At 50.8% G+C, this 72,089-nt stretch overlaps 1 protein-coding gene across 1 annotated transcript; it reads left to right on the plus strand.

Moving 5' to 3' along the window:
• The first annotated feature begins 46,957 nt into the window (after positions 1–46,957).
• On the plus strand, positions 46,958–47,383 carry LOC147991472 (uncharacterized). The gene is made up of 2 exons (XM_087538683.1): positions 46,958–47,186; positions 47,268–47,383. The coding sequence occupies exons 1-2, from the start codon at positions 46,958–46,960 to the stop codon at positions 47,381–47,383; spliced, it is 345 nt and encodes a 114-aa protein (XP_087394809.1).
• The last annotated feature ends 24,706 nt before the right edge of the window (positions 47,384–72,089 follow it).

A 72,089-nucleotide genomic window follows, 5' to 3' on the forward strand; every position in this document is an offset into this window, starting at 1 on the left:
TGTTCCCGGATTTTGCGTTCCTTACGCGGTTGTGTAATAATGGGAACCCCTTGACAGTTCCCCTTGAATAAAAACTCTTCCAGCAATGCCCAACATTGGTTTTACCATTTGCCACCTAGCCTTTTTTCCCTTGGGTTTCGCGGACTCAAGGGTCATCTTTATTTAAACCCCCCCGGGCCAGTGCTCCTCTGAGTGTTGGTCCAAACTAGAGTCCTGTGCAGCGCCCCCTCAGGGAAACTCGAGGTTTGGTTTTAGTTGTATGGAGAGCTCATCTGAGTGTGCCCTGAGAACGAGATATGTGCAGCTCCTATCGGGATTTGTCGGCACATTCAGGCGGTGTTGTTGGATTTGTTTTACCTTGTCGAAGTTGTCTTGTAGAACCGGGATGCCGAGTCTAATCGGAATGTCTCGGGAGAAGGTTTATCCTTCGTTGACCGTGAGAGCTTGTGATGGGCTAAGTTGGGACACCCCTGCAGGGATTTGAACTTTCGAAAGCCGTGCCCGCAGTTATGGGCAGATGGGAATTTGTTAACGTCCGGTAGTAGAAAACCTAAAGTTGACCTTAATTAAAATACATCAACCGCGTGTGTAACCGTGATGGTCTCTTCTCGGCGGGGTCCGGGAAGTGAACACGGTGTTGGAGTTATGCTTGACGTAGGTTGTTCTAGGGTCACTTCTTGATCATACTTTTATCGACCGTGCTTTGCCTTCTTTCTCGCTCTCATTTGTGTATGTTAGCCACCATATATGCTAGTCGCTTGCTGCAGCTCCACCTCATACATTTTTCCTTACCCATAAGCTTAAATAGTCTTGATCGCGAGGGTGCGAAATTGCTGAGTCCCCGTGACTCACAAATACTTCGAAACCAGTTTGCAGGTGCCGATGAGTCCTTGCAGATGACGCAACCAAGCTCAGGAGGAGCTCGATGAAGATCTTGTCCTTTGTGTTGTTTTGTTCTAGTTGATCAGTAGTGGAGCCCAGTTGGGGTCGATCGGGGACCTTGTTGCATTTGGGGTTCTTCTTTTATTTTGGTTCCGTAGTCGGACCTTGTGTGTATCTGGTTGATGTAATGCTTTATTCATGTATTTGTGTGAAGTGGCGATTGTAAGACAACTATCTATCTTTTCCCTTATTGTATTACATGCGTTGTTTGCGAAGATTACCTCACTTGCGACATTGCTTTCAATGCGGTTATGCCTCTAAGTCGTGCTTCGACACATGGGAGATATAGCCGCATCGTGGGTGTTTCATCATTCATAGGCCTATTCCGAAGGCTATGATGGTAACTTCCCACTGCTCGAATCAGGGTCGCAGGAGATTTTCCCGCCGACCTCAAAATTTTGTGACAGTGGACTCCCCGTGTGGCGTGTTGAGTGATTCAGCTAAGCAACTAGCGAGTAGTAGTAGTAAACTCTGCATATTAGGTTTGACCGAAGTTAAACTTCCTAAAGTTTGACCAAGTTTATAGAAAAATATGAACATTTACCATAACAAATATGTATGATGTGAAAGTACATTCAATAATGAAACTAATGTTATTTATTTGTTATTGTATATGTTAATATTTTTTGTTATAAGCTTTCTGAGAGTTTACAAAACTTGACTCTGACCAATGCTAATACGTGGACTTAAATAAAAACGCAGGGAGTACACATTTGTTTTCTTAGTTTGTAGTGAACTAATCATTTGTTGAAATTGTGGAATAAATATATTAGGCTATTGACTTCAAATGTAATGGTCTATACAATTCAATAGTTACACTCATTGTCGAATCCCAAGATGTATACAAGGTCTATATTACTTCACAACATGCTCAAACTCACATAATCCCAGTCAAATGAGAATCTAAATGCATTTCATAGTTATTACTTTGTAGGATGCAACAAGAACAACCATAACTCTACATCAGCCATTATAGAAGCAACATTTTGACATATCCCAATGTGTGAATGAAACGTGCAGAGAGAGCTTTTTAAGATGGAGCAGATAGGGCGGGAAAGATTGTATGTATGTGGACGAGAGAGTAGGAGACAAACCTAACGAGATAGAGAGAGAGATAGAGAGAGAAAGAGAGACGAAGAAGTTAGGTCTGTGAGAAAGATGCATACATGTAATATACATGAGATGCGTGTGCATATGGATTCTGTATATGTGGAAGGAGAAGAGACAACATGTTTGATGAGAGAGCAGGAAAAACATGGACGAGAGGGTAAGGATCTCGTGGGTTGAGGGATTGACAATTTTGTGCGGGGGAGAGAGGGATTGGTAATTTTGTGCTAGAGAGAGAGAGGGTGGGGGGAGGAGTCAGTCAGCCATCGTCACATCACCCTGCTTCCAAATGACCCCGCATTCTCTAGCGCGGTGTGGTCGCCGTCTTCGATCTTCTCGTTGCCCTCTTTGAAGATTGAGGTGCTGTGCATGTTGGGGTGCAAAGAAGCACAAGCGAGAGTGGTCGCCGTATAACCTTGGATGGGGATGAATTGTGTGCTCGGGGGAGTGTGTGTGTGTGTGTGTGTGTGTGTGTGTGTTGTGTTGCGTGTGTCTTTGTGTGTGTATGTGTGTGTGTCAGATATTGAGAGAAAACAAACCTAAGGATAGAAATGGGTATTCACAAAGAGATTGTGCGGGCCTTGAGGTGGGCAGGGGCCGGGTGAGGGTGTCAAAATGTGCGCATTGATGCATGTGTTGCATGCGACCGTGCGAGGGACAGACAAATCGAGCGAGATGGTTGTTGTGTTACGGATGCTCCTCTCTCTGTCTCTCTCTCTCTCCCTCTCCCTCTCTCTCTCTCTCTCACACACACACACAAGTAAACTAGAAGACCGTTCTCTCATGTATACACAATGTACCGGCATCTGTCTATGTTTCACTCATGCACGATCATTTGCACATTCACACCTCTCTATGTCTGTATCACACGCACACCGTCTCCACATTGCCCTTCCGCCACAACACACATATGGACACATACAGACGTTCTCTCTCAGTCACACACACAAAATCAGTATTAAAAAAACTAGGGCACACCTAAAACGTCCAAATCCAAATAAACACGAACTGGAGCTAAATTCAAATATATGGAAATATTGCAGCGTCAACAACTTTCACAGGAAAAAATGTTGAGTAATATTCGAGGATTGTTTTCACACACAAAAAAAGGTTCGGTGGATGTCCTTCGAGCACGACACGGTGACGCACCGTTCGACCGACCGTGCGGCTGCGGTTCATGCGCTTGCACACGATTCCGTATCGTGGCCGTGGTACTAAGGCTGGTCACAATAGGCAAGAACATAAGCTAGTAACTAATAAAAGCGTTGCCTAAGTCTAATGTTTATGTGTACTAGTATGGATTTCTTTTAAGTTTCACCAACCTTATATATAAAACTAAAGTAAGCTCCCACACGCTCACTCATCAATATGCCGCCGCCACCATTGCGCATGCCGGCGCCCGCCTGCTCCGGCCAACAATTTCTCACCCATCACCGCCGTGTCGCCGCCATCCCTGTGCCATGAAGCCGAAGGCTCGCCCGCTCACGTCGTCTACAGTCCCTCCTCGCGATGCCGCCGCGCTGCCAAGCACGCGAGCAGCTGGTGGAGCCACGTCTATGCACGCAGCGTACGAAGAGGAGGACGAGCGCGTGCTCCAGCATGCCGCGCGCGGAGGAACTAGCGTGTCATTGTCGTCTCCGCCCGCGCGGAGTAGGCGCGCATGGTGGCTGTCGCGGCGGAAGCTGGTCACGCGCGCGTTGAGCCCGCAAACCGGGTGCGGACGCGGAATCTACCTTCGAGACCTTGAATGCCACGTGGATCCTGCAATCTGAAGGAGCAATTTGGGACAGTCGACTCATGTGAGCCGTTTGATGCAACATGAATGGCTAGAAGGGCTTCTTCCACCTCTTCTGCCGTCTTCTTCCTTCGCTCCATCGAACTTCTTTCACAAATCGACTGACCCAAATTATACTACTAGTACGAACGTATTAAGTACAGTAGGAACACGAAGATACGAGCAGTAGTACCAACTGCAAGAAGAAAAGTAGTAAGACATAGTACTAGTACTATTGTACGTACTAAAGAGTTCAAATAACGAGAAAGAACATAAACATAGTTCTGCTGGGGCCTCAGCACAACACACCCTTGAAAATAAACTAATAACCAACTAGTCCGCTTGACACTTCAGTAGAACCAGCATGAGCGATGGCACTGCCACCTACTTGGAGTCCGAGTCCACGTCCTCGACTTCGTCCTCGTCCCTCTTCCTCTTCCTCTTCGCCGACGCTTCTTTGCTTGAACCGGACACTGGGCTCTGCTTCTTCATCCAACCCTTGTAGATATTTAAACAAAGGTAGGCATCCATTGCTGCGTACAGGATGTGATCTTCATCTAATGTCTTCGACTCCCATGCATGACGAAACTCGTGATGAGGTTTCTTCAGTTTAGCATACGAAGGATCAATCATGGCTGCTTCCAGGGTCAACATTGAAGGTTGAGAGGAGGACACCAGGCTTGCCTTCTGGAGATCGAAGGGCTGGCCTACAACGAGACCTATCCGACGCAGGACGTCACTGTCGTTCTTAAAGCCTATAGTAACAAATTTCACTCTTTTGTCCTTGAGGAAGTTCTTAAAATCCTGGCACTCAACGTCGGCATGGCATATGTGGTACACCAAGCAAACGTTATGTACGCAAACCTGGATCACGGCGGGCTTCTTCCTCTCTTCGTCCTTTACATCCTTCTCTCGTCCTAGGACTGTGGTGTACTCAACATCTAGCCCAGCGACCCACTCATCCGTTGAACTATTGAACATGCATAGGAAGCGAGCAAGCCATGCTTTCACCGTCTCGGATCCACGTGTGTAGATGACGATGAACTGATCACCGGTGATGGCTCTAACCTGGTACTCAGCAGCGACCATGGAGATTTGGGAGGCCATGGATTTTGGAGGAGGGTTAGGAGAAGTTGAACTATTGTACCCCGCAAAAAAAACTAGGAGCGAACTAATGTGAAAGGACGGGACGACTGGGAGCAAACGGTTGCAAGGTAGAAGACGGGGACGAGTAGGGCATGCGAATGGCGTGGGGTTGCTGGCTTGCCCGGTGGATAAACGGCTGCAAGCCCCCAAAGAGTTCTCGAGAACTATGCGGGACCCACTAGATGTCATGTCTACTAGACCCATATCGTAGTCCTGACAGTATAGCTTCTGCCTGTTCGCATGCCATGCTGGCATGTGGATGTAACTTCACCTAATTTCGTCAAACGCCGCTCCTCCCATGACCTTCGGCTCCATCGCACGGTTGCGCCTTTTCAGACTTCGACCGGCTATAAATGAGCAATTTTTTGCCTCTTTTTTTAGACAAGCAATTTTTTTGTCTACTCCGCATGCATGATACTCCCTGTGGTCCTTTTTACTCCCGTCAACCGTTTGCAAGGTGTTTGACCAATTTATACTTTTTTTGAAGACCACCTTATATTAATTAACCAGCCACACCAGTACACTCATTCGATACAATATTCACCACACAGGGCGGTACGTTATTTACAAGAATACCATCTAATCTATTGTCAAAGCTATACTTAGCGATTAAGTGTGCCACCTTATTGGCTGAAGGGCTAATCTTTGACAATTGAAGATTGTTGATCAACTTCGAGATGCTCAACGCTTTCGTCTTCAGGTCACGGATAGCAAACATGTCAACGCTTTGACAGGCATCAATGAAATCCCATGACCAAATTTATACTAAAAATATCAATATCTACAATACTCCCAAAACACTTAGGCGCGGTGCATTAACTTCTACCTCGTTTCTTGTTTCTTCACATATCAACCAATAGGAGATGTGGGTGTGCATGCTTTTAATGACTTGAGACTACCAAACACGACATGCAGTGGTTAGTTCATTGCATGCAATGCTATTAATTAGCAAATAAACATTAAGATCTCTCGTTTTCCCCTCCTCCTTGGTCACAGTGCACAATCTAAGATGACTTGCTCACCTAGACGGAGGGAGTACTGATTATGATGAGTATAAGAACTACGTTTTATAATGAGTGTAAAAATATTGATTTGACATTGTGAATGTTGACGCATTGTGGAATAGTTTTTGAAGTCTGCAAAAGTACTCAACTAGTGCTGTCGTTCTCCACAAAAAATGTGTTTACCAATGCATGCATGAACACTAGTTATTCTAACACCCTCTCTTCTTTAATTTTTTGCCACATCAGCATGTTTGCTATTCCCGTGTGCATGATACCAGCTAAGATACCACCATTATGGCCAGCCTTAATCATCGCATGCAATAATTTAGTGCACCTTGAAATATGAACATGTGTTGGCCATGTTTGTTTTTAATGACTTGAGATTATACCTAGCCCGGCATGCAAGATGACTTATTATGCATCGTTCCCCATACCTGTAGGAAGCCCGTTCGTCTCCAAATCTTTTCCTCTCCACGTGTGGAAACAATATGCCTGCCAAACTCTCCTTCTCCCTCCGGCGGTCCCACCACTCCACCCAGTGTGAAAAAATCTGCATGCATGACTCTCCTCCCCGCACGCTCGTCCAATCCGTTGTGACCAGCAATATTTCCACCCCTTCACTCCCCCGTAATTTACTCCAACAAATATGACCATGTAGCTGTTACTTAACTGTAGGTGCATTCGGTCACTGACGTATGGGCCCAACAGGGGTCTGGCCCACATGTCAGTGACGCAACTGGATCGGCAGTTAAGTCAGTGTCGCCCAGTCCATACCTTACGTAGGTGTGCCATTGCTCGCTATAAATACTGCGCCTCCCACGACATCGCTATCTCCTCCCCCTCATTCACGTTCATCGCTATCTCCTCCCCCTCCCTCTCACGTCGACCACCATGGCATCACCCCTCCCAAGCCCTAGGAGCCCCTCTCTGCACCACGCGGACGGTCACGCGTCGCCGTTTCGTTCCTCGCCGCCACTAGTCGAGGAGGACGCATCGGTGTTCCGCTCCTCACTGCTACGCAACGCGTCGCCGTTCCATTCCTTGCCGCCACTAGTCGAGGAGGATGTGTCGGCGTTCCGCTCCTCGCCGTGACGCGACGCGTCGCCATTCCGTTCCTCGCCGCCACTAGTCGAGGAGGACACGTCGGTGTTCTGCTCCTCGCCGCGACACGTCCAGGTGGACGCGTCGGCATTCCCAATCTTGCCAGCACGCACCCCGGAGGACGCGTCGGCTCCCTGCTACGAGGAGAACGCCACCCGCCGAGCCCCCCATCCTTGAGGAGCTTTGGAAAGAAATGGATGTCGCCTTGTGGGAGGCTTTGCCTCCAGCAGAGCGCACCAAAATAGAGGCGAAGAAGAAGGCCGAGGAAGAGAAGCGCACCGCGGAACAAGCTGCCTGGGAGGCCTATGTCGCGTCCGAGAGAGTCAGGCAATTGGCTCTTTGGAAGAAGGCTCGTGCGAGGGCCATGAGGGTGCCAGAGGACCCCCATGCCGACGCCCTAAGTGCAGTTAGGCCCAAACGCCTCATCTACGCTTGGTGGTACGTGGACCGGGTGCATGCTTCCAGCGAGGAGGAGTACCTGTTGTTGCCGGATCACCACACCGATGAGATCGCGCTCGCCCGCTGGTAAGCCGCCAATCAGCACCTCGCGAGTTGGAGGCTGAGGAAGAGGCGTTGTGTCAGCGCGCTGGGAAACGGCCGCGCACCAGGGCACTCGTGGCGCGCTGCAAGCGCTCCTGCGAGCACCGTGGCTATTAGGAGGAGTATAATTTTTGTCTCGTAAGGCGATATCATTAGTTTTGGGACGCAAATGTTAAATCCTGAATGTTCAGGAATTTTTAGCGTCCTTAATTAAGTATGTAAAAGGGAAAGTTTGGAAACCTTGTGTATTCATACGCATTTTGCAAGTACGTGCATATAGCACAAACTTTACTATATACTATTGCACTACATGTCTCTCTCGATATATGCTTGCAGACTGTGCTACTCCCTCCGTCCAGGCCAATAAGTCATCTTCGGTTGTGCACCGTGACCGAGAAGGAGGGAAGACTTATACACCTAGACGGAGGGAGTACTAGTATTACTTATGTACGTGCAAATGCACGTTTTAACATTATGATGCGGTTTTTGTAAAAGTAGAAAAACAGCACTAGTCAAGCTTGTGAAACGATTCAATGCAAAACAAATGCAAAAATGCTCGTATGATTGTTTACTTTTAGCTTCCTTCTTTGTGGTTATTCCTCTGTCGTACTTTGTACTGAGTATCTCACTGGTTGGAAAGGCATGTAAATTCCCAAACCGCTTCCTACACCTTGTATCTCACTGGTTGCCGGCGTTGACGTTGTCGCCCATGTCGTCGAGGATGAGGTTGCCGAGGTCGGGGAAGAAGTCATCGTTCGCAAAGTCGTCGCTGCCAGCAGTCACACGAGTGCACTCCCCAAAAACCTAATCGCCCCTCTCCCGTACATGAACACGAGAGGCGGGGTTCCGGAGGCCTGCTGTCCCTTCTCCCGGTGCACACCTAAAGGAGGGATGGAGAAGACATTCTTGGCAGCGCAATGATCTGGAACGGTGGTGAGAAACTATATAGTGCGGGCCGGGTTGGTCATGGGAGTATAGCTCTGTCCTCGGCTCGGCTCAATCCCGCAACCCGCGGCGCATCGTGATGAGGCATGGCGTGGCGAGGCGAGTGAGGAGGAGGAGCGCGCGTGTAGGTCTCCTCTTCTCATGCTCATACAAGTGGTAGAAGAGCTCACCTTATAAAGGCCTACTAGCAAAATTCCAACATCGACCAGGCCATCCATGAAACGGGAGTGGCTGTAGGGGACGTTGCGCCAGTTGAATATATGAGCAAGTTACTACAAGATTTAATCCGAATAAGCACAAATTAAATCATGACGGCTATAACAGAGATGAAACTAATCATGTGGACTAGCATAATAGTAGGATAAAGAGTAGAAACATGAATTCTGCCACGATTTCAAACAGGAAGGACAGAAACACATACGGTGCAACGAGAGCAGCACCGTTGGCATTGAGGTTGTCACCCATGTCCAAACACCACGTAGACACGGTCTTTGAGCACGGTTCGTAGTCGTTCCACGCTCGGGCATTGAAGTTTGTAACTATTTTAGATTAGAATATACTACTCCTTCGGTGCTAGTAGTAGAGCAGAGTCCTACTCTACTACTCTACTCAAGCAAGTTAGGGCATAGCATTGTAGGGAGTACCAGTACTGTGATCACTCAAGCAAGTCGTCTGGCATCGACATGACCCTACGCTGCTGGTATGTGTCTCGTAAGTCAAGCGGCGTGCTGTAGTCATCATCACCTGTCCACTTCCCGCAGCACATATTCGCTTCTCCATCTTTGTCCGCACATAATCTCGTCCAATCTTCCATCCTCGCTAAGGCGCCTCCCCCCCTTGTCCGAAACCCAAGCACTAACAATGGCAGAACCGAGCAGTGTCCGCCGAAAGAGTGGCTGGAATTCGCTCCCCACAGAGGTAATCAAGCTCATTGTTTCGCGTGTGGACAATCTCAGTACCATGCCGCTCGCCGCGTGCTCGTCGGGCTGTACCGTTTACTCAAAGCCCTCAGGCCAGAGCTTTTTAAGCCAGCTCCTTGCTTGCTGATGCCGCCTGATCTTCAGAAACAGCGTGTCACGCGGCATAACGATCATAGGGTGGCAAGCATCAACCCCCTTGACTGCGATGTGATCCCCGTCAGCCTCAACTACATTAACGGTATGTACTGGGTCGACATGAACACATCTTGGATGGTGCTCGTCGACGGTCGCGGCAGCTGGATGCTCATGGAGGTCTACACCTGGCGATTGATCCCCCTTCCTTCGATTGACACTGCACTGCTTTGGCACCGAGGCCTAGAATACTCGGAATCTTATAGTAGCCAACATGATACCAAGTTTGATTTGCTCAAGGTTGTAATCTGCCAAGTGCCCACAAGATCTGTGAATTATAAAGACTTCAGGCTAATTGCGTTCTTCAACCGCGGTCTCGCCTATCTGACAGGTCACTATGGTAAGTGGATAAATCTGCATGTCCATCGCAGGGTCATACATCCTCCATGGTTCTCTGATGCCATTGAACACAACGGCTTCATTTACGCTGTCGACTACATCTATGGCTGGACGTATTGCTGGCCTAGTCCAGTCATCGCTACAAACGGCTGTTACAGCAGTATGTTACTTTCCTATGATATCATGATGGCTTGCTTATATTACTATCAACATTTGCTGAAAAAATATTCATGCTCATAACATGCTATTCTTAAGATTGACTAAACCAAGAGCCCTTTTTTATTTGACTCCAACTTGATATGATGTTGTAGGACGCCTGGTGTCCCTACCCTTCCTAATCCTAGAACCTTTCAAAGAAAAGCGGCATGGTAGTTGCAGGTGCTTCCTGGCTCAATCAGACGACAGCGAAAGATTGATGATCGTTCGCACGTACCGGACATGTTGTTTCACGGAATACAATCACAGTCACTGCAAGGTCTTTGAGCATGATCCCAGCTTCTCTAGGCCTTCAGGAATTTTTGACTGGAGGCTGGCAAGCAGCGTGGTTTCGTTCATCAGGAAAAACTGTGTGTACACAGCGTACCATGCGTCTCTGCATGCACCATACCCTGATATGTGCCGCCATGCTCTGCATCCCAAAGTAGGAGAGAGGGTCGCAAGTACCAGACTTCGACCTGCTGGCTGGAGTTTCCCCCGTCAGGCACCCATCTAGTTCAAGCCGTCAGCCAATCTCCACAGCTTAATAAATAGTAATGTCTAACTGAGCCAGTTAGTTAGATGCGTACACTTGGTGTAGTAGGATCTTTATTTAGTTTGATGCATACACTTTTTCTTTTTTGGTAGCCCTTTTGTAATGATGGGTGATGTTTGGTTTGGAAGAGAGAGCTGCGTCTTCACTCTTCTGGCCTGCTTACTGCTTCTGTTGCACCCCCACCCCTGGTTGCTACTGCTGCTGTTTTCAATGTACAATCAGTAGTATATTTCGTCTGTTGGTTGAATAAATGTGTTGTTAGAACGACAAACACAATGTTTTGGAAGTCGTTGCACGGTTCGATCCTTTAGTGCCCCGTACCGTACGTAGTGCATACTATTTATCGTACAGAACACATTTTTTTTGAAACTTGGAACAAATTTTCCACTTGTTGATAACATGCATCCCACTGATGAAGGCCCAATAGAGAAGCCCATAATTAACTGTAAGGGAGGCTCTCACATGAATCCGGCCCAGGTACATGCTCATGGTCCCCTAAACATAAATAAGTAAATAAATAAATAAATAAATAAAGCTAAATGCTCATGCACCAGTTCTTTGGGAATATAGGTAACCCAGTATTTCTTCTTGAAGAATACCCAAGCTAGGCCTATTTGTTTTCTCCGAATTACTGGGCTGCAAATCTTTCAAGACGAGGAGGGATGCATTCCGGCCTGGCTTAAGAGTATGGTCAATGTATGTTAAAAGTAATATCAAAAGGGGTTGAAAATTCCAAAAAAATTATAGCAAATGGGATATAAGTTTCTTTTTTTGTTTTTGTTCTTCACTGATATCTTATATGTATTTCATTGGATTAACATGACATAGTACTAATTTATTTTTAAATTTGTTTTAGTATGGCTATTAATATTTGGATTAAGAATATTTCATTCCCGAGCAACAGTTTGTGAATTTTCAAAATTTCCCACATACTTAGTTAATTTTTTGACCCTGGTACTGACTAGAAAATGGCCAGCCATTCTAAAAATGGCAAACAGGCTGCAATAAATTCCATATGAATTATACAATGAGTAAAAAATAAAAAATAATAGCAAATGGGTTGTACACGCCACAGATTTCGAGGCTGACTTGTTTACGCAAGGCTTTGTCAGTGAACACACGATTCTAGCAGCAATTAGTGTTGGATGTCCATCCAACGGCCGACGTGCTTCTTCAATCTCTGATCTTCCTGCTTGAGCCGCCTAAACTAGCGCTGGCGGGACTGCCTGCTCCCTCCTCTTGTGGCCCGCTGTGATGCCAGGTAGGCTTCCCCGTCCCACCCTACTCCCTCCGCTGGCCTAGCTGCACGCAATCAACTGCCTCCTTATTACGCGAAAAAAATGGTTCCTCCCACTGACATCTGGGGCGCACCGGTTGGGAGGCTGACCTGTGGGCCTACTAAGTTGACGCGTACGCAGGGCTTGTCAACTTAGTCAACAAACGATTCTAGCAGCAGTAACTATTGGATTTGAATCGAACGGTCCTGCTGCTTCTTCAATCGCTGCTCTTCTTGCACCAGCCGCCCAAACCAGCGCCGGGGAGACCGCCTGCTCCTGCCTCGAGTGGTCGGTTGTGCTGCCGATGAGGCCTCATTGCCCCCTACTACTCCCACCACTAGCCAGGCCCTGCGATGACGGCAGCCTCACACCGCAGCTGAACCAATGAACCCTCGTACTCCTCTCCGCGTGGGCATCCACTGCCGCGTCTTCCCCGGCTCCGCATCGTCCCCTTCCTAGGCCTCGCCGTCGTCCATCGCCTTGGTGCTCTCGGCGTGGGGTGGTCAACATGGTCAATGACATTCCATCGGAAGAGTACTGTACGTGGAGAGGCTGACAGCTGGGTCCACGGCCACAGCCCAGTTTTCTTGTGATTTACCAAGTAAGTCGCTTTGTCAGGCCTGTTGGGCTGCAAATCTTTCAAGACGAGGAGAGCTTTCATTCGGCTGGCCGAGAAAATGGCCCATCAGTAATGAGAAATGGGTTGTACATTTTTAAAACACATCAAACTGGCAATTAGTTTCAAATATCTTTTTTTCTTTTTGAGATTTGAAATTACATTAATTTTTATGCGTGGAGAATTTGTTGGATTTTATATTGATATACATTTATTTTTAAAATCAGTTTGAATGTGAGTCAAACTTTCGGGATTAAAAACAGTTCGGACCGCACTGAAATATGCAAAATTTCGTATAATTTTTTAACCGTGGCCACAATATGGGCTGTAATGCTAACAAAAAGAATATGGGCTCCAAAAAAACCTTAATAATTAGCAAATGGGCTGTAAATTATTAGAAATAATGGCAGATGGGATATATGTTGTTTTCCACATATTTGAGGCTTTCCTAGAAAAAAGGTTGACGCACAAGCAGTGACTGTTGGATGGCCATCCAACGACCGTCGTGCTTCTTCAATCTCTGCTCTTCCTGCTCCAGCCGCTCAAACAGGCACCGGCGGGACTGCCTGCTCCCTCCTCCCCACGGCCGGCAAACGAACCCACACCTGCTGTTATTCTCCGGCGATGGAAAACGAACCAGTAAACCCTCATACAGTCGTACCCCCCTCCGCGTGGGAAACAATTGCCGAGTCTTCCCTGCCTCCGTGTCGTTCCCTTCCTAGGCCTCGCCGTCGTCCACCGCCCTGGTGCTCTCAGCGTGGCCTGGTCAACGTGGTCAGCGACCGACATGCATCTGGAGTGGACTTTACGTGGAGAGGCCGACAGCTGGGTCCACGGCCGCACGCAAGGAAATGCCTCCTTATTACACGCAAAATAATGATTCCTCCACCTGACATCAGGGACCCACCGAAAGGGCCTCTGTATTTCGCGAAAAAAACGTTACCGCCGCTGACAGCTCGGACCCACCAGCTATATATTCGCATGCAAGGAAGTGCCTCCTTATTACGCACAAAAAAAATGAATACTCCCCCTATTAGCTGGGACCCAGTATAGTGGCAGGCTGACTTGTAGGCCTACTAAGTTGACGGGGACGGAGGGCTTTGTCAACTTAGTCAATATGCACGATACTAGCTCCAGTGACCATACGATGTCCATCCAACGGTAGTAGTGCTTCTTCAACCTCTGGTCTTCTTGCTCCAGCCGCCCAAACCAACGCCGGTCGTGCCTCGTGCTCCTGCCTCCCGTGGCCGGCTGCGATGCGGCGGAGGCCTCACCGCCCCCTACTACTCCCACCACTGGCCAGGCCATCCCACTACTCACCCACACCCCCTGTTATTCTGCAGCGACGGCAGCCTCACACCGCAGCGAACTAGTGAGCCCTCGCACTCCTCTACGCCTGGGCATCCACTGTCGTGTCTTCCCCGGCTCCACGTTGTCCCCTTCCTAGGACTTGCCGTCATCCACCGCCCTAGTGCTCTCGGCGCGGCGTGGTCAACGTGGTCAAGGAACGGCTTCCATCGGACATGGACTGTACGTGGAGAGGCTGACAGCTGGGTCCACGGCCGCAGAAAGGAAGTGTTTCCTTATTACGTGCAAAATAATTATTTCTCCACCTGACAGCAGGACCCACCGGACGGGCCACCATATTTCGCCCCTTGACTGCTGGGACCCACCAGCTACATCTTCACACGCAAGGAAGTGCCTGACAGTCGGGACCCACCTGGTCGAAGCATACGTAGGGTTGTCATTCTGGTCGCAAACGTGTACGTACATATATACTGGTCGATGTAGAGGCTCGCACGTGTCGTAGTAGAGGAGGCCAGGGTGCAAGAAAGAAAATACGGCCACGTATGTGTACATACGGGCGGGGTCTCGAACGCCTACTCGCGCATACATACGGCCAGGGCTCATGTACATGGCTGGGTCAGAACGGAGAAACATCGTCGTCGTCGTGTTCATGGGGACGCAATAGAATGCGTCGTGTTCATGGGGAGGCAACAGAATGCGTCGTGTTCATGGGGAGGAAATAGAATCCGTCGTGTTCATCGGGAGGGCATGGACGGAATAGGCGATGGAAACGAGGCCTGGCGTACCGCAGAACGGAGGAAACGGCCTTGTGTTCGACCGACCACGTTCAAAACGGGATCCTGTTCATCGGGAGGGGTGTGGCGTACCGCAAAATGGAGGAAACGGACCTCCTACGGTCGAAACGGGTGTCCTGTTGATCGGGAGGGGTGTGGCGTACCACAAAATGGAGGAAACGGACTTGTGTTGGAGCGCTACTGTCGAAACGGGGGTCCTGTTCATCGGGAGGGGTGTGGCGTACCGCAAAACGGGACTCCACGGGATACTGTTCATCTCCACCGTCGAACCCTCCAGCCTCCACGAGCAACTATTCATCCACCGTCGACCTCCTCCAGCCTCCACCTGCGACTGTTCATCCACGGGCTCCTGTTCATCCAGCCACCATCGCGCGCTACTCCACTGGCTACTATTCAATCAGCCCTCTCCACGGGCTCTTGTCCAACCACCCCTCCACGGGCTACTGTTCATCCTACCCTCCACTGTCTATTGTTCATCCTGCCCTCCACGGGGTGGTCCTGTTCATCCAGCCCTCCATGGGGTCCTGTTCATCCAGCCCCAACCGGCTCGATCGATCGGGGTCCTGTTCATCCAGAGGCAACACCAAGGGGTCCTATTCATCCACCCCCACCAAGAACTGTTCATCCAAACCCCCCGCAACGCTCACTGTTCATCCAGAGGCAGCATCGATCGGCTTCAGTTAGCAGCAGTAGCGAAGGAATCGCTCGATCGGGTTCAGTTAACAGCCATCGATCGATCGCTCGGGTTCAGTAACGCGTAGCCTGCAGTGCAATCGCTCAGGTTCAGTTAGAGCCCAACGCCTCGCTCGGGTTCAATTAGAGCCAACGCCTCGCACACACGCGCGTACGTGTACGAGAGAAACGCGCATCGCTCGGCGCCCGACATCCCACCGTAACCGGGAACTCCCCGAAATTTTCCTCGCCCTCGCTTCTACCACGGTTTTTTCCGTCATGGACGGCCCAAAGAATGTCATGCAGCTGCGTCTCCAGCCCTCCCAGGACGAAAAGCCCATTTTCTGTCATGACTTTTTGTCATATAAGTAGGAGCCCACCACATCTATGATGATACTGGGTTTTGTCACAATTATCATCATAGAAGTGTCATATGTATGACAGAAAAAAAATTGTTCGGCCCAAAATGTCACGGATGTGTCTTTTTTTGTTGTGTCACATCACGAGAGCCTCGTGAGTTTTGCCTCGCCTTGATATCTCCGCCCCTTGTGAGCCTGCCCGACTAGGCCACTCCAGAGGAGGTCTTGTGTCGTCCGCCTCACGAGGCTTGGCCCCTCGCGAGGGTCTTGGATGCCTTGTTGATGAAGATGGGCCGTATAGCCTGCTGGCTTAGCCACGCCGCGGGCTGCAGGCAGACAAGTCTGGGGACCCCCATTCCCAGAACGCCGACATGGGCCTTGCAGGAAGAGTTTTATTCAAACTGAACTGTCAAGAGGGGCCCATAAACCCTCATCATGTTAGGGACACAAAATCAAGGAAAACATAACACCGATATGACGGAAACTAGGGCGGCAAGAGTGGAACAAAACACCAGGCAAAAGGCCGAGCCTTCCACCCTTTACCAAGTATATAGATGCATTAATTAAATAAGAGATATTTTGATATCCCATAATATCCATGTCCCAACATGGAAAAACCTGCAATTGTACCTTCAACTAGCAACGCTATAAGAGGGGCTGAGCAAAGTGGTAACATAGCCAAACAACGGTTTGCTAGGATGGTGGAAAAGGTTAGAGGCTGTCATGGCAATGGGAGGCCTGATAAACAAGTGGTAGGTAGAGTGACATAGCGATAGCATCGAGACAACTAGCAAAGCAAAGACAGTAGTGAGACCCAAGGTGACAGACATCTTGCCTGAAATCCCGCTAGGAAGAAGACCGAATACATGAAGTAGATGAACCAACGTAGTCGAACGGATCCTCACAATCGCAATGTAACCGGAACTATCAAGAAGGAACACGACCGAAAAGAAGCAAACAACACGGTAAACCAACAAGCTTAAACATGGCATGACTCAAACCAAGTATGATGCATGTCCGGTTTAATGAGTCATGGCATGGCAAAGTGTACAAACAATACTACAAATTAAGTGGAGCTCAATATGCAAATGGTTGCATATTGACAAAACACCACATGCAATTATTTAGTTCACTCACGTTTATACTACTCATCAATATTAAATGTTGGTTAGCATGGCAAGAAGTGAAGCATAATTAAACTAACTATTTAGGCAAATTTAAGTGAGGCCGGAAACAACAAACAACAATTCGGGTAAATCCCCACATGCATATTTCGAATTTGATACTGTTCTGCCCTATACACAATTTTAGAGTTATTAAACATGCAGAAAATAAGTGCACCATGTTAATGTATGCATTTTTCTACCCCATTTACATATAAAGTTTATTAAATTCGGAGCTACAGTTATTTAGTTATGAAATAAATCATTTTAACATGTCATTAAGCAAATTAAATGCAAACATCATTTTAAACATTTTAAACATGGATGAAAGTTGGATATTATGAAACTAGACGAAATTCTAAGCATGTTACATATATAAAGTATTTACATATGATGCATAGTTCTGGAGTTATTAAATGCATGAAGTATGAGGGCTTTTCTATAAAACTGTAATTCCCTGGATAATAGCAAATTCGTTTGGCAGGAAAAAATAGTACATGGGCCGAAACTGGCTGGCCCAACAGAAGGGCGAAAAAAGGAGGTGCTAGGGGTGGCCTCACCACGGGCCTTGGCCCAGTCGGGGGAGATGGTTGCAGGCTTGGCGGCTCGGGCTGACGAAGTGGGCGGCTGCTGGAAATCGAGGAGAAGCTGGAGGCTTGGCTGTCTCGATCGGGAAGAAGGAGGCTGGTTGGTTGGGGATGGATCCCGAGGGGGATTTGGTGGAGTGGCAGCGGTGGCTATGGGATGGAATGAATGGATGGGACACCCTAGGTCTAGGGTTAGGTTGTTTATATAGGTGTAGGTTGGTTAGCTTAGGGGCTACTCGGTCCCTCAGATCGTATTCGGACGGCCCGAAATAAATAGGTTAGGAAAGTCTAAATAAGAAACGAAGATATTTTAGGGATGTTTGGGGATGATCCAGATCCATCGATCACGACTGAGCGTCTCGGGTCCGGGCAAGGTTCTCAGACGGGCACGCGAGGAGGAGAGGGTTCGATCGGGAAAGGGCTAGGGTTGAGAGGAGGTTGGATGGGCCTAGGTGAGGATGGGCCAGCGTGGTTGGGCTACAGCGAGATGGGCTTCTCTATCTAATCTCCCACTTCTATTTTATTTACCAAAAACAGTAAATAACAAAGAAAGAAAATGAGAGAAAGAAAGGGTTGGAGAAAGAATTTGGTCATGGGGTTTACTTTCTTGGACTCACAAAAATACGAGGAATTTGACAAAAATGGCCTCGGGATTTTTAGAGGAAGTAAAATGCACACACGTTGGATTTAACTCGGCAAGATTGAATTTTCAAACCCATTCAAATGAACTCCAAATGGGTTGAAACTATAGGAGGTGACCCTACACACCACATGTGATTTATGGGAAGATTTGGAACATTTTTGGATAAAGTAAAACTGCAACTGAATCTATACCTACTATTAAAGGGAATATGTATTCTTGGTTTGGTTTCACTTTGTTTCGTCCCGTTTTAACTATTTTTACATACGCTACTTTTTAATTGGAAACCGAGACATTTTTTTATTGTTGAGGGAAATTCAAAACCGAGAGGTTCTACTTGTAAAAGAAAGAAAAAAGTAAGCAAAGCCGTCCGCTGGCCCATATCTCTATTTTTATATGTCCGCAGCGTGCTAGGCCAAGTCTTGCCTGTGTCGGCTGGCTGAGCTGCTGCTGGCTCACGCTCCAGCCTAGAGCGAGCCAAAAAGAATTGGTGGTCGAGCAGGAGTAACTCACAACACGGCACAAACACACAAATTTTATGGTAGAGCCTGCCTAAAAAACTAGACCAAGTCAAACTGGGCCTGCTTCAAAAGGTTGATCGATGGATTTATATATGTACACGAGTTGTGTTGAAAACAACCAAGGCGCGTCAAGAATAAGAACTAAAAGGATAAAGTGTGTATGTGTCTCATCCATCTAGTGGGCATAAAATGAAATGAGAAATTAATACCCAGGAATTAAATATCTAAAGAGGTGACAGTGCACGGCATAGATTCTTGCAAGACAAATAGCAATTACACAAGCATTTGGACTAATAACGCAATGGAATAATACTTGGTAAGAGGGCATGACACGAGAGTGGATTTGGGAGAGGTGAGAGGGGCTAAAACACACTTAGCAAGATTTCTTCATGACTCAGTGTGAATTCCGAAAACTGCACCAACTTCCAAATAATGCCTTGGTATGTAGGATTTGAAAATTAAGCCTTTTAAATAACATAGCAGTCGTACAAAAATCATACCAAAAATATCATATGTGATGGTTTTTAATGTACGACTTATATAAATTTATGGTAGCATTTCAGATATTGTTATGCCACGTTGTTGCGATGAAACGTTAATTACTAAAAGGCCCCAAAGGAAGAATTGAAGTTGAGTTAGATAAAAGGAAATTCGAAGAACAGAGCAAATATGTTATGGGTGATTCCAAGCCAGTGGAATGGTCTAGGCTACCTAAGTATTGGGAGGATATGTTATAAAGAGAAATCACCGTGTGAATTCCCTCGATTTAAATGGATCAAAGATCCATGTAACTTATTTAGCTGAGTTTTAAAAAGGGTGCAAGATGACATGATGCAATGCACATGATGCAAAGATGAATGCAATGAAAAAAATAAATCACACGACGAATCTCAGAATCCATGGAAGGCATCTGTAGCGTCCGTCTCGGGTCATTACACGGGCGACCACGGAAGTTAAAGGGCTCGCTTCCTAGTGAGGCTGCGCATCCTGGTGAGCCTGCGCATATGAGGACATCTTGCACGCCTCTCGGGCAGACTGCGCAGCGGACTGCACTCACACGCCTCTCGTTCAGTTAAGCAGTTGTCCACACGGCACCTCCTAGCCATTAAAAGTGTGATGTGTGGCGTCACATGAATGTTTAAAAGAACGCACATGATTTAAATTGTAGAAAAGTTTGAGATGTTAAATCGGCAGGTATTTGTTTCAAAATGCCTTTGTTGGCTGATATTCGAGTGGGCCTTCTCTCAGCATGGGCACGAAAAATACCACAGCATGCCGGGTGCCATTCCATGATAGCATGCCAAGTTTCATGAATTTCAGATAAGTTTTGGATTTACTAGTATTTAAAAACAAAGTATCTCAGCATTTTGCCGACAATCAATAGTGCCCTGGTGTTTTAAATTCCTTCCCATTTCTTGCATGGTACCTAAGCATGTAGCCAAGGACACACATTGATATTTCAACCCATTTTTCTGCACTGGAGCATGTGTATGTACTTGAAATTTGAATTATGCACATAAAATGCCTAGAAAACTCGGTTAATGTATAAAAATGTCCAAACGAAGCCCGAAATTGCAAATTTTAACATGACACTCCTGTTGCTCTATGTTGCCACTATGAAAAAAATTGAAAACGGGAAGAGGCAACAAATACCGTTTCATCCACCAAGGAGGCACATTCCCTACCGAAACCATGAGGCTTGTTGTCGAAAGCTCTTGTATGTGAGAAGCTTATACCCAAAGCTGCCTCAAATGGGACAAAAATTTTACCACACCATGTTGATGTCGTTCCATGATAGCATGCCAAGTTTCATGAATTTCAGATGAGTTTTGGATTTACAAGAATTTAAAAACCATGTATCTCAATGTTTGTGGCCGAGCGACGGTGACAAGGTGTTTGAAATTCATTCCCATTTCTTGCATGGGACCTAAGCATGAAACCAAGGACACATATTTGATTTTTTTTCAACCAATTTATATGCACTGGAGCATGTGCCTATAGTTCAAATTTGAATTATGCACATAAATACATAGAAACTCAGTTAATGTATAAAAATGTCCAAACGAAGCCTGAAAAATTCCAAAATGTAACACAACACTCCTCTTGTTCTATATTGACAATAGAAAAAAATGAAATCAAGAAGATGCAATTGATGTTGTTTCGTCCAGAAAGGTGAAATGTTCCCTACCGTAACCATGAGGCTTGTTGTGAGAAGCTCTGTTTTGTGAGAGGCTTATACCCCAACCTAACCCCATATGGGAAAAAATTACCACGGCATGTTGATTCCGCTCCATAATAGCATGTCAAGTCTCAGTAAAATTTCAAACATGTTTTCGATTTACAAGAATTTAGAAAACCATGTATCTCAATGTTAGCGGCCAAGCGACAGTGGCAAGGTGTTTCACGTTGATCATTCCCATTTATTGCATGGGCCCTAAGCATGCAACCATGGACACACATTCGAATTTTGAACCCATTTATATGCATTGGAGCATGTGCATGTAGTACAATTTTGAAATATGCACATAACTGCATAGAACACTCAGTTAAATGTATAAAAATAATGAAGCGAACCCTACAAAATCCCAAAAATTGACACAACACTCTTGTTGTTCTATGTTGACACTAGAAAAAATTTGAAAGCAAGAAGAGGCAATAGATATTGTTTCGTCCACAAAGGGGGCACGTTCCCTACCGAAAACATCAGGCTTATAGTGAGAAGCTATGGTTTGTGAGAAGCTTATACCCAAACCTAGCCCAAATGGGACAATATTTTTACTATAGCATTATTGATGTCGTTCAATGATATCATGTTAAGTTTGATGAATTTCAGACGTGCTTTCGATTTACTAGAATTTTAAAACAATGTATCTCAACGTTTGTTGGAGAGCCACGGTGCCGTGGTATTTGAAAGTCATCCCCATTTCTTGCATGGGACAAAAGCATCAGCTCATGGACACACAGATGATTTTACAACCCATTTTGGTGCACCAGAGCATGTGCGAAGGACTCGTCCTCCCTAGTCTGCCTATGCTTCGATTCCATGGCCTAGCTCGACGAACCGAATGGACAAGAGACATCATGTCTCACGTCATATGAATCGCACGAGGTGCACCTTGCATTGATATCTCCGCTCCTCAGCAGCTTGCCTGGTGAGGATACCCCCAGGGAGGTCTTGGTGTCGTCCGCCTCGTGAGGCTTGGCCCCTCGCAAGGGTCTTGGGTTGTTGTTGTTGAAGTTGGGCCGTACCAGGCCTTCGATGGAGCCACGTCATAGGATGCAGGCAAGCAAGTCTCGATACCCCTGTTCCTAGGACGCCCATAGCAGCCCCCTGGCCCAAGGTGCACTCGTACTTGGCTTCGAGGCGAAGCCAAAGGGCAAGTGCGGAGCGCCGCATGCCCTAACCTCTTGCGGCCTAGGTCGACGCGTGGCAATTGATGGGACGTAGGCGCCCCCACTTCCCCACACAGCCTTGATATTTGCCCGGCTCAGCGGCTGCCATCGCCAACGCAGCCCCGCCTTCATCTTCCCGAGAAATAGCGGCTTCCTTCCCAAATCTGTCTCCGGCACTGGTCCTCCCACATTGCTATGGCGCTGAGGTTTAAGAAGAAGAGGAAGTCGGCGCATCGGTCGAACCCTCGCCAGCCTTCGAGCCCGCCCTCGAGCGGTCGATGGTGGTTAATCGATAAGGACTGGACAAGATCCGTCCGGCGCTCGCCGGCAATTCCAATGAGTGGAAGGCGACGGTGGCTTGCCCCGCCTCCCGGTCCATGGTCGACATGGATGCCACTGAGATTCCCCTTCATCTTCATGCCCTCTTGGCTGGCCTAACCCTCTTTCTCTGATTTCTTCAACGCCATAGTCTCACATTACCAAGTCCATGCACTGCATCTAGATCCTCAATCCATCATTCTCCTTGACGTCTTCGCCTTTGTCTGCGAGGCCATGGTGGGCATCGCCCCTTCCCTGGCCTTGTTTCGCCATTTCTTCTTGCTTCACCTGGTCGACGCCCGCCAGCGCTCGGGGTGCGTGGCCTGTCAGGCCGTGGCGGCGACAGCTGGTTCGGGCATCGATTTCGAGCTCTCACCAGCTATAAGTGGATTCCGGAAGCAGTGGGTGTTCGTGGATGTTGGTGTGCTCAACTCCCTGCTCACGCTTCCATGGGTGCCGGCCGTACCCAGCTCCTGCTGGGGGCATGCAAAGCTTGTCTACCATTGGCTTGCTCACATATGGCGCCGGCTGGCTAGGCTGAAGAAGCTCGGGGTCACAGTGCCCATGGTCATGACGGAGTTCATCTAGTGCCGCATTGCTCCGCTTCAGCGTCATTCTCAACAAATGTGGGAGTTCTCTGGCAGCGGGGAGCCCATGATGCACTAGGTGTCCGCGCTTCCTCCCGAGATGCAGTGCATGGTGCTCGATCTCTTGACGGGCGACCCGGCTCCGGCCATGCCTCCAGAGGAGGGCTGCCTCCTGTACTGTTGCTCGAATAAGGAGGATTTCATGAGGCAGATGCCCCTTTTTGATGAGTGGAGGCTGCGCCCGGCTGGCCTTGAAGGGCCCTGCGAGAACCCCGTCCTTGTGGTTCCTCTGTGCGCCGTCCCTGCGGTGCGCGCCCCAGAGGTAGATGTAGGGGCGAGCGCCGCCAAGGGCTGCTGGGGCGGCTGCAGAAGAGGCGACGCATCCCGGCGGTCCTGAGGTGGCAGCCCCCGAGGCTCGGGTGATCTGTCCTGAGGGGGTGGTCGGAGAGCTGACGCGATCGGGAGCTCCTGAGGTCGCTGCCCCCAAAGCTCAGACAAGCAATCTTGGGGTGGAGGTTGGAGAGCTTCCGTAGTCCAACGCTCCCAAGGTCGCCACCTCAGGAGCCCCACCGAATGCCCTAGCACTGATGGTCTCCTCCAGGGCTTCAGCCAGCTTCGCCTAAACTTTGAAGCACTCAAAAAGAAGGGGGTCAAAGCCGCAGTGGTGACGCCTACCAGCCACTGAAGCAGAAGAAGTACGTAGCCACGGATGAGTGAGTACCTTATCTTAGGGATTTCTTATGTGATGTGTCCTTTCCTTACAATGGCTCTTCAGGGTCCCTTCGGCTGTAGCAGCGAGGCCTCCCATGGCACTGCCTTCACCAGTCCTTAGCTCGCTCCTACTCTTGAGCCCCCCATGTCTGACCACTGTGCGAGGCACAGGGCCCGCCAAGGAGGCGGGCTCGCCAATGGGGGGTCTTGATCATGCTTTCATAGCGTCCTTCCTTGGCGATCAGGCCTGGGATGCAAAGGCGTGCCAAGGGCTCCTCCATTGGTCATCACTGGTGGCTGGGCAACGCCAGTGCTGGCTTCGTCTTCGGGTGGCAAGGCCGCGCCACCTAGCACCTCCGCCGAGGCACCGGCCTTGAGCCCCTTGCCAGGGGCAGGCAGGCCACCTCAAGCTTCCGGAACAACCCTCGGCAGGGAGGATGGGCTTGGCTGTGCGCTGGAGCTCGCGCGGGGTTGTGGTGTCGTGCGCCACGAGCTCTTCCGGGAGGTGATTGGTGCGCTGAGCCGGCTCGGAGGAGAGCTTGTTGATGTCGACGCTCGCCTTGAGACGGAAGGCCTTCTTCTCACGCCCCAGTGGCACCAGTTGAAGGTTGCCATCAACCTTGGGCATCTTCAGCATGAGCACGACAAGGCAAAGGCCATGGTGTCCCTTGCGACCTGACGCGAGGCTTGCGCCCGGGCCTTGGAGGAGGCCAGGGCGGCCAACCAATGCCGTGAGGCTGCCGAGGAGCGTCAACGGGAGCTCCAGGCCTTGAACGCTACCCTTGAGCAGCGGATCGAGGTGGGCCATCTTGGTGTCAATGAGGGGAGCACCTTCTAAAGAGAAGGAGATCCTAAAACGCGAGGTGGTGCTAGTGCTAGAGGCCTTGGAGCGCAGCCTAGAGCTTGAGCGGCTGGAGGTGAGTGACCGCCAGGTGGCCATGGTTGAGGATGCCGTCACCGCACGAGAAGCCATGAACCAAGAGGAGGTCGACCGGAGGGTGGCGAAGGCTCGCACAGATCTTGACGATGAGTACCGCCTGAAGCTGGAGCTCCTGGAAGCCGAGGCTGAGGGCAGGACCGCTACCCATAGGGAAAAGCTAGACGAGGCGGAGCAGCACGAGAGAGCTGCCAAGGCAGCTCAGGCTTTGCCCCAGGCTGACTTGGCCTCCACACACGCTGAGAAGATTGCGGATGAGGCGTGCTGTTGGTGGACGCTGTAGTGCGAGCATTCTTCTATGCTCCAGGCCGTCAGGGTGAGGGCCAATCGAGCCATGATCACCATCTGCGAGGAGAGCGCCCCTCACCCGCGCGAGGAAGATTACGCCGGCCACCTCCTCTTCTTCACCGAGGTCGTGACGGACCTGGAGGATCGGGCCGTGAGGGCTCGCGAGCTTGTCAAGGTGAGGAGCCGGGGCCTCCTTGGGCGCGCATTCTCACACATCTTCAGTCACCTCCAGAACCTCATCCCTGACTTTGATTTTGACGCTACCATAGCTCCCGTGCCTGAGGTTATCCAGGACAACCTGTCGTACTGGGTGGACGATCATGTGGACGCTCTGGTCAGAGAGTTCGCCCCCGAGGATGATGCGGCGGTGATCGTGGCAGATGAAGATGGCGCAGACGATGACGATGAAGAGAACGTCAATGGCGGTGTAGGTAGCGCGGATGAAGGCGACCAGGACGGTACTGGAGGTAGCACGTCCAGTTAAGCCTACGTTCCTTCACTTTGACCTATACGCAAAAATTCAAACACGGCCCCGCATGGCATGAGAGCATTTTGGAGGGGGAGACCCTTGTAATGTATAAACCAATGTCCTGTCTTTTTAATGTAGGACTTGAAATGTACTACCATGAGCTTGTGAGCCCCCGAGCAGGGTTGTTGCCGGGACTTATCTTGATTTTAGTAGGCCTTGACCGGGTCCTGAGGTCGCAGACGTGCCTTCATTCTGAGGCAAGCTCTTTGGGTCTCGTGGGGTTTTAGGTCTCTCGAGGGGCCTGCTGGCTCGCCCAGGAGAGCCTTGCGAGGAACAAATTCCAGACTACGGCTGGGTATGCGCGTAGTGATCCTGTGGTGATTGCATCCTTGTCCTGGGGGGCCTTGTAGTCGGCCAGGTGAACCCAAGCGTGCTTGGCATGCCATACCACGCCCAGCCCCCGCTTGAGAGGCGCTCACATGGCGGGGGGAGCAGGTGCGAGCCCCTCAGGAAAACATGTAACTGACACAAATCAAGAGAAAATCCCCATGGTTTTGATATCACAAAGAGAACTTCAAACTTCAATCCAAAGGCGGCGAATCGGGTTACAGAAAAGGGGGCAAAAGAAAATAGCCACGTCCAGCACCTAGCTTGTCTTCTTGTCTTCTCACCAGCGCGGAGCTAAGTGCTTTCACTGGGTGTGAGCATAGTCATTGGGGGACAGTGCCGACGGCTAGCACGGAGCATGGTGCTTCCACTTGGACGTGGGTGGGAGCCCCCGTGAGGCCCGAGGGCGGCACTCAGGAGATTCTGGGGTGTGTGCAGCCCCACTCATTATTACGTGAGATTGTCATGAGTGGAGGCCTTCACATGCATGATCCTTGCTTCATGTCGCCGGACGAGGGCCCCGCCCTGCGCCTCCTCCGACCACCGTTGGGGCGTCTAGAAACAAGGACGAGACCAAGGAGCAAGGGGGACGCCGGCGGCGCCCTCGGCGACCACGGGCCCTCTGCCGGGGGGAAGGGCTCACCGGCGCCTTCCTCGGCTGGGGACCTACCACCGTGCAGTGCCTTGCTCCATGCGGCACGGGGGAGGCCCTAGCTCCGAGCCCCTCCCGCGCAGGCCCTAGTGTGCCTCTCCCGACCGAAGTGGAGCCGTCACCCGAGGGTCTTTCGCCGCTGTTGTGGCCTGGTTCACCTACGGTCCATGGTTAGCCTAAGCATGCTCCTGAGATACTGGTTGTACCCAAAGATTATTGTCGTTTAAGGGGTCGGCGAAGCTTCCTCTCGCCTCGTGGAAAGCCTCAGCCTCTTGCGTCCCGTCTCCCCAGCCAGGCTCGGGGAACGAGTCAAGGCCTTCCCCCGGCGTGTAATCCAGGTCCATCATGAAGGCACGTAGGTGTCTGGGGTTGCTGTGCCGAGGCCATCGTCGGGGTGCCTCGCGCCATAGGCCACCGGCCCCGGCACCTGGCCCTGTTGTCCATGGGGTGGCATCCCGCCGCGGCCCCGCAGGAGACCACCAGAGCTTGCCTCACCTGGAGACGGTGAAGTTCTGGTAGGACGAGTGGCGCCGCGGGCCATGTTGATGCCGTCGGGTCCCCCAGGCGCTCAGGGGGCGTGCGGGCATGCCGGGGTCCAGCGCTCCCCTGCCACAACTTGCGATGTGGGAAGGGTGCAGAAGGGTGTCGCACCCCTGCATGCGGCATCAAGCAGTTCGGCGACCCGCTCTAGCAGGGCATCGCGACCGCCCTCCGCCAACCTGGAGCGCAGCAGCTCTCGCGCCATGATGAGCGCAGCCCACATGTTCGCTTGCTCCCGACAGGTGTGTGGTGCTGTCGCCATGGTGTAGCCTGAAGATCGTGTGGTGGCGCACGTATGCCATGTGTCGGAGTAAATGACCATGGGTAGCCTCATCGGCTCCCTATGGTATTTCAAGACATCGGGGCTAGCTGCGCCCCTCACATATCCTGGATGAACGGCCGGCTTCTAGGGCCAGCTGGTCTAGGAGGTCGGCTGCTAGAAGGCGGCAGAATAGAAAAAGGCGACTACGAGGCACCCGGCTTCTAGCAGGCGGCCCCTCGTGCCCTCAAAGTTTGTACCAACATAATTGTGATGGGACGGGGCGAGGCTACAGTGCAGCCTGCCTCCCCCGAATCCAGGGCTGAGCACGGCTACAGTACGGGCATACCCAGCAGACGCCTCTCACCCGACAGGGTACTATAGTCGCGCCGCCCATGACATCATGTACTACCTAGGGAGCTACGCTCCCACGACGGCAAGTCGGTACAGCCCGCAGGCGGCGGGCCCTACCTGTTGGCGAGCCCTAGAAGGTGACAAATCCCCAGCAGGCGGCAACGTGGGTGGGTCGCCTCCTAGCAGGTGGCCCCCTCCCCCCTCAAAGTCCATGCGCCATTAACCAAAAGAGACGGGGAGTGGCTACAGTGAATGACCACCATGCGGCGGTACTGTAGCCACGCTCCCCCGACAAAGTATCTGTCATCAGTAGCAAAGCTACAGTGTAAAGCGATCAACCAGACCCGCAAGCGGTGGGCATGGCCTGTCAGCCAAGTACACAGCAACCGGCGGGACCCACCAAGCGGCGGGCCCCAGCAGCCAGCGGAGAAGTCGGCGTCTAGGGACACTGACGATCGGGTCATACACCCGGCCGGATTACCATTGTACCCCTGGGGGGTAGGCCTATATAAAACCCCCAGGCTTCCCCATGCAAAGGGTTCAGACCTTAGAGATCACACACACCCATGTAGAGAGAGGAGTAGGGCTAGCCTTGTTCTTCTTCCTCCTCTAGCAAAACAACTCAAGGAGCAACTTGTAGCTACTCTATTTGATCATGGTCACCATGCGGAGACCTCGCAGAGCAGGACTAGGAGTGTTATCTCCACGGAGAGCCCCGAACCAGGGTAAGATTCGTAGGCATATGTGGTCTCGCTCACTCCCGCTTCTAGAGCCCGACGATGTACTCTTGTCCCTCTCCATGATTAGCCAACCCCTGGCATATGTCACTACACATCCCCGACATTTGGCGCCCACCATGGGGCAAGGTGCACCGTCGTCCGGAAACACATTCTGGACGGGAACCCTCTTCCATCCCATCGAGTGCAGCCAGCCTGGCATGCCTGATGGCGTTTGCGTCGACGCGCTGCGCGGCCTAGAAGCCGCTTGCGCCGCGGGATGTCTCAATGATCTTATCGGCGGGATCTGCCTCTCCGACGATCCCGCACCCGACATGGGTGCAACCAGCTCTGAGAGCTGCCTCGTTGACCTCCATGGCAAGCTTCACATCGCCAACGAGCCTGCCTCTGACCTAGACTCAGTTGGCTCTACCGACCCGATGCTCGTCGACCTCGACGTGGCATCCCCCGATGCCTTCCCCACCAACGTGGTGGTCATTGACGATCCACTCCCTCCTGCGACCAGCGACGCCAACACCAGCACCGCCACAGAGGTGCTGGTCATTAGCCATGAAGCGGCCTTTGATGGGGCTGCCCATGACCCGCTGCAGGCGGCAGTGCGGGGTTTGTCCGCGCCAGTGCGGAGAATGCAGACGGAGCAACACTGGAAGCCTTCCGCGTCTCGCTCCTTCAAAGCACCCAGAAGCTGGCAGCCATGAGGGGTCTCAGCGAAGCCTACCAGCGCGAGATCAATCGCGCCGTATGCGGCACTCCGACTGCTGGCGAGCTGAGCCGGTTGGGCTCCGTTTGGAAACGTGGCGCGACCGTCGCCAACATGCTAGGAGCCGATCGCCCCATCTACGCCACGCCTTTGGAAAAATATGTGTGTCGCCCAGGCGGCGGCAGATGAACTGGACCACCTCGTGGGTGACGAGCGACGCTGCATGCCGAGAACCCCCCTCCCCCATCGAGAACATGGCACGAGGACGCCGACAGGCGAAGCCCGCGACCGAAGAGACTGTCGGATGTGGGGTTTGGGCAAACCCTTAAGGTTCGAACACTGGGGGTGCGCGCGTATTCTTTCCTTCCCACCAATCAACGCTCTAGCTTACTAAGATCTCATGGACGAACTCGATGAACTCGCAACACAGAAAGACACGAGATTTATACTGGTTCGGGAGACCACTGTGGTGTAAAACCCTAATCCACTGTGGTGGTGGTGGATTGCCTCTTGGGCTAATGATGAACAGTACAAGGGAAGAACAGCCTCGTGAGGTTGAGGTGTTCTTGAGCTCGGTGAGCGTGCGTGGGTGGGTGGTCTAAATGATCCGTCCTCCTCCAAGGTGGTGGCTAGTCCTATTTATATTGGCCCTGGTCCTCTTCCCAAATATCAAGCGGGAAGGGAGCCAACAATGGTGGGCTAATTCGAAGGGGGACAGCTAGTACAAGCTATCCTGACAAAAGTGGTCTTCGCCTGCCAAAGGCTCTGGTGGTGACGCCGTCTTGGGCTCCACGATGACCTCCGTCTTGCCGTCCTCCCGGTCTTGGTCTCGTTGCACCAATATAGCAACCTTTGCCTGATGCCTCGGTACTCTTCGCCTGCGCTTGCCTCCTTAGCACCAAAGAGGAAAGAAGGACGATGCGCGCTCTGGCGCCCGTCTAGTGTCGTGCGTCATGGCTCACGTCACGAGGGTCTTGTGAGGTTTGCCCCGCCTTGATATCTCCACTCCTCGTGAGCCTGCCTAGCTAGGCTACTCCCAAGGAGGTCTTGCGTCATCCGCCTCACGAGGCTTGGACCCACGCGAGGGTCTTGGTTGCTTTGTTGGTGATGATGGGCCGTACGGCCTGCTGGCTCAGCCATACCCCGGGCCGCATGCAGGCAAGTCTGGGACCCCTGTTCCCAGAATGCCGATAGTAGCCCCTGGGCCGAAGGTGCGCTCGGGCTTGGCATCGCGGCAAAGCCAAGGGCCAAGTACGGAGCACCGCTGGCCCCAAAAGCCTGCGGCCTCGATTGACGCATGGCGGTTGATTGGACGTGGGCGTCTCCGCTTCCCCATGCTGCCTCAGCAACTGCATGACTTGACAAGTCCCTGCGACATGCAAGGAAAACCATCATTACCTGCGATCGTGGCGGACGCCGGTTGGCCTTCTCCTGCTATAAATGGGGAGGGGGCGGAGCCCCCGTTGCCCATCTCTTCCTCGCTTGCTTGCTTCTTCCTCCTCGCTCCACTGCTGTCAACAATGGCACCCATCAGAAAGTTTTCTGCTGAAGAGAAAGGAAAGGCTACCCGTGATGATCCGGGGCCTCTTCCACCAAAGAAGAGGTCGATCCATTGTCGTGATGAGGCGGCGATGCAGGTGGTGTCGAGGCCTTAGTGCGAGCGTCCTCCTCCGGGGTACCCGCTGCCCTTGTACGCCCAAGCCGAGGTCTCGGGAGAACGGAGTGATGAGCAGCGCCGCCCATGCCGCACTCAGGGTCACCGTGCCACGGCGACGCGTGTTGTCGCACCTAGGGTTCACGCCGTGGACTCCTCACACGAGTTGGTGCTGTGAGCGCCGATGCCTCCGAGCTCCTAGATCTGCTTCCCATGGTTCTTCTCTGATGTGATGCCGCCGAGGGGGCCTCTCGATCTCTGGATGCAGCACGCCGACTATAGCGCTCTAGTGACCGGAGCGGAGATTGAAGTGGTACACACTGGCAAGATCTTCATGACGCGTGGCTTGGGCGAGGTCGCGTGGGTCTGCTGTGCGAGGGGCGCCCTCGCGATTCACTTTGTGTACGACCGCGTCTCCACGCTCTTCTTCAAGGTCTTCGATGCCAAGGGCAGCCGCCTGGAGTGCTACCCCGGAGAGGAGCACGAGGCTGATGCGCACCCCGCTCGCGACCACTCCAGCAGCAGCAGCCCTTGGGAGTCCAATAGCTCTCCCGAGCTTTATGAGACTCCGGAGATGAGCGACAACAGCTACGTGCCCCCGAGCTCTCGCCGCACTCGGAGCAGGGCTGCGGCGTCCGGCCGTCGCTGCCGCTAATCTGGATGGGGTTGGCGTTGGCCTCCCATGGCCCACTATTGATGATGCCGTCCACCACGGGAGGATGTATATAGGATTCCCCTTAGTATCGGCTTTTGTTTCCTGCAATGAACCATGAATTACCCCGTGGGGGCATGTAAGGGTCTGCAATGTCTTTTGTGCTTATCTTCCCTGTTATGAGAATTTGGTGAACGCATGTACCGTTAAGGCTCGGTCCCCCCTTTGTTCCCTCACGATAGCTTGTTGCTCTACACTGACAGGTCCCGGTCCCCAGGTAGGCTACAACCGTCGCTGGCATGCCAGGTCGCGTGCCGTGGTTAAGGCCAGGAGGTGTGCGACCCGAGGTCCAGTCAGATCCCCTGAGGAGCGATGCTCAGGAGGTCCCCCTTAGCGCTCGAGCAGCCATGACAAGGCAAGAAAGGGAGTTGATGTGGCTGCAACGGGGCTGCAGCAAGGCATGAGTGACCATTAGGCCCAAATAGTTAGCCAATTCGAGTGCGGGACTTATCTCGTTGATCTCGTGGCGACTCCTGACGTTGCCCTAGTGCTGCGCGCCTATTTCGTGCGGCATAGCTAGGCTGGCCCATACGAGTTTCCCTCCCCTCATGCTCTCCTTAGTGCTCTACGTCCTCAGGTCCCGGCCCTCGAGCGAGCTCAGCCACCGCCGGTATGCCAGCTCGCGATGTCGTGGTCAAGGCCAGGGGGTGAGGGCTGGAGAGCCAGTAAGAGCTCCTGAGTCGCGATGCTCAGGAGCCCCCCTTTAACGCGCAAGAGAATTGCACGAGAGGAAAGGAGACTCGCGGATCCCTGAGAACAGGCACAAGAAGAAGCACGGTTTGCCGTTACATCTGTCAGCCTGCCTCTAGTTGCTCTAGATGAGGAGGAGGCACTGAGGTCCTGGTGAGGTGACGTGCGCGGCGCGTGCCGTGAGCCAGAGCTCGAGCGCTCAGATTTGTCGACGTGGCAGGGACAGACCCATGCACCAGCGTCGTGCCTATGTGGAGGCCCCGGGGGCACGATGATCGAGCAGGTGATAGCAGTTGGCAGGTTAAGCATGGAGAGCAGATCAACTTGGATAAAATGCATGAAGATACATGCCACCGGGTCTGCCTCGAGCGGCTTGGGGATGATGCAGCCCGAGGGGCGCCCCCAACAAGGTAAGCTGAAGGCGTAAACAAAAAGGGATACATGCCGCAGGGACGGACCCACGTGGCATGGGAATAATGCAGCCCGAGGGGCCCTCCCAGCTAAACGAGCTTGGAAGATGTCACCTGGTTCTGTGGACGAAGTAGAGTTGGTGCAGCTGAAGGCATGTGTTGAAGAAATGACTCCTCATGAGCCGCCAGAACCCTGAGCCTCAGGAGGCTCTGGGGCTCTGGAGGTTCCCTGAAGACCGTTTCCATCTCATCCAAAATGGCGTGGTACCTGGCTTCTTGAGCCGCCAGGACACGTCGCATGTTGCGCTCATAGGCCGTCACCACGCTCGGCAAGCCAAAGGGCATTCGAACGTAGCTGTGCGGTGGGCCCTCGCAGTGGCCGACACGTGAAGGCCAAAAACGCACCTAAGATGCGGCCTTGTTGACCCCTGGGACGTCGATGCAGACGCGCAGCCCAGCATCCTCGCCGGGATGCGGGGCTGCGCCTTGTTGGCGGCCGTCGCCACGCATGTCTCTTGCTTCTTGCAGTTCCTGGGTGGTCTTGGTGATGAACTCCTGGGTGGTGGGCACTCCTTACCCTGTGCTCTCCTGAGGGTCGCGTGCCGCGAAACACGCTTCCAAGTGGTGCCCAAGCACCTCCCTCGTGAGGTTGGCAAGGTCTGAGGCCCTCAAGAAGAGAGCCCCCGAGCCCTGCCTGAGGAGGGGGCCGAGCGCGCCTTCCTATGCGACGGAGGGAGGTGCGCCTAGAGCGGGTGCCGATCCTGACGTGGCTCCTGTCGCAACGCCATCCTCCCGAGGTCCTGCACGGCACGGCTGCTTCTTCTTAGGGATGGTCTCCAGAGGGCCCTCATTTCTGCTGTCGGGGTCGTCGATTGCAGCGGCTTGAAAGTCGCGCTCAAGGGAGCACATCGCATCTCTCTCTTCACACGAGACTGTGATGATTCCTCTGCTTCCTGGCATCTTGAGAACATTGTAGCCGTGATGAGTGTCTGCCATGAACTTGGCCAGGGCTGGATACCCGAGGATGGCATTGTACGGCAGGCGGATGTGTGTGATGTCGAAGTCGATGAGCTCGGTGCGGTAGTTCCTGCGCTCCCCGAAGGTGACAGGCAGGCGGACCTGCCCTATCGGCGTGGTGGAGCCGTCGGTCACTCCTGAGAAAGGCTTGGTGGGCTGGAGCTGCTCGTATGGCACTTGGAGGATGTCGAACGTATCGACGGATAGGACGTTGAGCCATGCGCCGCCGTCGATGAGGGTCTTGGTGACCTGCACATTGCTGATGACCGGGGAACACAGCATGGGGAGGGTGCCAACGGTGGCTGCGCACTTGAGTTGATCTACCAAGTCGAAGGTGATGGCGCATTGGGACCACCTGAGCGGGCGGGAGGCCTCGAGTTTGGGGAGTGCCGCGTTCACCTCGCGAGCAAACTGCTTGAAGACAGGCGGGGAGGCTGGGGCCTGGGCGCCGCCCAAGATGCAGACGATCGCGCGCGGCTCCTAGAAGCCCCCAGCCCCCTCGTCCTGGTGGTGGTCGTCGTTCCTTCTTGGTGGCGGCAGCGGGGGAAGACCGGTGTTGCCCTAGGGGCGATCTTCACGAGGCGAGTCCCTCCAGGCGCCCTCATGAGGCTGGTCCTGCCAGCGGTCCTCGCGAGGTTGGTCGCACCACTCTTGGCGCGGGCCACGGTCATCCCAACGTCCGCCTCCATGTCCTCCTCCGCGGTCGTAGACCCGGTCGTTGCACTCGGGGCGTCAACCGTAGTGTCCTTCTCGTATGGCTCTGAGCTCTTGACAGTCACTGGTATTCTGGTTGTTCAGGTTGTGGAAGGCGCAGAATGGTCGACCGTTCTTGGATGACTCGGGCTGATCTCTGCCCCGCTTGACGTCGGGCTCCGCTGCGAGCACAACTACCTCCTTGCGCTTCATGTCCTTGGCCTTGGCCTTCTTTGTGGCACCCTGATCAGCATGGAGCAAGGGCCCTTCGTACGTCAGCCCAAGATAACACCTGACGCACGACAGGTCCATAATACAGCATTCTAGGTATAATAATATTCATCAAACAGATGTGCATAAGCTTACATCATTGATGAATACAATCATGTGGTATAGCCCTACGACTATTTAAATGGCGGCGGAAGTCTATTAAAACTGGCGGTGGAAGTCTTGATTTCGCAGCATAACAACTCTGGCTGGGCTCCACAACTCGCAGGACTAGCAAGGTTAAGGCCTAGCACGACGGATCAAGCAAACAATATGGTACGACCTACAAAACTGGCATGACACGCCAGGTCAGTACATTGAATGTACTTGCAAGACAACCAAATATATATAGCATCCAAACAAGTAGAAGACAAAGCGAGAACCGAGCGCATGCAACAGCCTATCTCATATCAACTACTAAACATGGCATGATAAAATCAACTAAGCATGAACAAAAATCATAACATCTACTAACATGACAATAACATGGCATATGCGATCATGCTTCTAACATGGCAAAGGCAAAACATATCGCATCATCTCAATCATGGCATAAATTAATGTATCAATCAAAGCATGGCATAGCATCATGAAATTATGCAGAAAATAAACTACCAATAATATCCAATTACAGACATAGCATGTTAACCTTATACAATCATCTTTTGTTATTCCTTGGTTTTTAAATGCAACATATTACTCATGCAATGCAACTCAACTTGTACACCGAGTCCCACGGACTCTCTTACCAACGGGTTGCCTCGCAACCGAACGGTGATCTTTCCGGCGATCACAACCATGACCAACAGTTGGTCTCCAACACTCACCGAGACCTCGTCTCGTGATCATATCAAAACATCGTCATGACTTCTCACGACTATCTCATAGTCCAAGTCACCATATTCCTGTTATCACATATTTATTTACCTACTTAATTATTTCAGGTATATCCTCCATTTCGACCAAGACCTGATAGTGGGACCTACTACGAACTTTTGCTATCGCTAGACTTAATATACAGTCTACAGAGGTAGCACACTGTACCCACACCACGGAACCCATGGCCTCGCACTCCCATTTTGGTGGACCAATGGCATTCCGACGAAACCGACCAACTGCCATGACACTCTCCCGACCATTCCGACCCACTCCCAACTGGGCTAGTCCTGGGTGGCCCCGTGTCTACCAAAGACATACCGACCACCGTCATGGCCAAAACGTCACTCACGGGGACCGATACCAAAAATTCTTACAACGGGCACACAAGGTTATGTCTGCCTACCTGATCAGGGTAAGCATGCCCATAACCTTCCCTAGTTGGAGGCATCGACGAGAGGCATGACAATAGATCGCATTAAGGCCTTCCCACAAGGCAAATGTGGCTGCACTGACAAAGTTCGATTTGGTGGAACTATGACTCGATCATTATTAAGTCGTTTTAATTCCTTCTCCATCTTCATGAGCATATTTAACATGAGTGCAACAATGAGCATGCAGCATACAAATGCATGGCAAAATATCGAACTTCTCAAGTGCACAACTATAGCATAAAGAACATGACAATACCATGTAATAGCATATCAACGATGCATTACAATCCTCATAACATTTTATAATGATGACATGCACATAAAGTAGAGTAGTGACATGGCATTATTAATGATAACATTTTAATTAGCATGGCAAAAGATATCATAAAAAACACAAGCATGCGTGACAGGCATAATGGAATAACTGCAGACGAAAATGATGTGAAACAACTGCAACTACACACACAAGGTGCAAGCATAGTCAACATGCAAGTTCGGGGGTAATGATAAGAGGTTGGCTTGCCTGGGGGTCGACAAATACTCTGGGAAGAAGTGGGAAACGATTGCGGAAAGAGTTGCCGGAAACAGTTCTCTCTCGGAGGGGGTTGTTTACGGGCAAGGGCAAAATGGTCATTTTCAGAATGTGCAAACATCAACAAAATGGTCCCATCAAAAAGGGCTTGACGAACAGAGAAATTGAGCGTTGGAATCACCTCATTCGGAGTTGCGAGTAAAAAGTTATGATTGTTTTTCTGCCAGGGACCTATCTGTAAGAAAAATCTCCACAATCGGGTCCCTGACTGAATAACTGAACACACACTCCTGGAAATATGCTTCCACTAAAGTGAAAGCGCATTTCCGGCTGAAGTAGAATGGGAATACACTTTCCATAAGCGAAGACGTAATCCATGGGATTACGCCTCCACTTATCCAGTGTGGCAAGGGCGAGGCCGGCCTCTGGGTCGATGACGTGTGGGTCCCGCGGGGATTCTCTCTCCTCCTTCCTTCTCTTCTTCCAGCTCCCGACGAGAAGAGCAGAGGAGCCCGGGGCCGATCGAGCACTAGCGCGCTCCGGCAACTCAAGTCGTCTCCGGCCGAGCTCCGGCGACCGGCAGATGCGGGAGGGAGCACCGCACCCAAGCAAGGTGCTACGGGCGTCGGGGAGAGGTCGTAGCGGCCGTAGCTCGGGCGCCCGCGGTGGAATAGAGGCGAGCTCCGGCGACTTGCCTGGCCAACTCCGGCCGTCCCCGGTGGAACTGGAGGGCGGAGGAGACTCCGCAGGATACAGAGGGAGTAGGGGACGCCAAAGGAAGGGAGGGGAAGGGCCATGTCCAAGAAGTGGTTGAGGGGGATCGGCGGCGATGCTTCGGCCATGGAGCGGACAGGGGGCTCCAAGGCGAGGGGGGAGCTATGGGTGTCGAGGGGAGGAGTGGAAGGGGTCGGGGAAGCTGCAGATGAGCTCGGACGAGGCGCGAACGGGCTATATATAGCCGGGGCAAAGGCACCCGAGCCGAGCTCCGCCGAGCGAGTCCGGCCATGGCTTTGCCGGCTGCAGCAGTCATGGGGCCGCACGGGAAGGCGACGAGGAGGGTGTGGACGAGCGCTAGAGAGTCACGAAGACGAGCAGCGCTCGGGGACGAACGGAGGAAGAGGACACCGGGGAGGAAGGCAACGATGCACAGGAGCGCATTGTTTCGATCGTTGGCACGGCTCGCCGGAGAAGAAAACGAAGGGGTCCAGAGGTCCCGAGGGAAGAGGACGCCGAGGGGGAACTGTTGGGCATTAATGACGAGGCCAGAGACGGTTGGAGCAGCGCTGCCGACGAGAACAGTGGCTAGACCACCGTTTTGGCTGGCTACCCTCGTAGTCACCACTAGCATGGCGCGCTCTGGTTTTTTTTACTGATGCAAGTTCATGTCTACCACGTAGTTCTTCGTAACTTGAGTGTTACTGCGGTAAAGGATCGTGCAGAGCCAAATGCAGCTGAGTAAAACAAGCTCCACAAGTTTACTGCTGCAAACTTGGCCACATTCCAGAGATGAAACCAGAGAGGTTAAAAGGTAAATTTGATGTCTGGAAGGCTTAGGGTAGAAAGGACTACGTTCCTGGTAATATTGAGGTCATAGGGTCAAGTATTTAGCATAGTTGTTGTACAACTTCTAAATCTGACCCAGAAATTAAATCATGATGAAGCACTCACTAGGGGTGATGGATTAGGCTAAAACTTGGCAAATCTTGATGATTTGGACATACAATGATGCTGTAAAAAGTTCATACCAAATGGACTCACCAAAATGGTACTTCCTTTAAAGCTATCATTTCTGTCCAAAAACTTCAGAAAAATCCTTAGGCCAATTGGCTAGATGAAATGAGCCCAAAACTTGTGGAGATAAGTTATAAGGATATGAGAACACCTGGGAATATTTTCAGCCATAATGGAGCAAGATAAAATACACTTGCTTCACAAACTGGAAAATTGGACAAAAACCAAGATTTTCTCCTGTGCTCACATAGTTCAATGAAATGAACTGAATTTGGGTGGAGGCTAATGATTTGAGATACTTAATAGGATGGAAAAGTTTCAACCCATTTGAAAGCACTATAAAGGTACTTCCTTCACAAATTTGTTATTCTGGTCAGAAACTTTGAAAAATTGCAAAGGGAGCTAGGATGAATGGATTGAGCTCATACTTGACATCCATGGGTTATTTATCCATGTTATTCACCCTGCCAAATTGAAGATCCATTGGAATTAGGAATAAAGCACTTCCTTTGCAAAATTTCAGATTAGGCAGAAACTTGCATTGGATAATGTGCCAAATTTTTGAACTGAGGAACATGAGATGAGGATGGAACTAGTGATTATACGGCAAGGATAAGCTCCACAATTTATGTGTGGATTTTCTCTGCTATAAAAATAGCAGTTCCTTTAGAAATTGGCAGAAATGCCATATTGGCATTAAATAGGAAAAGGCAATTTTTCCTTACTTAATTATGGCCAATATACTTGCCAGAGCTTGGATTAGGCATAAGTATCAACTCCACCAATCCTCATGAATTTAGGAGATGGCTAGCTATGCCTTTGGATTTTATTCCTCAGAAAGGCAAGAAAAGGAATAAATCATAATTCAAAAATATTGCATGGGACTTGGCAATATTTTTGCATATCCAAGGTTTAGAAAGATAGGGTGATCTCTGGGAACAATTGGGAGGATCAATAGATCAAGGAAAATGATGGCTCCTTTGTAAGCACAAAGGACCTATCCCAAATTCCAAAATTTGGAATCTAGGGTTTGAGATGATGCAAATGAGGGCTTGCCCGTTGAAAAAGACATGAGCAAGGTTTTGAAAGGTTTAAAATGACAAGAATCATCAGAGTCATCCAACAACTCAGGAGAAAGATTTTGAAAATGAGTGCCAGGAAGAAATAACAGCACAAAAATTGATAACCCAATTTTTGGGGATGTTACATTCTTCTCCTCTGCGCCCACGGCTGGAAGCTCAAGGAGAGAGAGGCGCCCCTCCTTAGATCTTGCGCACCTGTTTGCCAGTTTGAACAGCTCCTGAGATGTCCAGAGCTCCTCGTGGATGGCGAGCTCTTCCTTCATCTTGACATCACGGATGCCATCGGAAAGCGCGGAGATGATGGCCTGATCCGTGACCTTGGGGATCTTGAGGCGGGTGTTGTTGAAAGCTGGATGTACTTCTGGAGGGTCTCTCTCGGTTGCTGCCTGATGCGGCGTAGATCACCCGCGGCCGGTGGGCGGTCGCGAGTGCCCTGGAAGTTGGCGACAAAGCGGTCGCGCATCTCATCCCAGGAGGAGATCGAGTCGTGCTGCAGGTTCAGGTGCCAGGAGCGAGCTCCATCCTTGAGAGCCATGGGAAACCAGTTCGCCATGACCTTTTTGTCGCCGTTGGCCGCTTCGATGCTCAGCTCATAGAGTTGTAGGAACTCCGCGGGGTCAGCGGTGCCGTCATAGTGAGGAGGCAAATCCAGCTTGAACTTGCTCGGCCAGGCGATGCTACGCAGCTCGGGAGTGAAGGCATGGCAGCCAGCCGTGGTAGCCAGAGCCCGCTTCAGAGGTGGAGCTTGGTCTTGACAAGGTACACGCTGCACTGCTGCGGGGAGCGCAAGTGTAGCTTCTCATGGCCGTGGAATTTCTTGGCAGCTTCTCTCTTCACGCGTCGGCGCCGGGCGCGGCGGATCACGTCGCAGAGCCGCGCGCCTTGATGCCAAGGCGACGTCTTGGGGCTGAGGTGGTGGAGGCGCGCCATGAGCCCTGTCGCCCGCGGCTGGTTGAGGGGGAGGCAGAGATTGGGATGGCGCCGGAGAGTCCCACACGGCGCAGACGAGCTCGACGACGTGTTCGAGCCACTCCTCGTAGAGGTCATCGATGGGGCGATAGCGCAGGAGCTCGTTCGCTGCGAGGAGCGCGGCCCGTGCCTCCATGGGAGCGCGGTGCACGTGAGACGAAGAACCGGCAGGGGTCAACGATGGAATGGCGGTGCGGCCGTCCAGCCGCACCGAAGGATGCAGCGAGGAAGCCTGTGGCTCGTTCCCCGCAAGACCGGTGGCAGCGTAGGCGGCGGGGGACGGAGAACGGCGATGTGGCCCGCCGACGGGAGCCGTCTGAGTGACGCGGGCGGTCAGGGCAGCGCGATGCTCAGCTCGAGCACGGTGTGCATCCGATGGAGCGACAGAGCGACGAACTGATGGAAGGGAAGCTACGGCGCACCCCCACCTGGCACGCCAAATGTCGGATGTGGGGTTCCGGCAAACCCTTAAGGTTCGAACACTAGGGTGCGCGCGAAGTCTTTCCTTCCCACCAATCAACGCTCCAGCTTACTAAGATCTCATGGACGAACTCGACAAACTCGAAACACGGAAAGACATGAGATTTATACTGGTTCGGGCCACCGTTGTGGTGTAATACCCTACTCCACTGTGGTGGTGGTGGATTGCTCTTGGGCTCATGATGAACAGTACAAGGGAAGAACAGCTTCCTGAGGTTGAGGTGTTCTTGAGCTCGGTGAGCTTGTGTGTGTGTGTGGGTGGTCTGAATGATCCGTCCTCCTCTAAGGTGGTGGCTAATCCTATTTATATTGGCCCTGGTCCTCTTCCCAAATATCGAGCAGGAAGGGAGCCAACAATGGCGGCCTAATTCGAAGGGGGACATCTAGTACAAGCTATCCTGACAAAAGTGTTCTTCGCCTGCCAAAGGCTCTAGTGGTGACGCCATCTTGGGCTCCACGATGACCTCCGTCTTGCCGTCCTCCCGGTCTTGGTCTCGTTGCACCAATATAGCAACCTTTGCCTGATGCCTCGGTACTCTTCGCATGCGCTTGGCTCCTTAGCACCAAAGAGGAAACAAGGACGATGCGCGCTTTGGCGCCCGCCTGGTGTCGTGTGTCATGGCTCACGTCACGAGGGTCTCGTGACGTTTTCCCTTCCTTGATACCTCCGCTCCTCGTGAGCCTGCCTAGCTAGGCTACTCCCGAGGAGGTCTTGTGTCGTCCGCCTCGCGAGACTTGGACCCTCGCAAGGGTCTTGGGTGCTTTGTTGGTGATGATGGGCCGTACGGCCTGCTGGCTCAGCCACGCCACGGGCCGCAGGTAGGCAAGTCTGGGGACCCCCGTTCCCAGAACAACGATAGAGACCATGAGCCGGCTGCTAGCCGCAACCGCACACGCATCACCATCGAGCGCGACCAAGACGGCCGCCCTCGAGCAGTCGAGCAGCGGAGCATCCGTCTGTCTCCCCCACCGGCTGTTGAGCACCCAACTCTCGGAGCCTGGCTAGGCCCCCGTGAAGGATTCGAAGAGAACGACGCCCGCCATTAGATCGAATGACTGGCTCGATCCCTGGTGGTAGAAGAAGAAGATGCGATCGTCCTGCCTTGTTTCGGCCCCCTCATTCGCGACGTGCCCTTCCCCAAAGGGTTCCCGCTCCCTCAAGATACGCTTAAACACAACGGCTCCATGAAGCCGGAATATTGGTTGGTTGACTTCTCCACCGCCGTCAACATATCAAATGGCAACAAGCGCGTTGCTGCGAAGTACGTTCCGCTCATGCTCCAGGGCACGGCCCGGACATGGCTGAACAGCCTCAAGCCCTACAGCGTCAACAACTGGCTGGACTTCACCAAAGTTTTGATCCGCAATTTCACCAGCACTTACAAGCGGCCGCCCAAGCCCCACCAGCTCTTTTAGTGCGTCCAAGGCCCGACGGAGTCCACCCGCGATTACTTGACGTGGTGGGCCGAACTGCGCAACTCCTGCGAAGGGGTGCATGAGGTGCAGGCCATAGAGTATTTCACTATGGGGTGCAGAGAAGGCACCTTGCTCATGCACCGCCTGCTCTGCGACTAGTCGACTACACTCGATGAGCTACTGACATAGCAAACAAGTACGCCACTGTCGACTCCTCCATGAAGTCGGAGCTCTGAGTGCACGTGTCTGGGAAAGTGCTCCCCCCTGCTCCTTAGACGCCGGCTGGTGATTCCAGTCGGCGCCAGTAGATGAACAACAACAAGCGCAAGGCCCAGCAGCCGGCTTCCACCAGCTGGCATCTTGCAACAGTTGAAGATCAGCAGCCGGAGGGTCAGCCTAGCCCCAAGCGTCAGAAGGGCGGCAAGCCCGCCTGGTTACCCACCTTCTCCTACGAGCAAACCCTTGATGCTCCTTGCAAGTTCCACAGCGGCGCGAAACCGTCTAACCATAGAACCCGGAAGTGCCACTAGCTCAACCACGTCGCCAAGGGCGAAGGGCTGCCGTCTCCGCCTGCTGACCCGCCGGCTCCGCCTCCTTAGCAGCCGGCGGTCCGCCCAGTCTGTGCAGTCCAAGAAGAATTCCCCGAGGAACACGAAGCCTACGTTTTCTTCACCAGTGTGGCTGATGACAGGCGCAGCCTACGCTAGCAGCACCATGAGGTGAATGTTGTCGTCTCTGAAGTCGCTGAGTCCATGCACTAGTCCGAGAGCCCATCAGTTGGAGCCGAGCTAACCACCCAGAAGTAATGCTTTCTCCAGGTTCCTATGCTATGGTGCTGGATTCCACCTTTTGAACGGAGAGGCGAACATGTCGCTTCTCCTGAATTCTGATAGACGGCGGTGGCAGCATCAACATCCTCTACTGCGACACCCTGGCGAAGCTGTACATCAAAGCAAAGCATCTGCGGCCCAGTCGGACCGTTTTCAACGGCATTGTACCCAGCCTTTCCTGCTCACCTATCGGCAAGATCAAGATATATGTCCTCTTCGGAGACAGAGATCACTTACGCCGCGAGCCAATGAGGTTCGAGGTGGTTGACTTGGAGAGCCCCTACCACGCCCTCTTGGGCCGGCTAGAACGTGCCAAGTTCATGGCAGTGCCTCACTACGCCTACCTCAAGATGAAGATGACGGGTCCCAAGGGCATAATTGTCGTCACTAGTGACTACCAAAAGTCGGCCAGGTGCACTACTCCTAGCAGCCGGCTAGCCAAGTCCCTTGTGATTGCTGCTGAGAAGTAGCCCCTAGACCGGGTTGTGGCCATGGCCGACAAGCAGCTGGACCTGTCGCCAGACCCCAAGAGGTCAGAAGCTCAGGGCTCCTTCCAGCCGGCCAAAGAAACAAAGAAGATCCCCTTGGACCCGGAGCACCCGGAAAGGCACGCTATCATAGGGGCCAACCTTGACAGCAAATAGGAAAGCGAGATCGTTGATTTCCACCATGAGAATCGAGACATCTTTTCATGGTATCCCAAAGACATGCCGGGTGTTCCAACGGATTTTGCCAAGCACAAGCTACATGTCAGGTCAGATGCGAAGCCAGTCAAGCAACCCCTCTGCCGCCTGTCAGAAGAAAAGAGAAGAATTGCTGCTGAAGAGATAGCCCGACTAGAGTGGCTCGCTAACCCGGTCATTGAATTGAAGAAGAATAACAAATGGTGCATGTGCATTGATTATAACAGTCTCAACAAGGCCTACCCCAAAGATCCGTTTGCCCTGCCTCGGACAGACCAAGTGATTGACTCCACAGCCGGATGGGAGCTGTTGAGTTTTTTGGATGCCTACTCCGGTTACCACCAGATCAAGCTGAACCCGGCCGATCGGCTGAAGACCACCTTCATCACACCATTTGGAGCCTTCTGATACCTAACCATGACATTTGGCTTGATAAATGCCGGTGCCACTTTTCAGTGTTGCATGCAGAAGTGCCTCCTTAAGCAACTCGGCAGAATTCCCACGTCTATGTAGACGATATTGTGGTGAAGACGAAGAAGCGTGGCACCCTCCTGGAAGATCTCAAGGAGACTTTTGACAACCTGCGCCGTTTTCAAATCAAGCTCAACCTAGAGAAGTGTGTCTTCGGAGTCCCGGCTAGTCAGCTCCTTAGTTTCCTTGTCTCAGAATGCGGCATCGAGTGCAACCCTGTGAAGATCAAGGCCATTGAGCGGATGCACAGACCGACCCGGCCGCGGGATATCCAGAAGTTCATCAGGTGCTTGGCTTCTCTCAGCCGCTTCATCAGTCGGCTGGGCGAAAAGGCGTTGCCCTTATACCAGCTAATGAAAACTAGTAGAAAACAGGGCTTTGGTTTGGCCAGAAAAGAGCATTAGTACCGGTTGCATTACGAACCGGGACTAATGTGAGCATTAGTCCCGGTCCAAGCGGCTAGGGCACCGTACAGGCATTACTCCCGGTTCAAATGGGACCTTTATTCCCGGTTGGCGCCACGAACCGGGACTAAAGGGTGCGATGTCCATTAGTACCGGTTCGTGGCACGAACCAGTACTAAAGGTCTAACCATCAGTACCGGTTCGTGCCACGAACAGGTACTAATGGGGTTGAGGCATTAGTGCCGGTTCGTGGCACCAACCGGTACTAAAAGTTAGACCTTTAGTATCGGTTCATGCCACGAACCGGTAATGGTACAATTTTCAAATCCTACCCCCCCCCCCCGGTGTATCGCCTTTTCAGTTTTGTAGAAAGCAAAAGAAAATGATAAAAACTTCAAAAGTTAAAATCCTTCGAGATGTAGTTATGTTACTACATCTACTAGTTAGGAAAATATAAAAACTTAAATTTGGACATGTTTTGCATACGATGTCAGAAAAAATGTTTAATATATAAAAATGTTCAGCACGAAAATCAGCATACTACTACGGCCTGTTTGCAAATTTGTAGAATCCTCAAATTCCAAAAGGAAAAAAAGTTATGCTCAAATTTCAGTTTTTTTTTAAATTTTCGTTAAATCTGGTGAAACTATGGTCAAACTACTTATTCAAGAAGTATTAGTGTTACTAAATAAGTATTCAAGAATATTAGTGTTACTAAATAATTGTTTCAGTTTTTTTGAATTTTGGTCAAATCTGGTCAAACTGTGGTCAAACAATGGTCAAACTACTTATTCAAGAAATATTAGTGTTACTAAATAATTATTGTTTTTTAGAACAATAGTTTCAAACTCAAACAGTGAAATGTGTGACTTCATGCTCAAGCTAAACTCCTGAGGGTTAATAGGATTGACATCTTACTATTGTCAGGAAAACAACAAGTGCAGACTTGGAAACGAGGGAGAATAAAACCCGGAAGTTAAGCATGCTCAGGCTGGGGGAGTGGGAGGATGGGTGACCGTCCGAGAAGTTAGATGATTTGGAATGATGAGGGGTGATTAGAGATTAAATTGAGTAGTGATGAGGGGTGATTAGATATTAGAGGATAAAATAATTCAGAAATTTGAAAATCGGGAAAAAATTCAAAAAAAAAAATATCAAAAAAAATCCTTTAGTACCGGTTGGTGTTACCAACCGGGACTAAAGGTGGACCTCCAAGCAGCAGCCACGTGGAGAGCCTTTAGTCTCGGTTCATATAAGAACCGGGACTAAAGGGGGGGCCTTTAGTAATGACCCTTTAGTCCTGTTCCAGAACCGGGACTAAAGGCCCTCTAGAACCGGGACTAAAGGCCCTTTTTCTACTAGTGGAAGAAAACAACTTGCTGTGAGTGGAACGACAAGGCGGATGAAGCTTTCCTCCAACTTTAGAAGATGCTGACCACGCCGCCTGTCCTGGCGGCTTCGGCTACTAAGGAGCCCATGCTCCTCTACATTGCCGCCACCAGCCGAGTGGTCAGCACAGTCATCATCGTCGAATGCCCAGAAGACGGCAGAGCTCAGCTGGTTCAAAGGTCGTCTATTATCTGAGTGAAGGAATTTCTGCCTCTAAGAAGAATTACCCCCACTACTAGAAGATGTGCTACGGCATGTACTTAGTCGCCAAGAAGCTCAAGCAATATTTCCAAAAGCACTCCATCACGGTTGTCTGCTTTGCTCCTCTTGCTGAGATCATAGGCAACAGAGATGCATCAGGCCGGGTGGCGAAGTGGGCCATCGAGTTGGCTCCCTACACCATCCTCTACCAGCCCCGCACCGCCATCAAGTCCCAAGCACTTGCCGATTTCCTCGTCGACTGGGCCGAGACCCAGTACCTACTGCCAGCACCGGACTCCACTCATTGGCGGATGCACTTTGATGGCTCGAAGATGCGCACTGATCTGGGAGCCGACATCATCCTCACCTCTCCCAAAGGCGACAAGCTCAAGTACACGTTGCAAATCCACTTTGCTGCCTCCAACAACGTGGCCGAGTCCGAAGCACTCGTCCACGGGCTCTGACTGGCCAAAGAAATTGGCATCCCTCGAGTGCTCTGCTACGATGACTCGGACTTGGTGGTCCAATAGTCATCTGTCGACTGGGACCCCAAGGATGCAAACATCGCGAGCTACCACTTCCTCGTCCAGTAGATCATCTGATATTTTGACAGGTGCGAGTTCCTTCATGTGCCATGGGCCGACAATGAGCAAGCAGATGCCCTGGCATGGATTGGCTCCACCCGGCAAGCAATACCAGCCCGCGTTTCCCTCAAGTGCCTCCGCAAGCAGTCTATCAAGCCTTCGCCGAAATCAGAGACCATCTTCTTGTCGGCTGCTCCCGGAACAGTCGGATCCGGCTCAGGGACTGCAGCACCCGGCCCGGGGACTTCGGCAGTTGGCTCTGGGACTCCAGCAGTCGCACCCGGCCCGGGGACTTCAGAACCCGGCCCGGGGGCTGCAGCAGGCGGCCCGGGGACATCAGCAATGTAGCAAGTGGCGGCCGACTCCAACCCGCCGCCTCCCAACTCGACCGCCCTCGTACCAATGGCCCTGATGACAGTAGTCGAAGAACCATCATGGGCGCAGCCCATCCTTAACTTCCCGATGAGCGGAGAGCTACCAGCCGATGAAATTTTGGCATGGCAGGTGCGACGCCGGGTAGCAACTTACACGATAGTAAACAAAGATCTTGTCAGGCGCAGCGTGACTGGTGTGTTCCAGCGCTGTGTGGAGCTAGAGAAGGGCAGAGCAATCCTCAAAGATATTCATCAAGGTGAGTGCGGCCACCATGCGGCCTCCAGATCCCTTGTCGCCAAAGCTTTCTGCCATGGTTTCTTCTGGTCGACTGCTCTAGAATATGCCAAGGACTTGGTCAAGAAGTGCAACGGATGCCAATGTTTCAGCTCCAAGCAACACCTGCTGGCTGCTGCACTCAAGACCATCCCCCTCACTTTGCTTTTCACCGTCTAAGGCTGGACATGGTGGGCCCATTCAAGACAGCACGTAGCGGCATGACCCATCTGCTTGTCACCGTGGATAAATTCACCAAGTGGATTGATGCGAAGCCAACCAAGAAGCTGAATGGTCCAACTGTTGTGACCTTCATCGTGGACATCACTATTCGGTACGGCATACCACACAGCATCATCACTGACAATGGCACATATTTTGCCAAGGGCGCCTTGGCCCGTTTCTACGAGACATGGGGCATCCGACTGGACTTACTGTCTGTTGCCCATCCACAATCAAACGCCGAGGTGGAGCGAGAAAATAGCATCACCGTGTCCAGCATCAATCCCCGACTGGTCGAGCCACTAGAGCGCTCGGCCGGCTGCTAGATCGACGAGCTGTCGGCCGTCCTCTGGAGTGTCCGGACCATGCCGAACAAAGCAACCGGCTTCACTCCTTTCTTCCTTGTGTACGGGGCCGATGCTGTCATCCCAACTGACATCAAGTTTGACTCACCTCGCGTCACCATGTATACGGAGGCGGAGGCGAAGGAAGCACGAGAAGACAGCGTCGACTTGCTGGAAGAGGGCCGGCTACTAGCACTCAATCGGTCCGCCATCTACCTGTAGGGCGTACGTCGCTACCACAGCCGGAGGGTCAGGCCTCGATCCTTTTGAGAGGGGGACCTTGTGCTCTGACTGATCCAGCGAACAGCCGGCCAGCACAAGCTCTCGGCCCCGTGGGAGGGCCATTTTGTCATCAGCAAAGCCTTGGGCAACGACTTCTACTACCTCATCAGCGCGCAGAAGCCTAGGGCGCGCAAGGGGGACGATATCGGCAAGGAGGCGGAGCGCCCATGGAACGCAAGTCTCCTTCGAAGATTTTAGAGTTAATGCAGTATGTACCACGCTACCTTTTGTATTAAGAAGCAAAGACATCGGGTCCCTCGAGGAGAACTCGGGGGCTACCCTTTTTATCTATATGATAAGATTATGCCTATGAATGTATTTATTCTTTCCTCCTCCTGGCACTGGGTCCGACCAGTCGGCCCGGGGGCTTGCTGCCTTGTCCTATGTTGATAAAACATGCAGTCGGACAAGTAGTGTGCCGACATCTAAGCCCTCTCTTGCCATAAGTTGCAGCTCGCAGAGCGACTGTCCAGCTGGCAAGAGCTAAAGGCGGGAAATGGTGTCCACACGAAAAATGACGAAGGAAAAAATCAGCATAAGCCAAGCCGGCTCCTTGCCTCATCATTCGGCTACTGAGCAGCCGGCCGGCCGACTTCTCACTTGAATTGCTATGTTCTAAGTGGCCAAAGTGGAACCTGGCAAAGCACAGACTTGTGTGAATAAATTAATTTACATAAGGCCCTTGGCCTGCATTCAACAGAGTTTGAATACACCCCAGCGGGTGGAATTGCATGAATTTAACATACTTGTTCAAAAGATTACAAGAACAGGTGTTAGGACCCCGATCCTAAGCCACACCAATCTAGCATGTAACACATCATATCACTTTGCGGCCTCACGCACAGTATCCCCATAGGTTCCACCTTACCTGGCCCGGGACCATTTGCGCCTTTTGGCACACGTATATGATAGTGTCGCTAGCTTCCATATGACAGAGAACCCGCGCCGACATGACTAGTCGTAAACCCAAGGTGGCTCTAACTTACAGGGACATGCATACATGACCCAGCAACGAACGTGTCGGTCATCAACATATGAACCCAAGTTGTAGCAAGCTACAAGGACTTAAAGGAACAACACGTGACATTTCCTCGAAGGGACAGACACAGGAACGAAGAAGGACACATGCCGGCCAGCCTAAGTGTTCCGGTGCAGTAGCAAGCTACCATGGCTCAGTGCAAGCACTAGGAGACATTTCCCCATAAGAGAGGCTGCCAAGAATAAACAACTAGGTTGTCGGATCCCACACATACCAAGTATTTCAAAATCATACACACAATATGCTCGATATGTGCAAATATAACATGGCAGCACAACGAAACTCTATGACTCAAAGTATTTATTCATTAGGCTCTGAGGAGCCAGATATTACAGACATGGGTCTGATGACCCAATATTCAAGTCATACAAGCAATAAGCACATATGGAAGCTTAACTTGTTTGAGTACAGACAACTACAAATGAAAAAGGCTGAGAAGCCTGACTATCTACAAAACCCTGCCGAGGGCACAAGATCGTAGCTGAGGTAACAAGCTAAACGTCGAAGTCCATGCGGAACTACTAGTGAGACTGAAGTCTCTCCGCAAAAACATAAATTAAGCAAACGTGAGTACAGATGTACCAAGAAAGACTTACATCAGAACTATCTACATATGCATCAGTATCAATAAAGGGGGTGGTGGAGTTTAACTGCAGCAAGCCAGCTTTGACTCAGTGGCTATCCTGTACTACGACTGATGGTAACTCTTTTGAGGTGGCGCACACGAGTCCACATGTTCACCAATCAATACACCACTATGGATCCACTCCCCTCTCCCTACATGAATGCCATCCATAGCACTCACGCTTATCTTGTGCATTTTAGAGTATCCACTTTCACTTGTCTATGAACCGTATAGGCAACCCAGAACTCCTTTACCACGGACGCGGCTATTCGAATAGATCAATTATAACCCTGCAGGGGTGTACTTCTTCACACACGCTCTCGCCACTTACCACCATCTACACGTCGTGTATCTCGTAAACCTTCAAGTAGAAGCCTGGCGAGGGAGTCAGCCATGACCTGACTAACCACACAAGTCTCTAGTGTAGGTTTATCGCCTATTCGGGTTCCATCCGCAAGGAGATACGGTTGGGGTTTCGCTCACGGCCCCAAACGATGAGAGCAAGGTTCCCTAGGCACCAAACGGGCATCTCGGTACACCGTCCCTCGTGTCTCTACCACATCATAGCCCACCCCTAGGGTCAGCACTACGCACGGCCCCCAACACATATCCTACAAATGCTAGAAACTAGTTGCCACTCCTGGACAGTGATCGAGGCGATTAATAAGCCGAGAGGGGTAGAGTTACAGGAACCAATGTGTGGTAGTAACTGTTCATGGATCACAAACACAGAACTCAGTTCCTGAGGACGGTTTCAATGAGAGAACCCACCATGTACTCCTACATGGCCTATCACCGCTACCTTTACCAAATCGTGTTTACACACTTAGCTCTCAACAGTAAGACATGTTCACCACATTCCAATTCATCCCAATGAATCAGACCTGACTCAACTCTAAGCCGTAGCAAGCATTACAACAAGCATGAATGAGTAGGCACATTAGGGCTCAAACAACTCCTACTGATGCTAGTGGGTTTCATCTATTTACTCTGGAAATGACAGGTCATGCAGCGGAAAGGGGTTTAACTACCGCCATGTAACAGTTGAATCATTGTTGTCCTAATGTAGTAAAAGAGATTAGAAGGGAGAGAGTGGGATTGTATCGGAATGAACAAGGGGGTTTTGCTTACCTGGCACTTCTGAAGATAGTATAGTTCTTCATCGGTATCATCGATCTCATCGTCGGAACCACGTCTACTGAGAGGGGACAAATACCGGCAACAGAGAAGGAACACAATCAATGCAATACAAAAATATGATGCATGATCATGACATGGCAATATTCTATGGTTTGAGCTAATGCAACTAGCAACAATTTAAATGAAGTTGGTTTGAATCCAAGATTCAAATTCAAACTCCATATGTTGATATTCAAATGCCATCTAATTGATTTGACCTGACCAGCAGGTTTAACTTGCTTTAACATGAATTTAAATAGTACCAATGGATAGATTGAATTTTTCTGATCATTTTTCATATATAAATTATTTCATTTGGAGTTACGATTGAATTTCTATGAATTTTAGAAGTTTAGGACATTTTCTAAAAATAAATAAATCATTTTGATTTATTTAAAATCAAGAAAACATTTATGATGTCATCACTGCATCACAGTGACGTCAGCCAGTCAACAGGGCCAGACAAGGTCAAACCTGACCAGTGGGTCCCACTAGTCAGTCCCACAGTGCTGGCTCGAGTCACAGACGGGTGGGTCAGTCAATGCCCACGTCAGCAAAGTCAATGCTCACGTGTGGGTCCAGTGGAATCAAGTTAAGTCTAACTAATTACCTTAGTAGGTTAATTAAACCAATGGGGCCCGACTGTCATTGGCTCAGGTGTTAACCTAATTGGTATTTCGTTTCTAATGGCCGGATTAGGCCGGCGGTTACTCGTCGGCGTAAGCAGAGGCGGCGGCGTTGCCTGTCCGGCCAACTCCGGCGATGGGGCTCATGCGGCTGGGTCCTGCAGATGCAGTGTGACAAGGTGTGTCGGCCAGTGGTGGTGGGTGGTGCTAGGGTGGCCTGGATCGCTGACGGCCTCCTGGAGGCACCAGGAGCATGATGTGGTGCAAGGGCACGGATGAGTCAAGCTCATTCCACAGCGGCGGCATCGCTGGCAGAGCCGAGCTCTCGGGCTCGAGAGGGGTTCGACGTGGTGGCTCATGGAGGTTGCAGGGTTCGTATAAGTAGGCTCGGGGACGTGTTGAAGACAACGAATCAGGCGATGGCATCCGACGGCCGTGGATGGGGGAGAAAAGCCGCGACGTCGTCTTGGGGTTGTCCGGGCTTGAGTGCGTCGGTGTAGAGGTTCTTCGGGTCTGGGCGGATCTTAGGGTCACGGCCACGGGGCAAGGGTACGGCGGTGGGTGCAGTGTTTTGAGGCGGCACACTCCGGTACTACTCGGGCTGCCCCGGAGAGAGAGAAAGAGAGGGAGAGAGAGAGCAGAGAGAGAGAGAGAGCAGGGAGCAAAGAGCAAAGAGCAAAGAGCAAAGAGGCTACAAGTGAGGGAAAAGGACCGGGGGGCTCATCTGTCTCCACGCGCTCGGTCGAGGATGGGGGTGGAAGCACTCCCAGTAGGCAGAGGTAGACGACGAGGAGCAGGGGGTGGGTTGGGATAGCGAGCTGGGCTAGCAGGGCTGCCAGGTAAGCCAGGTGGGTTCTAGCCCTTTTCTATTTTTGTTTCTGTTTTCTAATTTGCAGTTTGTATTTGATCCAGTTTTAAAACCAAATCAATTTATAAATCCTGAAAATATTCATGAGCACTTTCTGAACTATTTCAGTGGCCCACAAATAATTCCAACATTATTTGAGCACTTAAATTATTCATACTATTTAAATGCCCAAAGTCAAATACAATAAGATTTAATTCAAAAAATCGAGAATGGCCTAGAAGTATGTGCATCATTTTTGGCAGAGGATTTCACCCTTATCAAAAATGATGAACTTTTCTAAAGGGCATTTTGGGTTCATTGAAGTTATTTTTATTTGAACCTAGTTGAATTCATTTTGTGCTAGGGTTTTAGCATCCCCAATTCAAATTCCTTTGAATCTAACATGATGCATGGATGCTGATGCAACTAATTACAATCAATTTCTAGGGCTGTGACAACAGGAAAGAAAGATAAGTTGGCCACCTAGGCCAGAGGCGCAGCAGGCGGATCTGACGGGTTGGCGGAGGCTGAGGCGTCGGGTGGAGGAGCGGCCGACTAGTGGGTGTCGTCCTAGTCAGGACCAGCAGTAGTCGGCTCGTTGACACGTGGCTCATTGGTCGGGACTTGGTCGGGCTGAGGCTGGCCGTTTGCTCCATCGTCCAACGCGTCATCTTCGCCGTCCTCATCCTCTTAATCCTCGCCCTTATCGCTGGAGGCGATCTCCTCCGCAGAGTCCTCCCCATACTCTGGGTTCGGCCCAACCAGTTGGCGGCACTTCGGCGCCTTCCTCGTCCAGCTCGGGGATGCAGACTGTGGTGTTAGCATACTCGGCAATCGTCGCAGCGCGTTGAGTAAGTGCCCCACTCACCGCCGCTAGCTCCGGCGTGGCCTCCTGCCGGAAGGTTGCCAGCTGGGCCAGGTCCAGGCCTAGATACCCCGCTTTGGCAAACTCCAACACCGTCTTGGCGCCTGCCCGAGCCGCAACACCCTTCCAAGCCTCGAAGCGGCTGACTGCTATCTCCAGCCAGTCAGCAGTCCGGCTAGGGGTGCGTGGGATCTGGGCATCCAGCCAGAGGGCGGTCAGCACGTGAGCCCCAACGCGCTGCAGACGGCGGAGCATCCGATGAGCCGGCTGCAGGCGCGCCTGGATGGCGAGAAGCTGCTCGCCGAGAGTCCGGGGCTCATTGGGCATGATTTTTGCACCAACCCTTCTTCACTCGTCGTGGCGTGCCTCGATGGCCTGGCTGACCGCAACGGCTTGCCAATGAAAGAACTCTGCGCAAGAAAAAAGAAGTCAGAAGCCAGAAGCCGGCTCATACAACAGTCGGCGGCTGAACGAATGGAAAAAACAACTCTCCACCAATCATGTATTCGATCTCGCCATAGCCATCGGACAGGGCCTTCTCCTTCTCAGACCAGTTCTAATGATGAGTCTCGAACTCAGCCTGGAGGTTGGCTTCACTCTCCTTCAGCTTCTGGAGCTCTAGCTTGTGTCGCTCGGCCTGGTCCGCCAGCTCCTTGATCAGGCGGTCGCACTCCTTGGCCGCCTGGCTACGCACCTGCTCATTGGTATGGATGTCAGGACCCCGATTCCAAGTCACATCGATCTAGCCGGTAACACCTCATATCACTTTGCGGCCTCACGCACGGTACTCCCACGGGTGTCGCCTTACCATGGCCAGGGACCGTTTGTGCCTTTTGGCTCACGTATATGATAGTGTCGCTAGCATCCATATGACAGAGAACCCGGGCCAACATGGCTAGTCGTGAACCCAAAGCGGCACTGACCTATGGGGACAGGCATACATGAATCACATCGAGCATGTCGGTCAGCAGCGTGTGAATCCGGGCTATAGCACTGGGCTAACAGGACTCCGGGAACCCGGGCTGTAGCAGGCTAGGCAGGACTCCGGATGTCACCGCATGACATTTCCTCGAAGGGACAGACACAGGAACAAAGTGAAACACATGCCGGCCAGTCAAGTGTCCTGAGCAGTAGTGTTGGGCTAACAGAACTCCGGTGAACCGGGCTGTAGCAGACTAGTATGGCTCATGGAAGCACTAGACTACATTTCCCCATAAGAGAGGCTGCCAAGGATAAACAACTAGATTGTCGGATCCCACACATACCAAGCATTTCAATCATACACACAATATGCTCGATATGTGTAAATACAACATGGCATCACAACATTACCCTACAACTCAAGTATTTATTCATTAGGCTCCGAGGAGCGAGATATTAAAAACATGGGTCTCATGACCCAACAATCATAGCATACAAATCAAAGCACATGCGGAAGCTTAACATGTCTAAGTACAGACATCTACAAATGGAAAAGGCTAAGAAGCCTGACTATCTACCAGATCCTGCCGAGGGCACAAGATCGTAGCTAAGGTATCAAGCTAAACGTCAAAGTCCACACAGAACTACTAGCGAGACTGACATCTCTCTGCAAAAGATAAAATAGGCAAACATGAGTCCAAATGTACCCAGCAAGACTTACATCAGAACTATCTACATATGCATCGGCATCAATAAAGGGGGTGGTGGAGTTTAACTGCAGGAAGCCAGCTTTGACTCAGTGGCTAACCTGAACTACGACTGCAAGCAACTCTTTTGAGGTGGCGCACACGAGTCCACATATTCACCATTCAATACACCACTATGGATCCGCTCACGCCTCCCTACGAGAAGGCCATCCATAGCACTCACACTTATCTTGCGAGTTTTAGAGTATCCACTTTCACTTGTCTATGAACTGTTATAGGCAACCTAGAAGTCCTTTACCGCGGACACGGCTATTCGAATAGATCATTTATAACCCTGCAGGGGTGTACTTCTTCACACACGCTCTCGCCACTTACCACCATGTACACATCGTGTATCTCGGCAACCTTCAAGCGGAAGCCTGGCGAGGGAGTCGGCCACAACCTGACTATCCACACAAGTCTCTAGTCCAGGTTTATCGCCTATTCGGGTTCCATCCGCGAGGAGATCCGGCCGGAGTTTCGCTCACAGCCCCAAACAATGTGTGCAGGGTTCCCGAGACACCAAATGGGCGCCCGGTACATCGTGCCACGGTGTATCTACCGCATCATAGCCCACCCCTAAGGTCAGCGCTGCACACGGCCGCCAACACATATCCTACAAACACCAGAAACTAGTTGCAACTCCTGGACAGAGGACAAGGGCAGTTAATAAGTCGAGAGGCTCCATTGGTTTCAAGCCCAATGCGTGGTAGTAGCTGTTCATGGATCACAAACACAGAACTCAGTTCCTAAGAACGGTTTCAATGAGACAACCCACCATGTACTCCTACATGGCCTCTCACCGCTACCTTTACCAAATCGTGTTCAACACACTTAGCTCACACACAGTAGGACATGTTCACAACTTTCCAATTCATCCTCGATGAATCAGACCTGACACAACTCTAAGCCATAGCAGGCGTGACAAACAAACATGAATGAGTAGGCACATCAGGGCTCAAACAACTCCTACTCATGCTAGTGGGATTCATCTATTTACCGTGGCAATGATAGGTCATGCAGAGGAAAGGGGTTCAACTACCGCAACATGTAACAGTTGAATCGTTGTTGTCCTAATGCAGTAAAAGAGAGAAGGAGCGAGAGAGTGGGATTGTATCGGAATGAACAAGGGGGTTTTGCTTGCCTGTCACTTCTGAAGATAGTATAACTCTTGAACGGTGTCATTGATCACATCATCGAAGTAACGTCTACTTAGAGGGGACAATCACCGGCAAACACGAAAGAACCAACATTCACTGCAATGCACAATCAAATGAATGCCATGTCATGTTAAGGAACTAAATTGACCTAATGCAGCAGTAAGCCAGGTTAATTGAAGTGGAATTCAAACAGGGTTAAACTCCAACTCCAAATGCTAGTTCATAAATTGCCCTAATCATGATTTATCCTATTCAGTTAGGTTAACTTGTTCAATCATGCATGAAAGTGCCATAAACAGATTCTTCCTATTTTTCTGATCATTTTTCATATATAATTTATTTCATTTGGAGTTACGGTTGAATTTCTATGATTTTTAGAAGTTTATACTATTTTCTGGAATTTCCTGGTTATTAATAAATCCAGAAAATGTAATATTGTGTTAGCAGGTCAACAGGCCCGGTCCAGGTCAAACCTGACCTGTGGGACCCGCGTGTCAGTGTCACATCTAACTAACAGTGCCTGTTAGTGCTAAGTAGGCGATTAACTTAACTAATCTAGGGCTGGGCCCGCATGTCAGTGGCTCATCTAGTTAACTAAGTTAATTAACACTAATTACCTAACACTAATTAAACAGGAGCTCGGGCCAACACGTCAGGACGCCGGGGAGGTCAAACAAGGGTCAAACCCTGGCGGCGTTGAGTCGCCGGCGAGGCCGAGACGGTGGAGGGGCTCGGATTTTGCCCTTCGGCGACCAAATTAGCGGCCGAGACCACCTACAGAGAGCTGGCACTCTCCGCATACATTGGAGCAAGCGAGAGAGGCTGCAGTGGAGTGAGCTCGCCGGAGTCGAGCTCGTGGCGGCGGCCGGGGCTCGGGCAACGATGGGTTCGGCGCTACGGTGCAAGGCAGGAGGATCTGGGGGTGCCTACGGTTGCGCGAAGACATGCTGAGCACGGTGGTTGCGCTCGGTTGTGGCTCTAGGTGACGGTGGCTCGGAGAGGCTCGGAGATGGCTGTGGCCATGGGGGAGCTCATTGGCGGCGACGGCTGCGTTCGGTCGCGCTCGTGGAAGGGACTAGAAGGCGAAGGAGAGAGCAGAGAGTAAGGGAGAGGAGCGAGGGGATTCCAGGGGGGTGTGGCGTCGTCTGGGGTCGTCCAGGGCGTCGGCACAAGCAGGAGGTGGCCGGCGTGCGACGTGCACACGCCCTCTGCCTACTGGCAAAGGTGGAAGAAGACCTCGGCGCCCCTGGTGGGCTGGGCCGATTCTCTCCTGGGCCTGGTTAGCAGGTGAGATTCTCTCTCTCTCTCTCTTATTTTTCTGTTATGTTTTCTATTTTCTGTCTCTTTGTTTTGATTTAGGAGGGGTACTAAACAAATTTATTTGCTTCTGTAAATTATTGTATGGACTAGAGATATTATTCTAGAGCCCCACAATAATTTCCAAAATTATTGGGCATGTATTTCTTTTATAAAAAAATAAAGTCAATTCAAATACATTATGATTTAATTCAAATGCCCAAAATAAATATTTCTGTGACTCCAAAAATATTGGTTTGAATTTTCCCTCCTACCAATATTTTCTCAGAGTAACAGGAACATTTCCTTGGACTCATTTGATGAGAATTAAATGTTGATTATTTTGGAACAGGTTTCTGAGGGTTTCAACAAACCTCAATTCAACTTTCAGAAATTTTGGCCATGATGCATGAGTGCAAATGCAACTATTCCACTCAGGTATTCTAGGGCTGTGACAATGGAGCTCAGACTCAACCTCGCCCAGGCGCTTCCGCAGATCTATGGCGGCTTCTGCAAAGACAAAGGAAAAATCAACACCAAAAAATGAGTAGTTTCCGGGAGATCCAGCCTGACTACTCAGTACTCAGCCCGAATCTCGGTGGCTACACCCAGCGGGAGCGCTCACGCGCCCCCGCAAGGAAAGAGATAGAGCACTTACTCTAGCTCTGGTTGAGGTCCACGATCCGCTTGGCTAGCTCCTCGACTTGGGAGTTGTAGGCCGCCACACGGATGTTGTGATAATCCTGCAATGAAAGCAACAAAAAGAAAAGATAAGTCAACACTCGGAACCAACTTGAAGTTCTGAGCCGCTTGCTCAGTAGCCGGCCCGGAATTCGGGGGCTACACTTAGTGGGTGCGCTGGCGCGCCCCCATGGAAGATTGCAAGGAACAAAAACAAAAGTCAAGAAGCAAGAAACCTACCCGGATGGCTTCCCGCGTCGCCAAGAACTCCTGCATATACTGCTGGAGGGCGGAAACTTGGGTGTTGAACCGGGCCTGGATGTCTTGCATAGCTATGTTCAAGACACCTGTGTCGGCCCCAGATGTCCAACCTGGTGGGCCGACACTGGTGGCCTCGGTGTCAGGGGCCGACGCCCTGGCGGCCCTGATCTCCAATGGTCGCCGTGCTGATGCCGCCTTCTCCGAACACAAGCGCACAGGAGAATTAGCCGCGGGAGTTGGCCCCACCAACAATTCGCCGCCAGACGGCGACACTAATGACGCCTCGGACCGACTGCCCAGCGCGTCGGCTGTCGGCGCGTGCGGAGGTGCCTCCGCCTCCAACATAACATGGCCGCCTCCCCCTCCCGAGGGCCGGCTGGTCGTCACTGCCTCCTCCAGTCGGCGCTTGGTCCTCCGGCGCATGTGGCTCCGTGTGCTACAGGACACTGGGCTCCGGGGCCCAGCTGCGGGATGCCTCCTCCGCATGCGCCTTGGCGGCCGCGTCCGACTGCTCCTTGGTCGCCCCGTCGGCCAAAACATTGGCCGCCGCATGGGCCTCTGCCTTCTCCCGAGGCACGGCTTCTTGCTCCCCGCGCACCTCCCGCGTGTTCCTCTCCATCGCCTCCTTAAGATAGGCGAGCGGGTCCACGCAGCGGGGTTCTGCGGAGCCGCCTGCCATCTGATCACTAAGCTAGGCGGGGCCCGCGAGAGAGAAAGCGAGGCCCTGCTAAACAAGATAAGAAAACAAGAATAAGAGCTTTGCAAGGAGAAGAAAGGCAAACACAAAGGAGAAACGCTGAAATAATCAAGGCACTTACCAGGACACCAGTGGGAGCAGCTTCGGCGCCTTCTGAAAGAGGGCCGCCTTGGCGGCAGCCTCGTGCCGCTTGGTCACGGCGGCTGAGGTTTTGACCTTCTTGGGCCGGCTGCCGAACAACCTGGTGTCGGCCCGGCGCTTCGGCGCGCCGGCTGCACCAGTCGGCATGGCTGACACTACAAAAAAAGACACATCCATGACATTTTGGGCCGAACGAGTTTTTTTCTGTCATACTTATGACACTTCTATGACGATAATTGTGACAAAACCCGGTATCATCATAGATGTGGTGGGCTCCTACTTCTATGACAGAAAATGGGCTTTTCGTCCTGGGCGGGCAGGAGACGCAGCTGCATGACATTCTTTAGGCCGTCCATGATGGAAAAAACTACGGTAGAAGCGAGGGCGAGGAAAATATTGGGGTGTTCCCGGTTACGGTGGGTGGTCGGGGTCGAGCAATGCACGGAGGTTTGCGTGTTTCTCTCGTACACGCACGCGCGTGGGTGCGAGGCATTGGGCTCTAACTGAACCCTAGCGAGGCATTCGCCTACTGAACCCGAGCGATTGTACTGCAGGCTACACGTTACTGAACCCGAGCGATCGATCGATGGTTGTTAACTGAACCCGATCGAGCGATTCCTTCGCTACTGCTGCTAACTGAAGCTGGTCGATGCTACCTCTGGATGAACAGTGAGCGTTGCTCGGGGTCTTGGATGAACAATTCCCGGTGGGGGTGGATGAACAGGACCCCGTGGTGTTGCCTCTGGATGAATAGGACCCTGATCGATCGAGTCGGTTGGGGCTGGATGAACAGGACCCCATGGAGGGCTGGATAAATAGGACCACCCCATGGAGGATTGGATGAACTGTAGACGGTGGAGGGCTGGATGAACAGTAGCCCATGCAGGGGTGGTTGAACAGGAGCCCGTGGAGAGGGCTGGTTGAACAATAGTCGGTGGAGTAGCACGCGGTGGAGGCTCGATGAATAGGAGCCCATGGATGAACAGTCGTAGGTGGAGGATTGAGGAGGTCGACGGTGGATGAACAGTAGCCCGTGGAGGTTGGAGGGGGTCGATGGTGGAGATGAACAGTATCCCGTGGAGTCCCATTTTGCAGTACGCCACACCCCTCCCGATAAAACAGGACCCCGTTTCGACTTTAGGAGGTCCAACACAAGTCTGTTTCCTCCGTTTTGCGATACGCCAGACCCCTCCCAATGAAAAGGATCCCATTTCGACCGTGGCCAGTCGAACACAAGGCTGTTTTCTCCTTTCTACGGTACGCCAGGCTCGTTTCCATCGGCTGTTCCATCCAAGCCCTCCCGATGAACTGGACGACGCATTCGGTTCCGACCCAGCCGGTTGGCTCCCCATGAACACGAACGCAGTTTCCCCGTTCCGACCCAGCCATGTACACGAGCCCTAGATGTACGTATGTACGAGTAGGCGTTCAAGACCCCGCCCGTATGTACGTATGTGGCCGTATTTTCTTTCTTGCACACTAGTCGCTCTACGTACGTGTACATGCTACATGTGCGCCTTGATACATCTCCATCGTATCTACTTTTCCAAACACGTTTGCCCTTGTTTTGGACTCTAACTTGCATGATTTGAATGGAACTAACCCGGACTGACGCTATTTTCAGCAGAATTACCATGGTGTTATTTTTGTGCAGAAATAGAAGTTCTCGGAATGACCTGAAAATCAACGAAGAATTATTTTGGAATATATAAAAATACTGGAAGGAAGATCCACGTCAGGGGGGCCTCCACCTGTCCAGGAGGGTGGGGGCGCGCCCTACCCCACTGGGCGCGGCCCCCTGCCTCGTGGGCCCCCTGACGCTCCACCGACCTCAACCCTGACTCCATATATTCACTTTCAGGGAGAAAAAAACCAGGGAGAAGGATTCATCGTGTTTTACGATACAGAGCCGCGGCAAAGCCCTAACTCTCTCCAGAGGGCTGATCTGGAGTCCATTCGGGGCTCCGTAGAGGGGAATCCGTCTCCATCGTCATGATCAACCATCCTCCATCACCAATTTCATGATGCTCACCGCCGTGCGTGAGTAATTCCATCATAGGCTTGCTAGACGGTGATGGGTTGGATGAGATTTATCATGTAATCGAGTTAGTTTTGTTAGGGTTTGATCCCTAGTATCCAGTATGTTCTCAGATTGGTGTTGCTATGACTTTTCTATGCTTAATGCTTGTCACTAGGGCCCGAGTGCCATGATTTCAGATGTGAACCCATTATGTTTTCATCAATATATGAGAGTTCTTGATCCTATCTTGCAAGTATATAGTCACCTACTATGTGTTATGATCCGGCAACCCCGAAGTAACAATAGTCGGGACCACTGTCGGTGATGACCATAGTTTGAGGAGTTCATGTATTCACTATGTGTTAATGCTTTGTTCCGGTACTCTATTAAAAAGAGGCCTTAATATCCCTTAGTTTCCGCTAGGACCCCACTACCACGGGAGGGTAGGACAAGAGATGTCATGCAAGTTCTTTTCCATAAGCACATATGACTATATTCGGAATACATGCCTACATTACATAGATGAATTGGAGCTAGTTCTGAGTCACCCTAGGTTATGACTGTTACATGATCGATCGCATCTGGCATAATTCTCCACCACCAATCCATTGCCTATGAGCTTTGTATATATTGTTCTTCGCTTATTTACTTTTCCGTTGCTATTGTTATCATCACTACAAAATACCAAAAATATTACTTTTGTTACCGTTACCTTTTACCACCATTACCACTACTATCATATTACTTTGCTACTAAACACTTTGCTACAGATATTAAGTTTCCAGGTGTGGTTGAATTGACAACTCAGCTGCTAATACTTGAGAATATTCTTTGGCTCCCCTTGTGTCAAATCAATAAATTTGGGTTGAATACTCTACCCTCGAAAACTGTTGAGATCCCCTATACTTGTGGGTTATCAAGACTATTTTCTGGCGCTGTTGTCGGGGAGCATAGCTCTATTCTTTTAGTCACTTCGGATTTATATGTGCTTATCACTATGAAGAGCTTGAAAGACGCTAAACCAAAAATTTATCCCTCAACTACGAGGGGAGGTAAGGAACTACCATCTAGCTCTGCACTTGCTTCACCTTCTGTTTTGAGTAAGCTTGCGACACCTAAACCTTCTTCTGCTATTAATTCTGATATGTCGCATGTTATTGATGATGCCACTTCTGCTATGCATGATACTTATGATGAAACTACTTCTATGCTTGATACTACTGTGCCACTTGGTGAATTTCTTGATGAAAACAACTTGCTAGGGCTAGAGAGAATGAAATCATTGAAGCTGGTAATATTTATGAAAGTGATGATGAAGACTCTCCCCTAGATATGAATTACCTGTTGTGCCTGAGGGCTATGTTATGGATGAAGAAACTGCTAGAGATTTTCTTGCTTGCAATGATAGGAGTGATCTTAAGAAACTATTAGCTAAGCTGAAACAAAAAACTTTGAATACTAGAATGAAATATGATCCTGCTTATGTTACTTCACCTATCTTTGTTATTGATAAGGATTATGATTTCTCTATTGATCCTAAGATAATTACTTTAGTTGAATCTTATCCTTCCTATGGCTATGAATTTGAAACTGTTGTGGCACATCTTACTAAATTAAATGATATAGCCACCCTGTTCACTAATGATGAGAAAACTCGTTATTATTATATTATTAAGATATTTCTGTTCTGATTAAAGGGTGATGCAAAGATATGGTTTAATTCTCTTGATCCTGGTTGTGTGCGTAGTCCCGGGGATATGATTTATTACTTCTCTGCTAAATATTTCCCCGCTCATAAGAAACAAGCTGCTTTAAGGGAAATATATAATTTTGTGCAAATTGAAAAAGAGAATCTTCCACAAGCTTGGGGGAGGCTTCTCCAATTACTTAATGCTTTGCCTGATCATCCTCTCAAGAAAAATAAAATACTTGATATCTTTTATAATGGACTAACCGATGCTTCCAGAGACCACCTGGATAGTTGTGCTGGTTGTGTTTTCAGGGAAAGAACACCAGATGAAGCTGAAATTTTATTGAATAATATGTTGACTAATGAAAATAATTGGACACTTCCTGATCCAATTCCTGAACCAACTCCTAAGCCAACTCCGAAGAAAAGGGGTATTCTATTTCTCAGTCCTGAAGATATGCAAGAGGCAAAGAAATCTATGAAGGAAAAAGGTATTAAAGCTGAACATGTTAAGAATTTACCTCCTATTGAAGAAATACATGGTCTTGATAACCCAATACAGGTAGTAAAGGTAAATTCTCTCTATTGATATGATAAAGCTGAAATCCCATTTACTAAGTTTGCTAGCCCATGCTTGGATGAGTTTGATGACTTTATGGTTAAACAAGAAAACTACAATGCTTATTTTGGTAAAGAGTTAAAACACAGTGATGATATGCTTGAACACTTGGGTGATTATATGGCTAATATTAAAGGTGAACTTAAACTTATTAGTAAACATGCTTCTATGGTTACCACTCAAGTAGAACAAGTACTTAAAGCTCAGAATGATTTGCTCTATGAATTAAATAGTAAGAAAAATGATAATGTTGTTAGAGTTATGACTAGAGGTGGTAAAATGACTCAGGACCCTTTGTATCCTGAGGGCCACCCTAAGAGAATTGAGCAAGATTCCCAGAGAACTACTATAGATGCACCTAGTCCTTCTAAAAGGAAGAGAAAGAAAAATGATAGGACTTTGCATGATTCTAGTGAACCTGTTATTGACACTCCTGAGAATCCCAATGATATTTGTATTTCTAATGCTGAAACACAATCTGGTAATGAACATGAACCTAGTAATAATGTTAATGATGATGTTCATGTTGATGCTCAACCTAGCAATGATACTGATGTAGAGATTGAACCTGTTGTTGATCTTGATAACCCACAATCAAAGAATCAACGTTATGATAAGAGAGAACCATGGGTTCAGAAAACCCATGCCTTTTCCTTCTAAACCATCCGCGAAAAAGGATGATGAGGATTTTAAGCGCTTTGCTGAAATGATTAGACCTATCTTTTTGCGTATGCGTTTGACTGATATGCTTAAAATGAATCCTTACGCTAAGTACATGAAAGATATTGTTACTAATAAAAGAAATATACCCGAAGCTGAAATTTCCACCATGCTTGCTAATAATACTTTTAAGGGTGGAATACCTAAGAAACTAGGAGATCCCTTAGTACCAACTATACCATGCTCCATTAAAAGCAACTATGTTAAAACTGCTTTATGTGATCTTGGAGCCGATGTTAGTGTTATGCCACTCTCTTTATATCGTAGACTTGATTTGAATAAGTTGACACCTACTGAAATATCTTTGCAAATGGCAGATAAATCAACCGCTATACCTGTCGGTATTTGTGAGGATGTGCCTGTTGTGGTAGCAAACGTTACTATTTTAACGGACTTTGTTATCCATGATATTCCTGAAGACGATAGTATGTCTATTATTCTTGGAAGACTCTTTTTGAATACTGCAGGGGCTGTTATTGATTGCACCAAAGGCAATGTCACTTTTCATGTTAATGGCAATGAGCATACGGTACACTTTCCGAGGAAACAACCTCAAGTCCATAGTATTAACTCTATTGGAAGAATTCCATCGATTATTTTTGGAGGTTTTGAATTTCGTCTTCCTACTATCAAGAAGAAATATGATATTCTTATTGTTGGGGATGTGCATATCGCCGTTGAGGTAACCTAGTGTTACTCGAAAATTCTCCGGTTCCATGTTATTCGGAATGAGTTTGTTAACAAGATCTGATCAACCTTGTTAGTGGATTCCTTTTGATGAGCATGAGATGGATGAATTTAGAAAACACAACTCTCTGTACCATCTTTTTACTTTCTGCTAATTATATTAAATAAAGCAAAAATAGTAATTTCTGTCTGTTTTCTGAATTATCCATGCAATAAAAAATACCCTGAAAATAAAAGTTCTCCAAATGCCCTGAAATTTAAATATGGTTTTTTCTGGAATATTTGAGAATATCTGGCACTGAGAACACAGCAGGGGGAGCAAGCACCTGGCCACGAGGGTGGAGGGCGCGCCCTACCCCCCTAGGCGCGCCCCCTGCCTCGTGGGCCCACGGTGGCTCCCCTCCACTTATTCCAGCTACCACACACTCCTTCTTCCTCCCACAAACATCACTAACAGCTCAAACCCGAGTCCAAGCTCATTTTGCTGCCATTTTCGATCACCTTGCTCAAAGCTCCATTCACAAAACTGCTTTGGGGGATTGTCTTGGTATGTCACTCCAACGGTCCAATTAGTTTTTGTTCTAGTGCTTTATTCATTGCATATTTTTCTACTTAGGTGACGTTGTTCTTGAGCTTGCATGTCAAATTTATGTGCTCAAAAGTAGTTTTGATGCATGATATTGCCTCTAGCCACTTATAGGAGTAGTTGCTATGAATTTTGTTGAGTTTGGTTCACTTTTATTTTGAAGTTACCAAAAATTTCAAAAAAATTCAGAAAAAGATGAAGAGATTTTTGAGGGGCTCATCGAGCCGAAGCTCAAAGGATAAGCAAAGTGAGGAGGATAAGAGGCCCAAATATAATCTCCCTCGCACTGCGGAAGTTCGGCCGTGTGAATGGCCTTGTGATAATTTCTTGAGAGCAGCCGGGATTTATGATGATTTCTTTGAATTGGCTGAGAATGCAGGCCTCACCGCCTTCCACCATGACCAACACGAACAGTATCTCTTACTCACCAATATCTTTGTCCAAAACATTCATTTCCATGCTAGGACCTCACACCTACGGTGGAATTTTATTTATATGATGAGCATAAGGAGATGTCACTTCATGATTTTTGTTGGGTTTGCTTGATCCCTTTCGAGGGCAGCTGTCGGTGTCAAAACCGGCGGATCTCGGGCAGGGGGTCCCGAACTGTGCATCTAGGTCGGATGGTAACAGGAGGCAGGGGACACGATGTTTTACCCAGGTTCGGGCCCTCTTGATGGAGGTAAAACCCTACGTCCTGCTTGATTAATATTGATGATATGGGTAGTACAAGAGTAGATCTACCACGAGATCAGAGAGGCTAAACCCTAGAAGCTATCCTATGGTATGATTGTTGTTCGTCCTACGGACTAAAACTCCCCGGTTTATATAGACACCGGAGAGGGCTAGGGTTACACAGAGTCGGTTACAATGGTAGGAGATCTACATATCCGTATCGCCAAGCTTGCCTTCCACGCCAAGGAAAGTCCCTTCCGGACACGGGACGAAGTCTTCAATCTTGTATCTTCATAGTCCAGGAGTCCGGCTGAAGGTATAGTCCGGCCATCCGGACACCCCCTAATCCAGGACTCCCTCAGTAGCCCCTGAACCAGGCTTCAATGATGACGAGTCCGGCGCGCAGATTGTCTTCGGCATTGCAAGGCGGGTTCCTCCTCCAAGTACTTCATAGAAGTTTTTGAACACAAAGGTAGTGTCCGGCTTTGCAAAATAACTTTCCACATATTGCCATAGAGAGAATAATATTTACACAAATCTAATCTGCTGATGTATTCCGTAGCGTGACATCACACCACGGCCAAGTCTTTATTCGAATCGTTTTATTGTCCCACCTCAGCGCGTTTAGCGAGGCGGCTTCCTTGGCACGTCTTGTTAAAGCAGAGATCGTGTCCCCTTATTCCGGGATTCTCATCAATACAGGTGTGGGTAACCCAACCGCGCCATTGACTACGGCACCTGGGAGATAAGTGAGTTTTACCAGGCTGGTGGGGATGCATAGTCGCGTCCGCCCATATAAGGGAATAAGGATCCACCTTTTCATCCACGCCTTCTTCCTCCTTCGCCTATCCATTTCCGCGTACTCGAGCTCCAGCGCCCAAGTCCGCACACCCCACCTCAACCTTCTCTAGCCATGTCCGGAGCGGGAGGCAAGTGGATGGTCTCCTCCGTCACGGAGGGACACATCAAAAGACTGAGGAAGGCCGGATACTTGTCTAGCGACATTGTGCACCGGCTTCTCAAAGAGGGGCAGCTCATCCCCACCCCTAGGCCCCATGGGAGGGTGGTGTTCCTCCCCCATTTCCTCCATGGACTGGGCTTCCCTCTCCACCCATTTGTCCGGGGGCTCATGTTCTACTATGGCTGGATTTCCACGATCTGGCCCCGAATTTTGTCCTCAACATCTCGGCGTTTATCGTCGTGTGCGAGGCTTTCTTCTGCATCCGCCCCCATTTCGGCCTATGGCTCAAGACTTTAAATGTCAAGCCAAGGGTGGTGCGCGGCACTCAGGCGGAGTGCGGAGGCGCCATGGTGGGCAAGATGCCCAACGCCCTATGGCCCGAGGGCTCCTTCGTGGAGTCCCTAAAGGGGTGGCAATCGGGGTGGTTTTACATCACCAAGCCGCGCGACCCTGAATGGGTCGCAGCTCCCGAGTTCCGATCCGGACCCCCTACGCGGCTCACCTCCTGGAAAGATATGGGCCTGTCGTGGGGTAAAGAAGGAGAGCTGACCGGACTCCAAACATGCGTCCAAACCCTGGTGGACAAGAAGCTCAAACTTGTCAACGTAGTCCATGTTTTGCCCATCCACCGGATCCTCCCGTGTCAACAACGGGCTTTCAACCTGTGGGAGTTCGACCCGGCGCAGCATCGAACTCTAAGCAGGCTCTTCGACACAACGTACGAAGATGCTTGGAAGGTGCTTCTCAAGGGCACCGAGGCCCCCGCATCCACTGCCGAGGATCATGGATTCAGCATGCAGCGTCGCACTCGTGTGGTAAGCTGTATTTACCTTTTACAGGGTATTAGTTTTTCATAGTTTGACTCCACGCGGGATCTTAAGCTCCCTTACCTTTGACAGGATTGGCAGGAGACGTACGAACAGATCAACTGTCCGGCTCCTTTGCCCGAAGGCCCAGCGGACGCTTGCTTGGCGAAGCTGCTGGTTCCGGCACCCTATGTGGTGCCGGAGAAGAAGGCCTAGAAGAAGGCCACGGGGACTCGGAAGAGTGCCCGGCGCCTGGGGGTGTCGGATTCATCATCCGACGACTCCAAGACACACCCCTCCCGTGAAGACGAGGAGGAGGAAGAAGAGACCTCTCCCCCTCTAGCGGGGGGAGAGAAGAAAAGGAAGGCCGCCCCAACTAGGGAGGCCGAAGGGTCCAAGAAGGGGAAAACCCTTCATCCGGATGGCTCCACCAATGCCGACGACGGCGAAGAGGAGTGGTCGCACAGGGCCAAGCCCCTGGCGAGATCGTAAGTGTCCGGGTACCAGAGTGATTCATAGTATTCTTCCATTGCACATCTTTTCCTTATGTCGAACATGTTTATGCAGTCCACCCAAAGACCGGCTCAACATGTCATCAAGCGGTTCCCTGGATTCGTCGGATGTGAATTCGCTTCCGACGGCTACCTCCCCCCACCCTACGGACGACGCCGAGGTGCTGTCCCAACAGGTTCCAAGCCAGGAGGAGGTGGTCCTGGAGGCGCCGCAAGGCGACCTCCCGGACTCGAGGCGCGAAGGGGATAAAAACCCCAAGGGCTCCGAGTCCTTCCTTGAGCCGGACACCGCGCTGGAACCTTTAGTGGTTCCGGACTCCAGTAGGCGGCCTCCTTCCAAGAGGAGCGAGCCTACCGAGCCGGTGACCTCCATCCAACCGGAGGCACCAGAAAATTTGCTGGAGACGCTTTACGGCGCCTCCATCGACGAGGAGCACCGCACTATTATGAGTGCGGTGATCCAGAAGGTTCAATCCGCCAAGAGCGGACTGACTGAAGCCTGTGCCAGCCTTCTAACAGGCTTTGAGGTAGGTAAAGAATATGTAAAAATATTACTGCATAGAGAGTAGCCCCTGATGCTCTGTTCGGCGTTCGGAAAGAAAAGCCGAATAGAGGATCTAATAATCGTAGGAGTCTAACATAATCAATTCAATATGCGTATGCAGGCTTCGCTGCTGGCCTCCGCCGCACTGACTGCGGAGGTGGATACGCTGAAGCAAAACCTCGTGCGGTCCGAGAATGAGCTCAGCCATGCCAAGAGGCAACTCGAGGAGAAGGAAGGTAAGTAATACCTTGCGCAATTATATAGAGAAGATGTGGTTGCAAAAAATGACAGGATCAACGTGCTATTATAGGGGCCACGGCCGAGGTGGCAACCGTTAAGCAAGCGCTGTGCGAGGCCGAAAACAGGGCAGCCACGGAGCGCACGGAGAGAGAGAAGCAGGATGCGCGGGTGGAGGAGGTGCAGAAAGAGCTCCAGGCTCTCGTGAAAAAACACGAGAGTTTGGAGCTTGACTCAAAGACGCAAGCGTCCGAGCTTGCGGCAGCCCTCAAAAGCACGAAGTCTGCCAAGGCCGAAGCCCAGAAAGCCCTCAAAGAAATTGACGCAATGAAGAAGATAGCGGCGGGTAAGGCATTCATTATGCAAAGCAAGCACGTGAAAGTGAATTATTTGTTACTTACCCGAGTCCGGAGCTCTCCAGGAGCATTCGCAGATTTGCCCCGTAGTGTGTCTGATGCCGCCGCCTACTACCGAGCCGAGGAGGGGAGCTCGATGGAGAAGGTGTTCTGGTCTCAGTATGCTGAGGCCGGACACCTGGTGCCTTTGAGCGACCAGCTGAAGCAGATGGTCGAGCTCCACAAGGTTGCCGAATAGGCTGTAAAGGGCCTCATAGTTCGGCTGTGGCCTGGAGAGGCTCTGCCTGGGAGCTACTTCGGGCTGGTGAGGCGGCTGGTGGATGCATGTCCATGGCTTGAAGTAATCAAGCGCTCCGTCTGCATCGAAGGTGCTCGTAGGGCGCTTGTCCGTGCTAAAGTGCACTGGGGCAAGATGGATGCGGAGAAGCTGGTGAAGGACGGGCCGCTGCCGGGCAAGGAGCATCGTGTCCCGGAAGCATATTATGAGGGCGTCCTGAAGGGTGCCCGCCTTATAGCGGATGAATGCTCCAAAGATGTAATTTTTGAGTAAACTCGCATTTGCGATCATGTACGCTGAAAACTTGTTCATATGCACTAAGCAACGCTTTTGAATTTAAAATATTACCTGTTGTGCGGCTGTTTATCAAATTTGAGAGATGGCGAGTCGTCGGCTTCTGCCCCCATGCCACGAGTGCTGGGGTGTTCGGGATAAACATGAGCGCTCTTTTTCCCATTCTTGGGTCCTTCGAGGGAGGCACTCAACACAACGAACAAGGCAATCGGACTATAATGCTTGAACACTCTCACTTAGCCATAGAATTCTATAATTTTAAATTTTGGTGAAGCCCCTAGTGTTCGGAAGACCGAGTTCGGGGCACTATCCATGCCTAGGCCGGACAAAGCCGACTCCTCGCTCTAAGGGGCATAAGTCTTTAGGGACTCGAAAACCTCTCGAACAGCGACCAGCTCTTGCCTCATCATGACGGTCAGTTTTAGCTTTCTCTACTGAGCTGCTTAGCCCAGCTCAACTGGGGCACAATCGCAGTATTTCTCCTAGTGCTACCTTAGCCGATATAACGGAACGTAAGGTACCAAAACATAGGAGCCGGGCAAACCCAACTATTGACCCAAGACATGATTCGGAGCCGATGCATATAATGCTATAAGTTCGGGGTGCCGCACTTGTGAAAGTGTTCGGACTTCTCACACCATGTTGTGGGGTACTTAAGCCCCTGGCGTATTGGCTGTACCAAAGTGTACAGGTGCAACATGTCATTAATGAACATATATTCGTAAAAAAGAGGTAATGCGGTAATAGACGTAAGCTATGCATTGTTTATTTAAAAAAGCTGTGATCAAAGCGGAACGATACAAATATTGCGATAAGCAAAAGATGGGACTATCAAATATGTCCTTTCCAGGGGCAAGATGCGGAATGTTATGCAAAACAGGTATACTGCTCGTTATAGAGACCACCTTAGAGCTCCGTAGTGCGGCGTAGCTTTCTGCTTCCCTAGTTGTATCGTTTGTGCGGCAATTGTACTGCCGGACAAGCCTTCCGAAGAATGGAGTCCTAAAAATAAGAGAAATTTAAGAAATCGTCAGCCCCTAGTGCGGTTTAAGCCGCATTTCGGGCTTGCCATGATGGTGCCCCTCCCCCTGTGCCCATGGTATTTCCAGAGCGTAGTTATGTACGCGCGGCACTGGTTTCGCAAGTTCGCAAGGGCTGGGGTTGGGGCCGCATTGCTACGCTTGCTCGGAACGTGCCAGGCGGTCTTGTTGTAGGTTACTCCGGGCGCGCTTGACGGTGTCCGGATGTTTAATGGTCGGACTAGAGAATTTCCTTGAGAGGCTGCTTTGTACTTCTGCTGCGATAGCCGCCATATGCTCCTCCATTCGGAGAGAGCGTTCAGTGTTTCCATTGACCGTGATGATGCCTCGAGGGCCTGGCATCTTGAGCTTGAGGTATGCGTAGTGCGGCACCGCATTGAACTTGGCACATGCGGTTCGCCCGAGCAGTGTGTGATAGCCACTGCGGAACGGGACTATGTCGAAGATTAACTCCTCGCTTCGGAAATTATCCGGAGATCCGAAGACCACTTCAAGTGTAACTGAGCCTGTACAGTTGGCTTCTACACCTGGTATGACGCCTTTAAAGGTCGTTCTGGTGGGTTTAATCGTCGAGGGATCGATGCCCATTTTCCACACTGTATCCTGATAAAGCAGGTTCAGGCTACTGCCGCCGTCCATAAGGACTCTAGTGAGGTGAAATCCGTCAATAATTGGGTCTAGAACCAATGCGGCGAATCCGCCATGACGGATGCTAGTGGGGTGGTCCCTTCGATCAAAACTGATCGGGCAGGAAGACCATGGGTTGAACTTTGGGGTGAATGGCTCCATCGCATATACGTCCCTTAGCACACGCTTCCACTCCCTCTTGGGGACGTGGGTTGTGTATATCATGTTCACCGTCCGCACTTGTGGGGGAAAACATTTCTGTCCACTGTTGTTCGGCGGCCGGGGCTCCTCCTCATCATCGCT

The sequence above is a fragment of the Triticum urartu genome, chromosome 1A (assembly GCF_056163025.1).
Source record: "Triticum urartu cultivar PI428250 chromosome 1A, HENAU_Tu73, whole genome shotgun sequence".
NCBI classification, from domain to species: Eukaryota; Viridiplantae; Streptophyta; class Magnoliopsida; order Poales; family Poaceae; genus Triticum; species Triticum urartu.

Bases quoted from the DNA above. Each gene is read 5' to 3' on its own strand.
- LOC147991472 (XM_087538683.1), top strand. From the start codon at position 46,958: ATGGCCCTGATGACAGTAGTCGAAGAACCATCATGGGCGCAGCCCATC. The intron at 47,187-47,267 runs GTGAGTGCGGCC...CGACTGCTCTAG, and splicing joins CCTCAAAGATATTCATCAAG to AATATGCCAAGGACTTGGTC.